General features: G+C 43.2%; 3 protein-coding genes and 1 long non-coding RNA gene across 7 annotated transcripts; 2 read left to right on the top strand and 2 right to left on the bottom strand.

The window, feature by feature from the left end:
• Positions 1–415: 415 nt before the first annotated feature.
• On the bottom strand, positions 416–4,619 carry LOC124881335. Of its 2 annotated transcripts, XR_007041620.1 has the most exons (5): positions 4,495–4,619; positions 3,819–3,917; positions 1,882–3,529; positions 1,360–1,798; positions 416–549 (listed from the first exon to the last, which is right to left on the bottom strand). It is a non-coding gene; the product is annotated as an uncharacterized LOC124881335 (long non-coding RNA). The 2 variants fall into 2 exon arrangements; XR_007041619.1 differs by having other exon boundaries at positions 1,882–3,917.
• Positions 4,620–7,150: 2,531 nt separating this feature from the next.
• LOC124881299 (uncharacterized protein PB18E9.04c-like) lies at positions 7,151–27,106 on the top strand. The gene is made up of 5 exons (XM_047386845.1): positions 7,151–7,357; positions 12,960–13,504; positions 17,258–17,419; positions 21,155–21,359; positions 21,494–27,106. The coding sequence occupies exons 2-5, from the start codon at positions 13,360–13,362 to the stop codon at positions 23,295–23,297; spliced, it is 2,316 nt and encodes a 771-aa protein (XP_047242801.1). The 5' UTR covers positions 7,151–7,357; positions 12,960–13,359; the 3' UTR covers positions 23,298–27,106.
• A 2,435-nt stretch (positions 27,107–29,541) lies between these two features.
• Positions 29,542–37,971, bottom strand: LOC124881307 (steroid 17-alpha-hydroxylase/17,20 lyase). Its single transcript, XM_047386859.1, has 9 exons — positions 37,677–37,971; positions 35,697–35,817; positions 34,872–35,010; positions 32,303–32,532; positions 31,162–31,248; positions 30,714–30,929; positions 30,466–30,635; positions 30,293–30,396; positions 29,542–30,208 (listed from the first exon to the last, which is right to left on the bottom strand). The coding sequence occupies exons 1-9, from the start codon at positions 37,925–37,927 to the stop codon at positions 29,943–29,945; spliced, it is 1,584 nt and encodes a 527-aa protein (XP_047242815.1). The 5' UTR covers positions 37,928–37,971; the 3' UTR covers positions 29,542–29,942.
• Positions 37,972–45,032: 7,061 nt separating this feature from the next.
• LOC124881311 (early growth response protein 4-like) lies at positions 45,033–49,962 on the top strand. 3 transcript variants are annotated; one of them, XM_047386868.1, is made up of 4 exons: positions 45,034–45,158; positions 47,297–47,392; positions 47,645–48,094; positions 48,225–49,962. In XM_047386868.1, exons 3-4 carry the CDS (start codon positions 47,968–47,970, stop codon positions 49,277–49,279), a joined length of 1,182 nt encoding a protein of 393 aa, XP_047242824.1. In that variant the 5' UTR covers positions 45,034–45,158; positions 47,297–47,392; positions 47,645–47,967; the 3' UTR covers positions 49,280–49,962. The 3 variants fall into 3 exon arrangements, with proteins under 3 accessions (XP_047242822.1, XP_047242824.1, XP_047242821.1); XM_047386866.1 differs by having other exon boundaries at positions 45,033–45,158; positions 47,297–48,094; XM_047386865.1 differs by lacking the exon at positions 45,034–45,158 and having other exon boundaries at positions 45,726–48,094.
• Positions 49,963–50,678: the final 716 nt, after the last annotated feature.

The raw sequence follows: 50,678 nt of genomic DNA, 5'->3' as shown, positions 1-50,678 counted from the left end.
GTTGCCTTGCAGCCAGAAGGTCCTGGTTTCGACTCATGTATTGAGTTTGCATGTTCTCCCCGTGCATCCATCTTTTCCCAGCATTCACTGGTCTGTTTTTTTTTATATGAGTTTCGAGTTGTAACTTTGAATGCACGTTTGGATGTAGAAAATACCTCCAACAAGTCAACCTTTATTGAGAATAAAACAATTAACATCGACAGTACAGGACCGACTGTACCAATTGATTCCTATGGATGACCTCCAGCCTGGTGTGATGTTTCATGAAGGTTCTGCCGTAGACAGCAGTTTGGCAGCTTAAAACTGAGCTGCTGAATGATGCAGAAGTGCACCATCAGAAAGGACGGAGGACAGGTCCCAGTTTGGTAAATTAGAACCCTCACTTGGCGCTGTTATAATTACCTCATATTATATAGCCTTTTGTTGCAAAGAACTGCGCTCTGGCGATAACGTTCTTAGAGAAGTCCTTGGTCCGTGTCTCACTGTCCAAGTCTTCAGGTCGATCTAGAGGAACCTTTTCTAGCTCTGACACGTACCCAACCAGCGCTCCTGGAACACATAATAGGGGTTCTAGTTAAAGACTTGAATGACTTTATTAAAGGTGAAACAAGAAGAAATGAGATTGATAAGGTTTGTTATTTAGTTTTTTGCCTCCCAGCAGTCAGTCATCATAATTTTTAAGGTATCTAATAGTTCTCCATTTATCCATAGTTGATATCAGGTCTGCAGGGACAGCATGTCCAGGAGAAGCACTGGCCAAGGAAATCCCAGAGCAATTTTAGGTCCAGAAGGACACACCATCCCTCCCACAGTTTCTACCTGTCCCTGGAACACCTGCCAACATAACATACCCAAAGCACCTCCATGTAAACCTGTCAACCAGTATGTTATAATCAACTTCGGTCAAACACAGCACTGAGATCCAGTAATACCAAGACAGAAGCTCTGGACCCATCACTGTTAAGATTGGTATCATTCAAACCAGTTACCAGTACCAGTTTTACCAGTGCAGTCTCAGTGCAGAGGTGTGGTCTAAAGTCAGACTGGAAGAGATTATTTTTTATCACAAAGGGGTGATTATGTTTTTAATGACCTTTGCCAGAAGTGGTAGATTGGATACGAGGCTGTAATGAGGTTTACTATTATTACCTATTATTGGTTTGGTTTCTTTAGACATGGTTTGATCTCTGCGGTTGTCAGGGTCTTTGAAAACGACCCGAATGAAGGAAATTATTTTTTTATCTCAGCTAAAAACTGTTTTTAAAAACCTGGTGGGCAACAAATCAAGGCAGCAACTTGTGTATTTTAGGTTCTGAACTGGTTCTATCAAAGGTACATAATTCAGTTTGTTAAACTTACTTAGATGCTGTATTGGTTCTTGAGGCAGAGGAGACATCTGCAGGTTATCAGCGGTGGAACACTACCAATGACTCCTAAGACCCCTTCACAATTCTGCCAGGGTAAAGATTTGGTCCTGTGGTACATGACTTGGACCAAAGTCACTATGCTTCAACAGGAGTAATCGATCAGAACCTCTGTTCCAACGTCCTCAAGCAGACTTTTTCTTGAAAGCTGATGAGTTTGACCCCTGAAATGTGGAACCCACTCGCTGGTCATCCTCTCTGGCACAGCAGTCGCCCCCCTTCCAAAGTGTTGCCAAAGTCCACAAAATATAACGTTGAGACGTGTAAAACAAATGTTTTGAGACTTGACCTTCTCAGCATTGGATCTGCTGGCCGGATTAAGGAGATTCTTAAGATTTTTTCTTTCAGCACTCAACCAGTTCCTCAGTCTGGATCTGCAGTTAACCAGAAGAAAAGCAACTATATCAGAGGGGAATCCAGCTCTTATTAAATGTCCATATGTTGGGTCGACTTGTACCGTTGGGAATCAGGAGGCTTTGGGCTCTCTCCCAGCAGGTGGTGGGCCTGCTAGTGCTCCTCTCCTGCATCTTCTCTGGTGCTGAGCCTTACTTTGTCCCAGGGGCTGAAGCTCAGTTACCAGTCACTCACTAATTTGTACCTTTATCATTTTTTCCATCATACTAAATCTATAAACTAATATGCTTGAAGACTTTTACAGTTTTAGAACTGAAGAAAACCTGGAAAACTAATCATGTAGAGTTTCAAAGAAAGTGAGGCTGCTTGGAAGAAGAAACATGAAGAAACAATGGCAGTATCAGAACTTTTGAACAGGTCAATCAACACCGTAAAGGAGTTAGTTTGCACCTTCCATCTGCTTCCTTTCCGACCAGTCTGGCTTCCAGTTCCTCGTGGTCTTGATGCGGTGGATCAGGTGAGTGCTTCCTTCATCAATGTGCTCCCCATTAAAGGCTGTTCCTTTCAACGCATGACAGTCCCTACAGCAACAGGACACGCCATCAGTTGGACGCCATCAGTTGGACACCTCTGGCCCGGGATTGCTTGGAGATGATGGTAGCAATCAGCACTGGATGAAGAAGAAGCCTCAAATGTCCACAACAATCTGTTTTATATTTATACCAGAGACAAAAATCAACCGCTTCCACAGCTGAGGGGATGAGTTTTGAAACATATGTTTGTCCAACACTAATGATGTCTTTTCTGGATTAGACATGAGCTTCAGATCGTTCTCTGGCAACATTTTGGAGGTGTTAACGGCCGTCATCGATCCATCTGAGGAGGAATGTCATTCATGGGACAAGATGATTCATTGGAATCTGACGGTACTTTGTTTTAAACCAGAACTGCATTTAAAACTTTTTCTCTAAAACTTCTTAATGATGGTGACTCACTGTTCTCGTTTGGATCCACTGTAATCTTACCTGCAAGAGAAACAACACCAACTGGTTTTAGTCTCATCAAACTTTGTTTAGCTCTGCTCCTTCTGCTTGACTTGCATCCAGAACAGTTGTTCTCAATCCTGGTCCTCAGGGCCCACAGTTCTTCGTGTTTTAGACGTGTCTCTGACCTAACACACTTGATTCAAACGATGCATCCCCTCCTCAGCTGCCATCAAGTCCTGTTTATCACCCATTTATTTAAGTCAGGTGTCTAGCAGGAGGGAACCACCTAAAACATGCAGGACAGTGGGTCCTGGAGACCAGGGTTGAGAACCACTGATCCATAATCCTGACAGTTTGATGTCGCCTCAAAGTAGTGGTATAATAATTTATAAGGACCCTATAGGATCCAAAAACTACTCTGTACCTTTCAGTAATGCTTTGTATATTTTAAGTTTAGTATCCTGTACATACGGACAAAGTAACCTGTATGTATGCCTTAACCTTCAGAAAGTACCCTAAAAGTCCCAGTAAAATACCCCATAGGTTCTGGTGAAGTACACTGTAGGTTCCTGAAAGTGCCCTGTAAGTACTGAAAAAAGTAACAACCCTTGAACCATCAGAATCAGGGTGAAGCTTACCTTCACGGTACCCTTTAGATTCCAGTAAACAGCATCATCATTCCAGTAAAGTAACCAGTAGGTTCCAGGAAAGGACCTGTTGGTTGCTAAGATACTAGTTTAGCAGCTCACGCTTGTACCACGACTGCTGTGCACAGATGAGTGAGTTAAACAGAATGGCTTTGTCAAAAATACATAAAGTGGACTGTGAAAATTGGACATTTAAAGAGGACTGGACAGAATAGTGATCCACTTGTTATATATTCTATAAATAATTACATATGTTTTTCTGTGTATATGCATCACATACATCATTGACAGAAAGGAAGAGCAGAAACCTTTAAACTGAGACCAAACACAACTGGCAGCAGTTCCACTACATAATGAATGAAGGACAATAAAGAGTGAGAACATGTCCCTTTGAGAAGGTAACAGACCTTTGAGGGACAAACATCCTGCTTTGAAGCATCCAGTGGATTCTCATTGAGGCCCAATCCCTTCTGGATCTTAACCCAGGTTCTTCTAGATCAACAAACCTGTGTTGAGTAGAAGGGCTTCAAGTTTACTTTCAGCTGGGATTACTTCAGAGTGCAAAAGCTGCATCAGGTCCATGTAGAGTTTCAGATGCATGAAAGGAGCATGAACCCAACTGACACCTGGTAGAAAACTGTAAATTCATCTTCTAACTCTTTGCAGCGTTTATAATATATATGGTTGCATCAGTTTGTTTTTCCTCTGTTTTTTCTGAGAGGAATGAATGGTGCACTTCACAACATTGGTAGAATCGAAAGGAACAAACATTTTGTGGAAATATTGAAGCAACATGTTCAGCTTTTTGTATCTACAGCAGATCAGAGCAACACCTGCTTTACATCTGGTCTGATTTCTGAAGAAGACACCCGATCTCTTCTGATCCCACCTCAAATACATTTCTGAAAGGAAAACAAACGTAGATTGCAGCTAATAAAGGCTGAGTGAACCTTCACGGCCTGTTCTCTGATATAACACGTTCATCTGCAGCGTCTGTCATATCTCACACATGAAACATATCCCCCTCACCTGAGTATTATTCCCATAATTCCTAACATCCTGTCTCTAAATGTGATGGAATACCTTTTGCTGGCAATTGTCACTTCAATGTTGCATTGCTGTGATTCCTGTTCCTCTCAGGGGAGAGTCCTTCTGAACCAAAACATCTGCATTTGGAAATCTGGGAAAAATTATGTGCAAAAGCTGAACATTGGCACCATGTAAAATCCAAAATAAATAAAAATAAGATCGTTAAAAGCTCCTCATCCACCTCCCTTGCTGCCATCTGCTGGCTGCATCATGTAACTACAGCTAAATGCTCATTGGCTCTCATTGCTTCCTGATTTACTGGAATCACAATTAACAAAATACTGCAGGAAAGCATGAAAAAACAAAAACAATCTTAACTACAATGCTGATTAATTCACTAATAATCAGTCAAATAAAACACAACTTACAGTTTTAGCCACAGTTCAAGTTTTTACATGTTTGTTTTGTTTTCAGCCATTAAAGTTTGCTCCAGGTAAAGCTTTTTAAATCTGAGAAGAACAGAGAAATGTATCCACTTTTTATTGTTACATTCAGAGAGAAGTTTAAGTTTTAGGTTTGATTTATTGTCATTAACAGGTTAAAGCATGAAGGAACGAAACCTGAACCTGAGACACGGAAATGAACAGAAGCTAAGGTCACAACTGAAATAATATTTATTTAAAAAAGTAAAGCATTAAAAACACCTGTGCAATAATTGCAGCTTCAGGTGAACACCTGCTGGCACACAGTCTTATAAAAGTATTCAAACCCTTGGAACATTTCACGTTTTGTCAAACTGCAACCTTCTGTGACAGACCAGAGCAAAGGTCTTCCTCCTCAGCTTCTCCTCCGATGAAGACAGACCTCTTGTTCTAAAGTCCACAACCATCTCCTCGGGTTTTGTCACACTGATGAGAAGGTTATGTGAAATGCACCATAACACTAACAGTTCCGACTCCTGTCTGCTCACAGAAATGTGTTGGTTTGATATGAGTTCAGCTGCATCGACTGCAGGGCCTCTGCGGTACTTCACAACACAATCACAGGACTCTGGACTCTTCCTCTTAGGCTGCTGGCAGCATGATGCCATCTGTTGGACTGCAGTGGATCTGAACCAGCTGTGGTCAACAAAAGGTCCAGAACCCAACTGCAGAGAGGAGGGTTGAGCGCCAGCAGAAGGAGCTGAGATATTAAACAAGATGTTTTAAAGCAGAGAAAAGTCACAGACGCCATTTCATCCACAGTGTGCGAGCAATAAATAAGAATCTATGATAATTTCTTTATAGTAAAGACAAAAAGTCTTCACAAGCTCCTGGGTGACACTTATAAATTACCTGATTAGACATAAAAATGTACACATAAACACCTCAAGATTCAGATAATCTCAGATAAAAGCTAAATTTACAAAAATTCCAAAATATTAGAACTTTTCAAATTTATTTCAGCTTTTCCTGTTTTCTGCTTTTATGAAAAACTACAAGTTGATTAACGTTTTCTAACAGAAACCAAGAAGTTTTCCCTTGTTGCTGGGAGCTGCAGCCTCCCTCAGGGCTCCCTCTGATTGGTCCGCAGCCTGACGGCACGGACCAATCAGAGACCAGAGCGCCCATCACCAGAATCTATAATCCATCTGTTTTTTTCTTATTATCACCATCAGTTCCTCATTACTGCGATCTGAGCCTGCAGCTGATTGATGTTTCCAGGCTGAAGGTTTGTGCTGCAGATGTTGGTTCATCAGTGGAGTCTAACCTGGGTGCAAAGAGACAGAAGTCCAATTAAAACAAGCTGTCTGTGTCGTTTGTTCACAGACAGATGATGGTCTGTACTGCAGGGTCTGCTGCTGGCTGTCCAGTTTTCACAAACACACACGAGAACTTCCTGTTTACCTTCAACCGCCATTAGCTTTACAAAATAAAAGCTTTCAGACAAAATAACGCCATTAAACATAACCTGGGATTAAACCACAAAACATTCAAATGTTTTGTTATATATGAAATTTTGTTGAAATATGGAACCAAATATTCAGCTTCTGTTTTTTAAAAACCACAGTGGCAGAGGTTAATGACCACGACTGTTGCTATCAATCAATCAATCAATCAATCAACCAATCAATCAATCAATCAATCAATCAATCAATCAATCAATCAATCAACCAATCAATCAATCAATCAATCAATCAATCAATCAATCAATCAATCAATCAATCAATCAATCAATCAATCAACCAATCAATCAATCAATCAATCAATCAATCAATCAATCTAATTGTATTTATTGAACCCTTCCGTTACATCAAATAAAAGTGCTTCAGAGACGCAGAATTAAGAAATCACTTAAATAGGACCTTTCTGACAACATGAAGTAGGTAAAAAAGTCTGTCTAGAAACGGTTCTCTAGAGAACCGCAGTGAGGACCATGATCCATAAAACATGGAGCAGTGTGGAACCTTCCCAGGAGTGGCCGACCTACCAAAATGACTCCAATGAGGATGGTATAAACAATTTACATTTCTTCATTAGATCATTATTTTAATAAATGTGTTTGTTTGTTTTTATTGGTTTGACTGTTTACATTTGAACTCTTTCCGGATCAGCGGCTGAAGCTTTCTGGTTCTCCTCTTCTTGTGGGAAACGTTCTGCATGAAATGAAGTTGCTCTGTCCACTATGAAGGTGCTTTTACTTTGAAGGTCTCACAGGCAACGCGGCGGAAAGGGTTCCGCGAGGCACCGCGCGGGCTTCACGTGCCGCTGGCGCTGATGGCGGCGGGGCTCGCGGAGGGTCGCACTGAAGAGGGAGCGCGAGGAGGCGGGGGACAGACGGCGGTACCGAGCACTGACGCTCCACTGCACGGACCGTGAACACACCGAGCCGAGCTGCAGGGAGGCCCGCTGACAGAGTCCGCTGGATGGATGGAGGGGTACGGTTGTTTTTGTCTCAAAGCTCCCGGTGGGGTGGTGGTGGGTAGAGCCGCACCAGACGGCCGCTGGAGGGGCCGCCTGCAAACTGGGTTACCCTGGATACTAACAGCGTTACTTTTATGCTGGGGTTTAAAACACTCTGTGTCATATGCGAGTAAACAGAGCCTCTTTATGGCCTTTATGTGGCCTATATGCGTGTGTTGCGTTCACTGACCGTCAGTCGTCATGTTTACCGGGCTGCAAAGCCGTGTAAGTGTGCGTGTGCGCGCGTGTGTGCAGCACTGCAGCATGCAGACTGAACTTGGCCCGGTGAGGAACTCCTCACAGACCACCACCGTGTCCTGCAGCAGTGTTACTGCGTGTACCTGTAAACGTGTTCATGTGAGGACCACCTGCAGGAAGAAGCACCAGAGTTGGGGACATTCCTGCAGACTGGGGACATTTTGGTGCTGGCTGTTGCTGCTACTAGGATCCTTGGTTGGTCGTTTGAGAGTTAAAATTCTGTGCAAAAGTCTTGATCAGTGCCAAGTTTCTTATCAGTTTTCTTATAATTTTCCTGTCGGGAGCCAGACATTCCTAAACTTGTGTGGAGTTGATATTTTATGAAAGGAATGCTTTGAACATTTCTAACAAAATCACTGCGTCCAAATTTATCTCGATAAGGAATATTTGTATGGTGGTGTTAAAATCTGTTGAACATATGCAAAACGTACCATAAAGTACTGAGGTTCTTGCAGTATAGCCAGTAGCATTACTCAGTTTTTCTCTCACAATAAAGGGGTCAACATTTAATGATTAATAGCGGTCACTTATTGATTCTCATAAACAAACACTGCAGGAACCTTTTCCGAGAGCCAGCGTGGTTTTCTGCACTGGTTTGTCTGTCTGGTTCAATGTTCCCAGGTTTATGTTTTCATTGTTTCTCAGGAATTGGTTTACAAACACAACATTGTCACAACTCAGCCTCTTCTGTTGAATATCACAGTGTTTGCATTCAAATACAGTAATGAAATTAGGTAACTTTCATTTAAACATGTATTAATTAACTACATTTACCTTCACTTCCAGCTTCTGTGGAGGCTGAGGAAGTATTGCTGTCATCAGCATGAGGCGTTTTTCATTTAGTCAATCTGGGCACTGGCCCAGGGCACCATAAGAAGGGGAGTGCATGAGCGATGGTTTTAAAAAGTGCCTTTCTGTTTGTGCCCAGAATCGGTGTTGCATTGCCGTTTTTCATGTATAGACACTGGGAAATGAAACCTTCACTGACCAGCCAGTCAAATTTCTGAAAAATCTGAATTGTCTTCATATTTTTAAATGCACCAAAACTTAAACTTGTCATGTTTGATGCACTTTATTTCTTTTTGTGAGTTAATGTCGTTTGATACGTCAGTAAGGAACAATCACATGATTTGTGTTACAGCCCTTAGGCAATAAATCAGTCAGTGAGCATTTGAATTAGCAGGTCACACTTTGAAAACTGAAAATAGAAATCAGCCTGAAAGAGCCTAATGTGTGCATCTGCAACATTAATTTATGACCCAAAACTGTCTCTACCTGGAAGCTTGACAAGCTTCCAGGTAGAGACAGGTAGAGACAGGCTGGCCTGTGGCTTTGAATCTTCTGAAGCAGGAATTTAAGCTGCCTGTCTAAAGGATAGTTGAGATAAACCTGAACAATCCATAATTCCTGACTGTACACATAACCATCTAGTTATCTTTAAACCAGCGAGGACCTATGAGCTGACGAGGCAACAGGCCACCTGTTTGCAGTGGTTGTTGCGTCCATGTTGCTCCTGTGGTTCTGAGCATCAGCTCTCATTCCAGTTGTAGCTTCCTTCCACGGTTGTTGCTCAGGACAGATTTAAATGTCTGCCTGCTACACAGTCATGCGCTGCTGCTCTCACGGATGCCGACTCTGTCGTAGTGAAAATGCATCTCAGAGGATGGCATTAACCCATTCATATCTGGTGCAGCACGCAAGCGTCGTGGGCATCTATATTCATATTTTCCCTCTAAGCTTTTAGAGGGAAATATGTAGACATAATGTGTTGAGTACCAAGTACAATTTTAAAGCCTTAATTATGTTAGATCTGCTTATATTTATTAACTAGATGCTTATTTATTCACTTTGAAAGGCAGCATGTTTCTCCGTAAGATAAATTCCCAGGTTTTTATGCTTCATAGGATGAACTGACAATTGTTTAAATGTTAATTTAAATGATATAAAAACTGACACGTTGCAATGATTCTTATGTAAGTTCAGCAGCCAAACAGGTTGGATTTTCACAGAGGTACATAATAAAAAAACAAACATTTTTCAGTTGTTTTTTAAATCAAATATATTTATAACTTTGAAATGTCTTATTTGCTGTGAAATATATTTAGCTGGAACTGCGTCTTCTACTTCTTTAAAGGTTTCAGGTGTTTTAAAATGCAACAAAAGTTTAAATATATCATTGGTAATTTTGTTCCCGTGTTTTTTTAAGAAGCAGTAAAAATTAAATATTCTCTGTAAAATATAATTTGACTCACTTTAGATATTGATCCTTACCAATACTCCAGCCTGGCTGTCAGGTTTGCCGGTTATGTCGCTTCATTTTAAATCATTTATTTAATGATTGTAAAATATTATTTTTCCAAAAAAACATTTTCCAAGCATGCAGGGCTCTGATAATCGTTATAAAAGGCATCTGCAGTCAACTATATGGTGTTACTGGGTTGAAACCCATTGGTTAACAGATCTTCAGAGGCCACCTCATCCAGCGACAGCATCGTTGGTTTAAACAGGGTAATTTAACAAGCTTATCTTCAGCTGATTATTTATACGCAGCGGCAACATTGAGCTGAGTGTGTCTCAGAGGCCGAGAGACGGCTCCAAACAGATAAATTAAATAAAAAAGTTCCCAAAGTTTACATAAAAAATGTTCAGGTTTAAATCTGGATTTATAAAAACGTTGTACAGCTTGGTACCAGAAAGTGGCTTAAATACTGATGTCGTTATAATATTAGAGAGAAGTTTTTGACTTTATTTGACTGGTGATTCTTTGAGGGCCAGGGATCTTTCAACTCCCACCTCCGGGAGAGCTTTGACCAGATCCCGGGGGATGTTGGAGACATAGAGTCCGAGTGGACCATGTTCTGCACATCTATTGTCGATGCTGCTGCCCATAGCTGCGGCCGTAAGGTCTGCGGTGCCTGTCGCGGCGGCAATCCCAGAACCCGGTGGTGGACACCGGCAGTAAGGGATGCTGTCAAGCTGAAGAAGGAGTCCTATCGGCTGTGGTTGGCTTGTGGGGGACTCCTGAGGCAGCTGACGGGTACCGTGAGGCCAAGCGTACTGCGGCCCAGGCGGTGGCAGAGGCAAAAACTCGGGCCTGGGAGGAGTTCGGTGATGCCATGGAGAAGGACTACCAGTTGGCCTCGAAGCGATTCTGGCAAACTGTCCGGCGCCTCAGGAGGAGGAAGCAGTGCTTTGCCAACACTGTTTATAGTGGGGGTGGGGAGCTGCTGACCTTGACTGAGGACATTATCGAGCGGTGGAAGGAGTACTTCGAGGATCCCCTCAATCCTGCCATTACGCATTCCCCGGTGGAAACAGAGGCTGGGGACTCGGGGTTGGACTCTTTCATCACCCAGGCTGAAGTCACCGAGGTGGTTAAAAAGCTCCGCGGTGGCAAGGCTTCAGGGGTGGATGAGATCCGCCCTGAGTACCTCAAGTCTCTGGATGTTGTTGGGCTGTCATGGTTGACACGCCTCTTCAACATTGTGTGGCGGTCGGGGACAGTGCCTCTGGACTGGCAGACTGGGGTAGTGGTCCCCCTTCATAAGAAGGGGGACCGGAGGGTGTGTTCCAACTACAGGGGGATCACACTCCTCAGCCTCCCTGGTAAGGCCTACACCAGGGTATTGGAGAGGAGAGTCCAGCCGATAGTCGAACCCCGGCTTCAGGAGGAACAGTGTGGTTTTCGTCCCGGCCGTGGAACACTGGACCAGCTCTATGCCCTCTACAGGGTGCTCGAGGGTTCATGGGAGTTTGCCCAACCGGTTCACATGTGTTTTGTGGACCTGGAGAAGGCATTCGACTGTGTCCCTCGTGATGCCCTGTGGGGGGTGCTCCAGGAGTATGGAATTGGGGGCCCTTTATTAGGGGCCATCCGGTCCCTGTACGAGTGGAGCAGGAGTTTGGTCCGCATTGCCGGCACTAAGTCGGACCTGTTCCCGGTGCATGTTGGACTCCGGCAGGGCTGCCCTTTGTCACCGGTCCTGTTCATAACTTTTATGGACAGGATTTCTAGACGCAGCCAAGGGCCGGAGGGGGTCTGGTTTTTGGGACCAGTGGATTTTGTCTCTTCTTTTTGCGGATGACGTGGTCCTGCTGGCCCCCTCTAGCCAAGACCTACAGCATGCGCTGGGGCGGTTCGCAGCCGAGTGTGAAGCAGCTGGGATGAAGATCAGCTCCTCCAAGTTGAGGCCATGGTACTTGACCGGAAAAGGGTGGCTTGTCCTCTTCAGGTTGGAGGGGAGTTCCTGCCTCAAGTGGAGGAGTTTAAGTATCTCGGGGTCTTGTTCACAAGTGAGGGAAGAATGGAGCGGGAGATCGACAGACGGATCGGTGCAGCTGCCACAGTAATGGGGGCGCTGTGCCGGTCCGTTGTGGTGAAGAGAGAACTGAGCCGAAAAGCAAAGCTCTCAATTTACCGGTCGGTCTACGTTCCTACCCTCACCTATGGCCATGAACTTTAGGTCATGACCGAAAGAACGAGATCCCGGATACAAGCGGCTGAAATGAGCTTCCTCCGTAGGGTGGCCGGGCACTCCCTTAGAGACAGGGTGAGGAGCTCGGAGTAGAGCCGCTGCTCCTCCACATCGAGAGGAGCCAGTTGAGGTGGCTCGGGCATCTATACCGGATGCCTCCTGGACGCCTTCCTCGGGAGGTGTTCTAGGCACTTCCTACCGGGAGGAGGCCAAGGACACGCTGGAGGGACTATGTCTCTCGGCTGGCCTGGGAACGCCTTGTGCTCCCCCCGGAGGAGCTGGAGGAGGTGTCTGGGGAGAGGGACGTCTGGGCGTCTCTGCTGAGTCTGCTGCCCCCGTGACCCGGTCCTGGATAAAGCGGAAGACGACGAGTATTTTAAGTTTTTTTCTAAATTAATTTTAAGATTTGCTTGAAAATTCTAAATGCATGAAAGCTGTTGAAGAAAACACCACTACTTATCCTCTTTAGTAGTTCTGCATGTCTAATAAAGGGAAATAAAGTTAAAAACAATTCCCGTTAGCTTTTCTGGAAATGGAGATTCTAGAAATAAGTGGAAACATCTAGATTTAAATTCTGCAGCTTTTCCAGGATAGGAACAGAGCTGCTGTATGAAGACAGCTACATCAGTAAACATCAACATGATTTCCAAGATGGTCTCCAGAAGAGAGTGAACATGTGTGTGTGTGTGTGTGTGTGTGTGTGTGTCCTGGACAGAGTGGCAGCATTGTGTCTCCTGAGGTTAAGGCGGTGCAGTGATGAATATCAAACAGGCCTGTAGTAGTGGCTGTGTGTCACACACTGTTGTTGTTTATCAATAAACCATTGTTTCCTCTCTCTCCACAGTCCAGGACGTCCTTTTGGCCCCACCAGCTGCTCCTCTCCTCCTGCTGCAGAGGAACCCGTAGTGTGTGGCTGTAGAAACGTTCTAGTAGTGCTCATCTGAAAATGACCCTGACACTGCCAGGCTAGCCGCAGCTTCGCTGTGATCCTCGCTGTCCTGCAGCTCAAACTCAACAAGTTTTTCATTTGAAAATGTAGATCAGTTTGTTTGTTTTTTCAAGAAAGAACAACTAGAGAATAAAAACAAACTTCAGTGGAGAAATTTAGTTATCAACCAGACTGCTTGAAAATGTAGGTGGACTGTGAACAGCGTCAGGTATTCAGCAGCTAACGGTGAGTTAGCGGCTCGAGGCAGACGGGTGGCGGTGGCTCTGGCGTAACAGAGGGGATCAGCGGGGGTGCGATGGAGTACCACTCCGGTGGCAGCCTGCCCCTGCTGGGGAGACCGCGGTACTGCCCCGGAGCCAGCGCTAACGGAGGCTATCTGTGTGAGACGGGACACTGCTGCGGTGAGACCGGCTGCTGCACCTACTACTATGAGCTCTGGTGTAAGTTTTTACTTTAATTAAAACGTAATCAGGATTTTCTGCAGGAAAGGATACTGTTTAAAGATTAGCCTTTAAATGAAAAATAATTATTATCTCTGCAAGGCTTTTAATTAAACCCTTATACCCACATACTGAAAAGTATTTACCCCTTACATATTTCTACTATTGTTGCTTTTTGTCAGTCCTAATATCAAAGATAATCTGAGTAAATACAAAATCTGCTTTCTAAATAAAAAATTAATTCAAGTAGAAACGTTTCCAGCCTAAGAACCCAGCCTTGTTTGACAATATAAGTGTCCCCCTTAAATAATAAATGAATTAAATGCAGCATTTTTGGGTTAAGTTTCACCAGGTTAAGTACCTGGCCTATAGAATCAAGAAATTACTTGGGTAGAATCTGTCTTGCGACATGAAGTAGACTAAGATATCTTTAAAAGCAATGCGTCACACCCCAATCTGAAGAAATTCAAGAACATATAAGAAACAAAGTCAATAGCATCTATGAATCTGGAAGGGTTACAGAGTCATGTCTAAAGCTTTGGGACTCTAGAGAAACATTGTCCACAAATAGAGAAAACATGGAACCCTGGAGAACCTTTCCAGGAGTGGCCAGCCTACCAAAATTACTTCAATGACTCAATTCAGGAGGTCACAAAACAATCCAGAACCCAAGGCCTTTAGGGTGGCTTTTGAATTTATATGGCAATGGTGCAGCTTTTTGCATGGTGTGTGTCCTGTTGCATCTGATTTAATTTAAAACTAGCACAGCTTTTCAATAACACGGTGGTGCACATATGCCACTATGGCAGAAAACCCTGAGAGAGAATATCCGATCATCAGTTTGTGATTTTAATCTCAAACACAGCTGGGTTCTGCCTCTGCAAAGATTAGAAACCAACAAGTTTCAAAGCCTTGATCTCAGTTCTGTGCAATTTAAAGTTCTTTGTACACTTATTTTATTTAGGGGTTTCAAACTTAAAGGGGTTGTAATTCATGTATTGATTCATATATATATACACTGCTGAAAAAAATAAAGGGAACACTTAAACAACACAATATAACTCCAAGTAAATCAAACTTCTGTGAAATCAAACTGTCCACTTAGGAAGCAACACTGATTAACATTCAATTTTAAATCCTGTTGTTCAAATGAAAAAGACAACAGGAGGAAATCTTTGGCGATTAGCAAGACACATTCAATAAAGGAGTGGTTCTGCAGGTGGGGACCACAGACCACTTCTCAGTACCGATGCTTTCTGGTTGATGTTTTGGTCACTTTTGAATGTTGGTGGTGCTTTCACACTCGTGGTAACATGAGATGGACTCTACAACCCACACAAGTGGCTCAGGTAGTGCAGCTCATCCAGGATGGCACATCAATGCAAGCTGTGGCAAGGTTTGCTGTGTCTGTCAGCGTAGTGTCCAGAACCTGGAGGTGCTACCAGGAGACAGGCCAGTACACCAGGAGACGTGGAGGAGGCCGTAGGAGGGCAACAACCCAGCAGCAGGACCGCTACCTCCGCCTTTGTGCAAGGAGGAACATGAGGAGCACTGCCAGAGCCCTGCAAAATGACCTCCAGCAGGCCACAAATGTGCATGTGTCTGCACAAACGGTTAGAAACCGACTCCATGAGGATGGTATGAGGGCCCGACGTCCACAAATGGGGGTTGTTCTCACAGCCCAACACCGTGCAGGACGCTTGGCATTTGCCAGAGAACACCAGGATTGGTAAATTCGCCACTGGCGCCCTGTGGTCTTCACAGATGAAAGCAGGTTCACACTGAGCACATGTGACAGACGTGACAGAGTCTGGAGACACCGTGGAGAGAGATCTGCTGCCTGCAACATCCTTCAGCATGACCGGTTTGGCAGTGGGTCAGTAATGATATGGGGTGGCATTTCTTTGGAGGTTCGCAAGGCCCTCCATGTGCTCGCCAGAGGTAACCTGACTGCCATTAGGTACCAAGATGAGATCCTCAGACCCCTTGTGAGACCATATGCTGGTGCGGTTGGCCCTGGGTTCCTCCTAATGCAGGACAATGCTAGACCTCATGTGGATGGAGTGTGTCAGCAGTTCCTGCAAGATGAAGACATTGAAGCTATGGACTGGCCCGCCCGTTCCCCAGACCTGAATCTGATTGAGAACATCTGGGACATCATGTCTCGCTCCATCCACCAACGTCATGTTGCACCACAGACTGTCCAGGAGTTGGTGGATGCTTTAGTCCAGGTCTGGGAGGAGATCCCTCAGGAGTCCATCCACCGTCTCATCAGGAGCATGCCCAGGCGTTGTAGGGAGGTCATACAGGAACGTGGAGGTCACACACAATACTGAGCCTCATTTTGATTTGTTTTAAGGACATTACATCAAAGTTGGATCAGCCTCTAGTGTGTTTTTCCACTTTAATTTTGTGTGTGACTCCAAATCCAGGCCTCCATTGGTTAATAAATTTGATTTCCATTGATGATTTTTGTGTGATTTTGTTGTCAGCACATTCAACTTTGTACAGAACAAAGTATTTAATGAGAATATTTCATTCATTCAGATCTAGGATGTGTTATTTAAGTGTTCCCTTTATTTTTTTGAGCAGTGTATTTATTTTAAAACAACCAGTTAAGGTAAGTAAGATCACAAAACCACAGTGAGAATCAGGACAATAATTGTAACAAAATGTCGAAAAGGTTTAACGGGTGCGAATACTTTTGTAAAGCCTTGTACAGCAGAATATAAACTACATGTAGTAGATGCTGCCCAGATGCTGAAAACATAAACAGGAGCTAAAGAAGAGACTACATACTGGTTTTGATGGTGCTGCAGAACATATGTTCAGGATTTAGACCAGAGACCAGCTGTTGAACACAGAGACCTGGTTCAGTGATCAATATTGGGTCACAAGAAAACCCAAAGAATACCCTGGAGACATATTCCTGCTGATCTAGAATCAGAACCTAGACCTCTCTGCTGGAAATCACAGCAGGGAACCAGTTTGTCCTCCACTGCATCATTTCATCATGATTACTGTAGATTCACCAAACAGGCCCAAGCTGCTCCCTGTAAGGAGCGAATGAAGTAGATGTTCATAAACATCTTTTTACAGCTACGTATTCTTTGTCCTTATTTAGTCCCAGCGAATAAAATGTAGGATTTTAGCCCAAATGCTCCGTCCCATTGAAGCCTGATCAAACATGGTAAAAGTTAGCTTGTTCAGCTCATTTGATCATCTCGTTCAGATATTACTAGAGGTTATTAAACATATTTAAACAGAAGTAAACGCCCTCGTTTCACTGTTTTCAGCTACATTTTGTTTAGAGGGAGGATTTTGGAATCCTCAGAAAATGAAACCTCAAATATCTTCAGCATGAACCCTGCGGACAATAGTTTTATTGTGTGCTGGACATCAAATGCATGTTTTGTTTGTGTCTGTGCTTCTCTGTCATTTAAAAATGTTTTGTCATTTAATGCATCGCTGTCTCTAACATTTTAATAAATAACAGCTTGTCTATTTTTACAGTTTTTTTATGTTTAGCCTAATTTAATAAAAATGTGAACCACGGTCATCGACTATGATGTTAGAAACCATTAAATTAAATAGACATCACTTCTACTTTTTCTGCTGTTCTTTTCTTCTGAATTCACATTTATAAACCCACACTTATTCAGTTTTGATGTGCACGACCTGAAAGGCCAGCGTGCCGAACATTGACGGGTTGTGTTTTAAACTGTGCTTGTGTGTGTGTGTGTGTGTGTTCAGGGTTCTGGCTGCTTTGGACCGTCCTCATCCTGTTTAGCTGCTGCTGCGCGTACCGACACCGTCGAGCCAAACTCCGAGTCCAGCAGCAGCAGAGGCAGAGAGAGATCAGCCTGCTGGCCTACCACGGAGCCAGCTCCTTCCCCTCCTCCATGCTGGACCTCAGTAAGTCCGACCACCAGGATCTTTTCAGGCTGATCCGTCAGAGTCCAGGAGGTGGTTCTGTCAGTACAGGACAACCGATTAATACACATTATCTGTTCTGGACCAGAGAAGAAGGTTGAGCTTTATTAAACTAGAACCTGTTGACGTTTTGTCCCGTTTACAGCTACAATCAGCAATGCAGCTTATTGGGATTTTAAGTGCGGGACCAACTCAAGGTAGAGCATAATTATGAGGTGGAATATTTAAGAAATGATTTATAGTACGGATAAAAATCTGAAAGTGTGGTGTGCTTTTTCATTCATCCTGCTTTCCTTCAGTTTTTTTCCATTTCTTGTAAATCTTTTGTTTTTCTGCTCAAATTAAAGTCACATTTTGTAAATTTTTTAAACCACCTGATATTTGAATGCTGTAAATTTGAACTTTTTGTACAGTATCTTCTGATTTTTTGTTTTTATATTTTTTTTACCTTTGTGTGAATCATACAAGCTTCTATTTGTCTGACACTTTGCTGCTGGCACACCTGACCCTCCCCACTGGAGAACAATACAGGATATTTCTATTCTATTTCTATTTGTTTCTATTCGGCGGTTTTTTAGGGAACGTCTCTACCAGCTTTACACTTCTAGAGCCTGACCTTTTGACCCATTCTTCTGTTACACCACAGCTCAAGCTCAGATTGGATGGAGGTCAACTTTTTAGTCTTATCACAGATTCTTGATTGAAGTTGAGCCAGAACTTTGACTAGGCCACCCTAAAACACTAATCTTCTTTGGTGTAAACCATCTCATTGTAGCTCTGGCTCTGTTTAGGGTGATTGTCCTGCTGGAAGGTGAACCTTCACCCCAGTCTCAAGTCTTCTGCAGCCACTAACTGGTTTTCTTCCAGGATCATCCTGGATTTAGCTCCATCCATCTTCCCATCAGCTCTGACCAGCTTCCCTGTTCCTGCTGAAGAAAAGCACCTCCAGAGCATGATGCTGCCACCATCATGTTTCACCTTGCAGATGGTGGGTTCAGGGTATGTTCGGTGTACGTTTACTACCACACAGGCCAACAAGTTCAGTTTTGATCTCATCTGAATGGAGGACCTTCTTCTACATGTTTTGCTGCATGGCTTTTGGAAAACAAGACTTCTGCCACCTGAGCTCTGGATCTCTGTAGCTCCTCCAGAGTAAACCTGGATCTCTTGGCTGCTCCTCTGATTAATGTTCTCCTTCCTAGTCCTGTGGGTTTAAGAGGACATTCTTCTCATGGTAGCTTTTCAGTTTATATTACTCTATTGATGAATGACATTCTCTACCGAACCTCTGAGGCCTTCATAGAACATACTGAGATTAGTTACTAATTAGCAGTGGGCTATTCTGGATTTTATTTACTGGAATCAGATTAAAGGGGACATAGTTCAAATGCATGTCTCGCTTTTTAGATTTTTATTTGTAAAAATGCTGAAAGCCTTGTACAATTTTCCCTCCACTTCACAATTATGCACTAATTTCTGTTGGTTTGCAACATAAAATCCAAATAAAACACATTAAAGTTCATGTTTGAAATGTGTAAAACTGGAGACTTTAAGGCGGTTTGAATACTCTTTAAGGCTTGATGCTAACATTTATACGATGAGTTTGTGTTTTATGTGTCAGTGTTTTATTCTCAGCAGACATACGTCATTCATGCTGCAACAAAAAGCCCACAGTTCATTCACATCATTTCAGCAGCAATGATCACTTTGACTGGAAATAGTTTCCATGTTTCCAGCACATGGGTGATATCTGTGACCTTTCAACCCTCCACACAATGACGCCAGCTCTGGTTTTGTCCTTTTGTTTGCATCTGAAGCTCAGCTGTCGAATGATGTCCTGCTTCTAGTTTGTTTCTGTGACGGCTCTGACAGCTCCGAGTCTTAAAGGTTGATTTTTCAGAAAATAAACTCTTCATCACTTCCTGCGGCAACTTTAATTAACGAAGCTTCATTTACAAGATTTATTTTCATACCATCAGGTGTAACACAAAGAGCTTTATAGAGGTTAACACTGCACTGATTTAAGGTTTTAGAAGTCATAAAGTCATTCATACAAAGAAAACACTGTAAATATGTTCAAAATAACAACCATCCAACAGATCAATCGCTCTTTTTAAGATATTTTTTGGCATTAGAGGCCTTAATTTTTCATTGTTCGACTGTAGGCAGACAGGAAAGAGGGGCAGACATTCGACAAAGGTCACCGGGTCCAGGACTTGAACCCGGGACTGCCGCATCGAGAACTATAGCCTCTATATATGGTGGTGCGCTTAATCCCTACACCACCAGCACTGCGCTGCAGTGGGAAGACATAAAGAAGAATAGAAAATGGTTGGTGGCTCAGCTAAGATGATCTCAAATACCAGAAAGACGCGGAAGAAAATGGAAAACTGCATTCCATCGAAATAAATAAATGGACAGAAATGGACCAACAGTTCTATGGTCAAGATGGTTCTCTTTGGTGTCCAGAGACTGCAAACAGTTTGTGGGACGACATCCAAGCACTACATTCAAGCCACAGTAGACCCTGGAGCATGGTGGCTCAGGCATAATGGTATGGTGATGCTTTTAAACTGATGCTGTCAGGCCTTTCTCAGATTGATCAGGGATAACATTAAATAAATACTAGATGAGTTCAGAGCCTTATACCCTCTGAATTGGTGTTTTAACAAGACAATGACCTCAAACACACCTCCATCTTTGTTTTAGAACATCAACACATCTGTTGCTGAGTGGCCAGTCCAATACCTGGAACTTCCTATAGGAAACTAGAAGGGCGACACCAAACGTGATGTTTCTGAGGCAAAACCAAGATGTGCAGAGCAGCTGCAGAATGTTGTCTGTTGATCCTGGACTGAAGTACTTGTTCACATGTAACAGAAGTTGGATGACTTTTGGTGATTTTGCTATTAATTACTTGAGACTGATTCAGTTACCAGACTTTATTTCTTGTAGTACACGACTTTGTTACCTCAAATCTTCTAACCTCTCAATAAACTGTGTCAACAGCAATGTTTCAACAACTTCTGTCTTGGTTTTACTGGATCTCTGCTACGTTCGACTCAGTTGATCAGAACATGCTAACTGATAGATTAGAAGAGTAGTTAGGATTGTCTGGTACTGTGCTAAACCGGCTCAGATAGTATGTAACAGTCTGGGACTAAATTGTGTCATTCAATAATTATAAATCTGAAAATAAATGATCAAAATGTGGGGTTCCACAAGGTTCTATTCTTTGTCCACTTTTAATCAACATGACCCCCTGGCTCAGATTATGGGCTACTCACAAGAAAACAGAAGATTTTGGACTTCTATTTGTTTTTATATGTCATATCTACGCTGATGACTAGATCAGCCAACAACCACCTTAAAAACATTGCCAGAATAAAGAGTCTCCCACCACAACAGGAGAGAGAAAATAAATGGTGCAACTTTTTATTAGGTTGTAGGATGGAAATCAATCAGGCAGCTGCAGCACATCCAAATCCCTGCTACCAGAGTCCTGACCAACACCAGGACAATGGATCATATCAGTCCAGTCCTTAAATCACTGCACTGGTTTTATGTTTGTCTTTTATGTGATTTTTACCATTTTAGCTGCTGTTCTTTTGAGGATCCTTGCCTTGCTTAGTGTGTTTAATTCATGATGACGCGATTTGAAAACAAGGGTCCCCCTTATCAATGGTTTTCTCCTTCTTGCCTTCCTTCCCTCTGTAGGTTTTCTGGCGTCGCTAAAATTGCCGTCCTACGAGGAGGTTGCGGCTCAGCCCTCCACCCCTCCTCCTCCCTACAGCTCTGTTTTTACGACCCCACGATATCCGCAGCCCCCGCGTGCTGCTGACCCACATCTGCTCACGCAGCATGGCCCGTTGCTACACCGACCACTAAGTGATGGACCCTCCTCCTTTAGCTCTGACAACAGGTAAAAGTCCCTTTAAAACTAGTAAATGTAAAACCACTTCTAATCTAATGAAGTGCACTTTGCTGCTGTCATTCTAGTACTTTTCTCAGATGATTTTCAGACATTTGGATATAAACAATATTTCCCATCTGCAGCTCCAGCTGTTCCTGCGACTCCTGCTGCCCCTCCTCTCCATGTAGCTCCTCACTCTCAGCACCCATCACCTATGAGACTGACACAAGTCACGCCTCAACGCCCAGTGAGGCCACGCCTCTCAACCTTGATGTCGCCATGGAGACCATAGCAGCTGCAGCCAGTTGCTTGGAGGCAAATGAGGCCAAATTTCCCTCTGAGATAGCAGGTCCCACGGTAGCCGTTGACATCGTTGGTGCCGAACATGTCAGAGCTCAGGAACTTCCTGCCACGGACTCTTCACTTCCTAGCCAGACTGTTACCATGGCAGCCTCGTCTCAGCCTTCACCTGTCTCTGAGATGGCCCTTACCGTTGCACATTCTTCTCCTATAAATGCACAGCTTGATATGCCACCATGTTCACCAATCTTCAGCACTGGTAGCTCAAGTACACTCCCTAGTCCAAGACTTGATACCATCCAGCTCTCATCCATTGAAATCATGAGAACTGGAAGCCTGTCTGGGCATTCTAATCCAACAGCTAACTCCTCTGAAAGCTGTGGGCTGGTCAAAGCACTGGAAACTCTTGATTTACCAAGAACTTTTGATTCAACCAATGTTCCTTCTAGTCCACCGGTACCATCTCCAGATGTTCACAGAACTATAGCCTTCACAGCAGACTCTGCCAGCCTTCTAATCCCAGATCAGGATCTTTGTAATGTGCCAGATGGTGCATCTGTTACCCCTACCCAAACTACAGTTCCTACTAACCTTACAAAGGACCAAGAACCACTATTGTCTGACCTTACTTTAGTTCCACCAAACCCACCAACCATTATTGTCCAAGACTCCATTACTAACCCTCCTCTAATTCCAAAACCAACACATTTAAATCTCACCCCAGGTACGATTACAGCATCCGTTTCCTCTCCATTGACTCAAAACTTAGAACCATCACCTGGGGGTTCGGTCCCGATTCCTTCAAGTCCTGTGTCAGGCCGGTCTGGCTCTGTTGCCAGTGTTTTATCTTCTGTAGTTTTGACTATATCAGCAGACAATTCAGGACCTAGTCTCGGGCTGCATGAGTCATCCGAGTCAAACCTTCTTGCACCATTGCCTGCAGATGTTCAGACTAGCTTTAGTTCTGGGTCTGGATCAGGATCGCCAACCTTCATTCCGGCTCTCACCTGTACAGTTCCTGTAAACAGTTCCCCCTGTTGCCCAGCAATCACTATTGAGTCTGAAACTTCTTTCCCTTCTTCCCAGTCGCCTGTTGCAGTTGTCTCTCCTTCCTCACCCCGATCCCCTCCCTCTCTCACAGCACCAGCATTACTCTTGGACCCCCTTGCTGCTCTGCACCAGCCCGACAAAGGCGGTTGTTCTTCTGGCCATGCTTCTTCCCTCTCCCCATCAGCCCGGGCTACTCAGTCTCCACCAAAACAGACCGTATTCTCCCCATGCGTGGACATCTTTGAACCTGGACCTACACGCTGGGAGGACGGAGAAGAGGAGCAGGATGATAAGGACAAAGAGGAGGATGAAGATGATGAAATGGGAGCTGATGAGAGCCAGTACAGACACCGGCGTCTTACCGGCGACTCTGGAATTGAGGTGTGCCGGTGTCAAGTAGAGGAGGAGGAGGATGATGAAGAAGATGAGGAGGAAGAGAAAGATGGAAACACTGACCCGCATGATAGCATGGATTGTCCTGCAAGAAGTCAGATGAGCACAGGAGACGAACTCACACCATGCAACCCTTCCGCCTCTGTCACCATGTCAAGCCCTGAAGAGAACAGCAAAGTCATCATTGTCATGGAGAAAGTGTAAACGGCAGAAAGTAGATGGTTCAGTTTTTCCTCCTGACCGGGAGAAAGCCCATCAGCCATCAAACGTTGTTGGTGGTGCTTCTTAGCCGCCAAGGTTGTGAACCTAGATGACGTCATGTTAAGAGGAACGCACCGGTGTTAGGTGGAAGATTTCTTTTTTTGGCCTGTGGTGCCACATGTCCCCAGGTTGAGAGGCGTCTTATTTTGTTTAAGGACGATAAAGCTAAAACGCAGCTGTCATGGAAGAAGTGTAAGCCCATTTCGTCTTAACTTAGGGAGAGCTCTTGACAGACAGATCTCTATAATGCGCATAGTTTTAACAACTATTTAATTCCCACTTAACCCAGTCTTCATTGGCTTTTATCAAGAGATTTCATTAAATCCTCTTTAAAGAGTCAAATACTGATACTGAAATTCACTTTCAGTATTTATCCAAACTACATAAATTTGGACATAAAGGAAAATAAACCCCATGACTCTTTTCTATCCGATGTGACGCAAAAATGGCGTAAAAACTGCAAACAAGTTTGTCTAAGGTTGAAATCATGCCCCTCCAGGCAGTTATGCTTTCTGTGTTTTGCCCATAAATGAACATCTTTAAAAAGCTGAGCATTTAGGCGGAGATACCTTTCATGCCGTCTTGGGTGATGACGGAGGTTGGTAAATGTGCTGCAAACAAGTTGGCTTGCTCTGAAAAAGGAAGAGAGACTGATGTAGGTGGATGATTCACAGTTTCTGATTGACAGAGGGAAGACTGATTCATAGGGTACGAAGGACGTTTGATGGATGGATCTGACGGCAGAGCCGAATTAAGGGGCTAGTTTGCAGTTTGATTCCTAGTGGAAAACCTGAAGGCGGATGCCTCTGATTGGCTTGTATTGCATCGACATCTCAGCAGAGAAAAGCTCTTACATGAATGTAAACAAACAATGGATGCTTTTAGACCGAAACAAAGCCCCAAAGAGAGCAGAGACAGAGCGTCTCGTCATCCTGTCTTTGTTTCTTTCTCGGAGCGTGAGGTCAGATCAAACAATACGCCGTAGACGCCACAATCTCCGTCACCCTGTGGATCTCTTGTTCATACGTCCTCAACTTCAACGGATTTGAACAATAAAACAAAACAAAATGCAAACAAAGCTAAGACATGTCAAGGCCTTTACTAGATGGAGTTACAGCAAACCTGTTAACGGAGTTTGATTTATTTTTAGGTCGGTGTTTCGTACGTTGTGAGCTTGATAGAGAAGTCAGTGTACATATTTTGTGACACACAGAGATGGAATATATTTTATCAATGAAGCAAAGTCAGTAGTAGTTGTTTTGTATATGCTGCCGTGTTTCAGCTCACCTTAGAATCAGAAATTTTCCGTGATATGAAAAGCAATATTTTTCATCTAAAATAGTAAAGAAACCCGGAGAAAAATGAAAGCAGCTTCAGAAATGTTCAGAGTTGTTATCTTAGGGGGGAAAAGTTTACTGATGAGGCTTAGACTGATGTCTTTTGCTGGATAAAAGTTTTTGGATCAACCAAGAAAAGAAAAATGTTCCATCCAGCTTCTGCCTGTTCAGGGAAGATGGCTGTTATCTATCTCCTGTGGTAAACCGTTTTCCAGTCCAACACAGGCTCAAGAACTATGTTGATATAACTTGTTCTACAAAAGAGATCATACATCCATCTATCTTCTATACCCTCCTAATACTTGCCGGGGGTAAGGGGCTGGTGCCTATCTCTAGCAGTCATTGGGGGACCAGGGGGTTACACCTTAAAGTGCCAGTCCATCACAGGGTCAACAGTTACGTTGACTTCACGGATTGTACGAAAAGGAACGATACGTTTTTCAGTAAATTTGTGGTATGAAGGTGAGGTATTGCCATACGCCCGTTTTCACGCAGTGCGTTCCTGTTTCACTCTTCCAACAGACGAAACGTTTAAACATTGACTCTGACAGTGAAGACATACGAGCTTGTGTTGGATGGAAAGTGATGGTTCTCACCCCCTCGTGAAATCATCTATTCAACCTTACTGGTTGGAAAGAGACTCTCGGACTGACAGACATTTAGACCCTGTGTTCATGCTGCATTGATCCACACCTTCATGTATAACTCAACATCGATACATGATGCAGGTGAGCGATGAAGCTACTGTGGACTTTGTTAAGGCAAAGACGAAGTCCTGCGACAGAGACGGCGTGAAGAATGCGGCCATTAAAGACTGGATTTACGTTGGTTTGGATAGAGATGAACCAGATATCTGGTCCTGGGACTTCTGAGAGCTCAAAGACTGATGATGAAGCTTTGGTTTAAATTCAGCACCTGTTGAGTGAGAACGAGTTGTTAGAAGCTAAACGTTCTAGGGTGACGTCGAGCCGTTGATGTTGTAGTTGATGTTGTGGTTGACGGTGTTTTTTGTTTACCTGAACTTATAACGTTATATATTTCATTGGGTTCCGAGTGCCATTTCTACTTGACTACTGTTACTACTTAGCATTATTTAGAGCTGTTCTTGCTCTGTGTGACTGTGGGCTTTATAGCAGAATGACTTGGGAACTGTCTGAGTTTTGTCTGTAATTTAGGTTCTTAAAGGCTGAGCAGACCTGAGATCAGCCGAAGATGATTGGGATTTGATTGGAAATGCCTCAGAGACTCAGAGAAGAGCTCGGATGTTTCTCAAAAGGATGGAAACAACCGGAATCATTGGTTTCTCGTACACAAATATCCAAAGTTGAACTAGGATCCTAGCCAACAGCCAATTGTGATGTTAATTTATCACTTTATTTGCTGAGGTACAACGAGGCTCTGGTATGGCATTTGGCAAAGAACTCTGAGGCATTCTTAAGGAGACCAGTTGGAAAAACCTGAGATGCATTAAGTTGATTCCAGGGCCTTCTGCCTTTGGGAAACCTCGTCTTTATGTCCTTTTTGTTAAGGTCTGAATTACTTGTTTTTATTCAATTATAGCTCTCTCTTCCTGGAGATTTTCACATGAACTAGATTCAGATTGAAAAGGTTCTGCTTTTGTATTCAAGTCAAAAGACCTCACAATATCTAACTGGTGTTGTGGTTGACCAAAACCTTCAGATTGAGATGTTCTTGATAGTGGTAACATTTCCTGGGACAGATGGACCTAACGATGGCTCAGATTTAACAGACCAGTCTGAAAAGTAATCATTTATTTTATTCTACTAGTAGCTGTTGGGAGTTGAAAAGTCTTATTTCCATTTTTCATAAAATACTTAATTAACTTAAAGTTAATGGAAATATGTCAATCACCACCATCAATTAAAATTAAAATCTTAAAGAACAAACCTGTCAAATACAGTTTTGAATTAAACGTTAGTCTTGATGGGTTTAGAAGGTGGTTTGTGTGACTAGACTTAAATTCAGAGTTATGAATATTTAATTTTCATAACTTAATTTAATTTTAAGTTTCTTGGCCTTAAAATGTGAAGCCAGTCAAACCGTATTTTGGATCTAATCTCTTTTTGTTCTTTCATATTTTAACCCCCCTTTGATGTTTGATAAAACAATTGAATTTGCTCAGATTATCATGCTGTCCAGGTCCTACCCTCTGTTTACAGGATTTTAACGGTCTTGTCTTCTCCCCAGTCCTTGCTTGTCCTCGCTGAGGTTTTCTGTCTGCAGAGTTGGGGGAAGAAGAGAAGTTTTTTTAAAACAATAAAATCCTGTAATATTCAGATGACAAGAACACTAATTAGTATTGTTAAAAGTAATAACTGGTATGTATGTATGTGTTACTAAACCAGCCTGTTCTAAAAGTGTGGAAATATAATGAATTAAACTGTTGAATCTAAAGGTTGTTTGTCTTTGTGTTTAATATAGAACCTCTTTCACCACATTATTGCTGATGAAGCACCATATTCTTACCAAAACCGATAATTTATGCATGAAATGTTTATATGACAACACATATGTCATCATGTCATCCTCTTTAAATAGCAATGAATAATGTGACTGGAGGATGGCATAAGGAACCCTTAACTCCTGGACCCCCAACCTCTTCTGTCTCGCTCTAGTGGTGTTTATAATAGTATCAAAGAAAATTGTATTAATTTCAAGAGAAAACCATATGCAGGCAAATATACAGAGTTCAAGAAATATACAGCCAATAAACTAGAATATTATTGAACAGCTGATTTCAATAGCTCCATCATTGAGTTAAGGTAAGGTAAGTTTATTTATACAGCGCTTTTCAGCAATGAGACACTCAAAGTGCTGTACATACAATTACAATACAATCACAAAGCAAATAAACACAGAAAAACAAATCAAATGATAAAATCAAACAACAGAGGTAATTTGAAAAAATAAAAGAATAGAATAGAATGATGGACAAGAAAATGAAAGGAAAATTGGTCTGAAAGCTTAACTAATAAAGTTTAGATGGCCCAGTCAAAGGCCACTCTAAACAAATACGTTTTTAATCTTGATTTAAAGCAACTTAGGGTTTTGGCGCTTTTCCAGTTTTCTGGCAGTTTATTCCAGATTAGTGGAGCATAAGAACTAAAAGCCGCTTCTCCATGTTTGGTTCTGGTTCTGGTTCTGCAGAGTAGATTTGAGCCAGAAGACCTGAGAGGTCTGGGTGGTTGATCCACTGACAACAAGTCTGTAATGTATTTTGATGCTAAGCCATTCAGTGATTTATAGACTAACAGAAGTATTTTAAAGTCTATTCTCTGAGCTACAGGGAGCCAGTGTAAGGACTTTAGAACCGGGCCAATGTGCTCCACTTTCTTAGTTCTAGTGAGGACGCGGGCAGCAGCGTTCTGGATCAACTGCAGCTGCCTGATCCACTTTTTAGGCAGACCTGTGAAGACGGCGTTGCAGTAATCAATTCTACTAAAGATAAACGCATGAATTAGTTTTTCAAGGTCCTGCTGAGACATTAGTCCTTTAATCCTGGAGATGTTCTTTAGGTGATAGAAGGCTGACCTTGTTCCTGTCTTTATGTTCCTCTGAAGGTTCAGATCTGAGTCCTTCACTACACTCACGTTTCGAGCCTGACTGGTGGTTTCTAGCTGTATTAACTGAAGCTGTGTGCTAACTTTTAAACGCTCTTCCTTTGGTCCAAAGATTATTATTACTTCAGTTTTGTTTTGATTCAGTTGAAGAAAATTTAGGCCCATCTATTCATTGATTTCTTCTAAGCATTTACGCAGCGCTAGTTCATGGTCACCTGGTGACATCGTAACGTATAGCTGTGTGTCGTCTGCATAGTTATGATAACTTACGTTGTTGTTTATTAAAATCTGAGTTAGGGGGAGCATGTAGATATTGAATAGGAGGGCCCCTAAGATGGACCCTTGGGGAACGCCACATGTGATTTTTGTGCTCTCTGATGTAAAGTTACGTACTGACACAAAAAAGTCCCTGTCCTTCAAGTAGGATTTAAACCAGTTGAGTGCTGTACCAGAAAGGCCGACCCAGTTTTCCAGGCGCTCTAATAAAATGATCAACAGTGTCGAATGCTGCACTAAGGTCCAATAATACCGGCACTGTGGTTCTTCCACAGTCTGCATTTATACGGATGTCATTGAACACCTTGACAAGAGCAGTCTCTGTACTGTGGTGAGCAGGAAGCCTGACTGGAAGACATCGAAGCGGTTGGTCGTTGTTAGGAAGTTGTTTAACTGCTGAAACACAGATTTTTCAATAATCTTACTGATGAAGGGGAGGTTTGATATAGGCCTGTAGTTCTGTAGTAGCAGCTTGTCCAAGTTGCTATTTTTCAATAGAGGTTTGATAATTTCTATTTTTAGGGCCTGGAGGAAAACAACTGACAAAAGGGACATGATATTTTCAAACCTTTATTTCTGGTAATTATGATCATTTTCTGCTTTCAGCTAATGAAAACATTTAAGATTAGAATATTACATCAGACCAATAAAAAATATTTTAATACAGAAATGTGGGCTTAATGAAAAGTATGACTAATACCTGCTTAAAGTTTGTTTTTAAAAACAACTTTTAATCTGACAAACAATCCTCATCAGAACGCATATTCTGATTTATTGCATATGACGGTATATATAGTTAGATTCCTCTATAGGCAAATGAACATTTTTGATTAAACATTTAGATTAAAGCTTTTTGAAAATCTCCCAGTGAACTTTTTGCAAACAAGCAAGGCTTGTTTTGCAGCAGTGTCAACGGGCAGTAGGTCATTCATTGATGAGTTCTCAGTTTGGGTTGATGTGATAACTAACAGATAACTTTAATATTCTGAAAAATAAAGAACAACGAGGATTATGATTTAATTAAATATGAAGCAAATTTAAATGCAGGAATGTTACAGGTTTTACAGGGGTGGCTGAAAACCTTGATGCAAAACAATTACAGGTTGTCTGGGTATGAGTAGTTTCGTCTTGCTATGAAATATTTTACAAATTAACAAAGGGTAGATTTTTTTAAAACATCTATTTAGGAGATAAATGCAAGAGATGTCCTGCTAGGTTAGCATTAAGCATGTATTTTTTGAATAAAATGTTTGATCAATGTAGTTGTAAGCAACAGTGTAAGTAAATCTAAAAATGTTAATAATATTGCCTCATATTCTTCATACAGTTTGACTTCGGTAAATAGTTACGAAAAGGTGGTTTTTTCCCCCCCTTCGCTGTAAGCCCGCCCCTTGTCATTTAACCCCACCCTCCCATCCTGGGCGTGGAAAAACTAGAGCCTCATAAGGCAGTGGCTGCAAGACCACGCCCAGACGCCCCTGCAAGTTAGGTGGGGAATCCCCGTCTGGCAGCCTGAAGCTCATTCGCTGGAGCAGAGATGACAGGAAGAGGAAAAGCTCCAGTCTGGCCAATGATTCTCCGACGCATACTCGAGGTCCCGCCCCAAATGGCAGGAAACAAGAGGGTGTGGCACGTTGACCTTGGTTGTCAAGAAAACGATCTGTACATGATGAGAAAAAAGGTAAGAAAGATGGCTTCTGTTGAACTTGTTTAAAAAGATCTAGTGACTTTTTTCTGGAGTCACCTGGGTTAAACAAGTCTGGTTTGTCCCAGTGTTGAGGGTCATGATGAATCGACCACATGTTGACCAAAACACGGGTCCCCTGACGTACAGCGTGACCTCCAATGCTGGGGGAGAACATAGTTTTTAGCAAACACTTTGAATGATATACCACTGCTGTGAGTAAACAGATCTACCTGCTGTCGGTCATGGCAGTGTGTGGGATCAGAACCGGGCTGACTGGTCGGATCCTCATGCCCTCGTTGATGACACAGTCCAGGTATGGCAGCCGGCCACGGTCCGACACACTCACTGCTCTCTCACAGCCCACGTTCTCGTCAAGCTCCCTCTGCACACGCTCCTGGACCTGAAATGTTGACCCGGACATGTAATTGTTGGTAATGACCAAGATCTAAAGGGCATCGGCAGCATCATTGCTTCTAACCTCAGGGTGGTGCAGCAGGTAGGCCAAGATCCACAGCAGAGTGGTGGACGTCGTCTCCACACCAGCTCCAAAAGCCTCAGCTGCTGTCATCAGGACATGGTCGTCTGTTATCCCCTCTTCCTTTGACCCATATGACTTCTGTCCCCACCCACTGCCTGTCTGACCCTGCAGTAAGGCCTCCAGGAGGTCACGAGGATCACCATCACTCAGTGATGCCTGTGACACACCAGACAGAAGATGGAAATTCAGTTTATTTACAAAATAAGAGTGCATATTGTACACAAAGTGTTAGATATTCTTCAGCATAGAGCCGATAACTTTTTTCCCAGTTGTCCTCCTTTCAGAACTGTAGTGAGCACTACAGCCTGTAGGGGGAGCTGTTGCTCTCTGATTCTGTTTAATGAAGTTTTATGGATGAACTCCTGTTTGAAGAGTTTGTGGGTGTTACCTTGTGCTCCTCCAGCTTCCGGCTCAGCAGTCGGTCTCTGACAGTGATGCATGCCTTCAGTTTACTGAGGGACCTGTTAGGAAAGAGCTGAAAGACAGACCGAGGCTGTGAGTCAGGATTATTTGGGCTTTTTAATGCAAAGTTTTAGCTTTTTATTGGGGAAAATATAAAAACTCAGCTAAAGGTTCCCTTAATTCCAATTTAACACTCAGCTGGTGTTGGTTATTAAGATTTAGGGTTGGGAATATTTCACCAGTTCTTTAATGGAACATCACAGATACACGGTATATTGTTTAATTTATATGAACGCTTCTCACGTTTTGGGAGGGAGTATGTAAATCTGGAAAACTTCAGATATAATTTAGGAAATGTGTGTGTGAACTTTATCTGTGAAAATTTTGGACAGTTCAAGAATTAACTCACATTTTTGGTGAAATAAGGACACACAGTCATTGAATAAAGTAGAATATTGAAAAGTTTATTTGTTTCAGTTACTCCGTTCACTAAGAGAAACACATTAAATAGATCAATCACATGTAAACTGTTTTCAGCCTTTATTTCTGTTAATTACGATGATTTTCTGCTTCAAGCCAATGAAAACATGGCATATAGGATTAGAATATTACATCAGACCAATAAAAACACATTTTAACACAGAAATGTGAGTGAAATGAAGTTATTTTCCAGCAAAAGAGCTTCATTAAAACATATGTTCTAATTAAGTCAGATGTGTCTGTATGTAATTGTGAGGACATTTGAAAAATTATTGTTCAAAAAGTTATTAATAAATTTGATTAAAATATAAACTATTTCTCAGGGACTTCTAAGTGTCAGAAAGAGATTAAGGGTATTTTCAGATTGTGGGGATATTTTCTTAAAGACCAAGACATTTGAGAAAATTAAAGTCATTTTGGAAATTGAGATTTTTTTGTGCTAATTGCCTTTATTGACCGGAAATGGGCAGAGAGCGAAGGGGGGAAGACATGCAGCAAAGGTCTTAAGGTCAGGATTTTAACCCAGGGCGTCTGTATGTGGGGCGCCTGCTCTACCGCTACCTTACATCATGCCTCGAGCATTGTTTCCATTTCTTTTATCAGTTGGTTTAGTTTTAATTATGGAACTCCTCAGAAATCTGTCATACCTTCATCCAGGGATAGATATCCACCAGTCCTCCCCTGGCGATGGTCTCCACAATGCCGTTGTTGTACTGGATCACCTCCTGCAGCTCACTGTCTCCGTGGCTGTAGGTGCTGCCGAACACAAGCGTGCACACCACGTTGGTGACGGCTCTGGTCATGGCAGGAGACGGGTCGAAGGCCTGGGTCCCATAAGACAACAACTCCACACAAAGACTGTCCACCGCGGACAAAACTGCAGAGAAGCAACGTCAAATGAAACGTTGACCATTTTAGGAAAGAAATTATTTGGTTCTTCTTTTAAAGGCCATGAAACAAACTGGAGGCTGTTTGTGGTAGCTTTGATCATTGTTGGAGTTTAAACATTGAAAAATCAAACATCAAAAATACCTTCATAAATTCATAGAAAGTTGTTGAGAAGTTCCAAGCAGAGAAGTTTGTTGGTTTCTAGAGAAATGTTAAAGTGTTTTTGATGAGCAGCTCTCCAGCATTTCTAAAGGTTTTCAAATGATTCTTTCCTGGAGATTTTCTTTAGACTTTGATTGCTGGGAACAAAGAATCTGAATAAACTTAAAATAGTACTGGATTGAAACTGAGTGAAAAAAAAAAGGGTCGAAGTCCAAAGAAAAACTCTGAAATAACTTTTAGATATCCTGCAGAACTGTTGATCAACACAACTTACAACAACATGGCTGTTGGATCAGAACTTCATGCTACAGTCTGGATATCAAAAGGTTACTAAATGCTGAAACTCTCAAATGTTTTACATTATTTAATTTATTCAATCTCATTTTTTTTTATTATTTCTCCCTTTGGACCTCCTATTTACTATTTAATCTCCTCTTCCTCTACTAGAGCTGAAAGACTGACTGGTTTGTTGGTGCCACCTGCTGGTTCTTTAGCGTTACAATTAACCTTAAAATTCAAAATATTATATAAAACAAACAGTGTTCGGTATTCAGAAGGAAACGTGATTGATGCTGGACAATAATCAGGCCTTCAGATTATTCTAGTTCACCTGTTAAACAGTGTTTGACCACAAGGCGTCCATTAATCATGCAAGATTTTTATAATTTGATCCAAAAATATATGTTGTTTCAGTTTTTTACACCCGAAAGACTTTACAGAGTAAATAAAAGTCAAATTAGGGCCATATTACAGCTAAGACATACAACAGGAATCATCGAAGTCCTGTGGCTAAATATACTGTATACACAGGGGTTGGACAATGAAACTGAAACACCTGTCATTTTAGTGTGGGAGGTTTCATGGCTAAATTGGACCAGCCTGGTAGCCAGTCTTCATTGATTGCACATTGCACCAGTAAGAGCAGAGTGTGAAGGTTCAATTAGCAGGGTAACAGGACAGTTTTGCTCAAAATATTGAAATGCACACAACATTATGGGTGACATACCAGAGTTCAAAAGAGGACAAATTGTTGGTGCACGTCTTGCTGGCGCATCTGTGACCAAGACAGCAAGTCTTTGTGATGTATCAAGAGCCACGGTATCCAGGGTAATGTCAGCATACCACCAAGAAGGACGAACCACATCCAACAGGATTAACTGTGGACGCAAGAGGAAGCTGTCTGAAAGGGATGTTCTGGTGCTAACCCGGATTGAATCCAAAAAACATAAAACCACGGCTGCCCAAATCACGGCAGAATTAAATGTGCACCTCAACTCTCCTGTTTCCACCAGAACTGTCCGTCGGGAGCTCCACAGGGTCAATATACACGGCCTGGCTGCTCTAGCCAAACCTTTGGTCACTCATGCCAATGCCAAACGTCGGTTTTAATGGTGCAAGGAGCGCAAATCTTGGGCTGTGGACAATGTGAAACATGTATTGTTCTCTGATGAGTCCACCTTTACTGTTTTCCCCACATCCGGGAGAGTTACGGTGTGGAGAAGCCCCAAAGAAGCGTACCACCCAGACTGTTGCATGACCAGAGTGAAGCATGGGGGTGGATCAGTGATGGTTTGGGCTGCCATATCATGGCATTCCCTTGGCCCAATACTTGTGCTAGATGGGCGCGTCACTGCCAAGGACTACCGAACCATTCTTGAGGACCATGTGCATCCAATGGTTCAAACATTGTATCCTGAAGGCGGTGCCGTGTATCAGGATGACAATGCACCAATACACACAGCAAGACTGGTGAAAGATTGGTTTGATGAACATGAAAGTGAAGTTGAACATCTCCCATGGCCTGCACAGTCACCAGATCTAAATATTATTGAGCCACTTTGGGGTGTTTTGGAGGAGCGAGTCAGGAAACGTTTTCCTCCACCAGTATCAGGTAGTGACCTGGCCACCATCCTGCAAGAAGAATGGCTTAAAATCCCTCTGACTACTGTGCAGGACTTGTATATGTCATTCCCAAGACGAATTCATGCTGTATTGGCCGCAAAAGGAGGCCCTACATCATACTACTAAATTATTGTGGTCTAAAACCAGGTGTTTCAGTTTCATTGTCTGTATATGTTGCTCCTACTGTTTGGGCTGAAACTTATTTTATTTAAAAGATGATCAGAAACTGTTGGCTGATTCCCGGATCTGGATTCTGTGTGGTACCGATGTCCTGCAGCCGGCTGGTTCCCTCTCCAAACAGAGTGAAGGAGCTGTGGACAAGGCGCCGGTGAAACCTCCACAGAGGAGTGTAGTCTGAAAAGGCGATGTCTTTGCCTCCTCGGGTCAGCAGGTTGGTGGTGACCTGTGCAGAAAAACACACAAGCATAGATTCTGGATAAAAAGGACTGGAAATACAACCAAGTCCAACTGGCAGCAAAGCAGCAAGATGTAAAATTTATCCTTACAGGCAGAACTAATCATAATTTTATAAAAGTGCTCCTTTTTGCTTAATAAGGTTCAAAAATGTAAATTATCTTCATAGTTTAGGTTTTTCTCATTTATATTCAGCTTTCTTGGAGTCAGATTTCATATTTTTCTCTTTTAAGAATCATAATCCGTTTCCTAACTAGAGTAAAAACTGGATAAAAGGTGGAAACTGGGCTGTAAATTAAATGCAAATCACCAACAGCCCTTATAAACATTTGCTGTTGAATCTTTACCTATAAAACTGAGTAAATAAACTGTAAAGTCTCATGCTGAGACACCAGGAGGTGCCTCAGCAAAATGGTTTAGTAAATGAAAAGAGACAACAAAAAAAAACAGGGAATAAAAAGTTAGTGATTCATTCTTCAGGAAACATAAGTTGGGTTGTTAAAAAAGAGGACTGCCTCCAACAATTTTCTTCACTTATTTTGGTTTTCAGGCTAAAAAATGAAACTTTTATGCCTAAAATGTCAAATATAACTTTATGGAATCTTGTTTATTGTCTTTTTTAAAGTGTTCCTGTTTGACGTTCTGCAGGAAAACGGTTCTGTTAGCATGTCTGACCATGTCAGGACGTCCAGCGAAGTCCTTGCCCCTCTGCAGCAGCACCTCTCTGGCGTGTCGATGGTTGTTCACCACCACGGTGTAGTGAGGACCAAGGTAGAGCGCAAAAAGAGGTCCATACCTCAGAGACAAGCAGAGTAATACATTTGATTAACTGCTGTGGTCTGAGCGACAACGGGTTGGTTTCTACAGGAATCAGTTAACTATCCCGGACGATAATATTCAAGCTAATAAATGTAAAGATCCACAAACAAATCCATAAAGACTAACCTTATCTGCCTGAACACCAACCCATACTTCCATGCACAGCTTCTCATTCCTCCACACAAAATACTTCTTTAAAAAGTTAACTAGTTCTTCCAAATATTATCTTTAACTGCCTCAAAATGATGAGTTCTCTGGAGACGATTCTGCAAACATCAAACCTCTTCATGCATTAATTAGTTCTTTTAAACATCATCCAGTCCTGCTGCACCTTTCTTCATTAGAACATAAGCAAGGCTGCTAGCTTTCTACACATTCATTAGTCTTTCTGCTCACTAATAAGAAAGTTTAAATTTAAACCCGTCCTTGAAGTTAAACCCTTAACTATTTACTCTACCTTCAAGTAATTCATCACATATTTTAAATATGACTGTGGCGTTACATAAATATTTAAGAATAGAATAAAAAATTCATCTAAATATCTACCAGTCTTTTCCAACATTAACTAGTCCTTCTAAACTCATTTTTTCTTCCATTGGCAGAACAAAACTGGACTGATTTTTATTAAATATTAGCTGCTAAATGAAGTAAATATTTAACCAATAAATCTGCATCAGAACCATCAGTGAAATCATTCTCAAATAAACCAGTTTTACAATATGTTAACTAGTTTTTTAGTGGTTATTAAGACTAGTTCTACCAAATACAAACGAGTCCATTGTTTAAACACGGACCACATTAGTAATTAAACAGGTAGTTGGTGGCTTTAGGCCTTAACTACTTTCTTTAAACAATGAAAGGTCCATAGAATATTAACCAGTCCTTAAATCTGTAGTATGTTTGTATACACATTAATCTCTAAATATAAAAACATCACACGACTGAGGCCTAGTAATACAGTAGTAGCAATTAACTAGAAAACCATGAATCAGACCAATTAGCTAATTAAGATGTAACTAGTAACTAAGTAGACATTTTGAAAGGTAATACATTTTTTCCCACATGGACAAAATAGTTACACACAATAACCACTCCTAAATATTAACTAGTTTGTCCAAGTACAAATGGTTAAGAATAGCAGTCTGATTTAGATTTTAACTAGTCTTCTTGTCCAGTAACCAGCCTAAATTAAAACGTACCTAGTTTAGTAACGTTAGCTACTACTTTAAAGCATACCTTATTCATATAAACAATAACCAGTACTGTAGTTCAGCTAGTAATCAGATTGTCCAGTTGTTATAGACTGGTTGAAAAGAACTAAAACTAAATTGTCATTGAAAATGACACTACTAGTTCTTCTACACATTAACTGACCCGTACAAACATAAATGGAGGTTACCAACAAAAAAACTAGTTTTCAGAAATTGACTAATCATTTTGTACTCAGTTCTTCAACACATTAAATTGTCCTTAAGTGCCATTTTTTTCTAAGATTGTTTAGTTTTTATACATTTTAACCAGTGGTTACAAAAATTAACTAGTGCCTCTAAATTATAAGGATTATTATGATTTTCAATAAATATAGCTAAAACACAAACTAGTCCATTGACAAATGATCGATTCCATCCAAACCTAAACATGTCACCAGTCAGTTAGTCATTCCTCTGGTTAACCTGCTTTCTCCCACATAACTAGTCCTCTGAGAAGATCAGTCTTGATAACTAGTCCCTTCTAACATTACCAAGCTAAACCTTAGTTAAAATAAGCCCAACACTCCTCTGGGGGGAAACAGAAACACCACAGACTCATGATTTAAAGGAGGCTCAGTGGTCTCACCTGTGAGCCAGCTGAGTGAAGAGGAGGTACGGAGGAAGGCCTCCTCCCAGCCAGGGGAGGCTTCCGAGGACCGGGAGGTGAGGCAGGCAGGGGATGGAGCCCCAAGACAGGCTGGTGGGGTTCCGAGGTTTGGTGCCATGAACAAACTGATGAAAGACCAGAGACAAGAAGACCACCACAACAACGACGAAGAGGAGGAGGATGGGTGGAGAGAAGGAGGCACAGATGGAGGAGAGAAGACTGGACAACATGGCTGCAGCGAGGCAGAGGAGAATGAGGGGATGACGAAGAACCCTGACTTTAATGTAAGTTAGTCAGGGAGGAACCTTGGAGAGGTCAGAAGTCACGTGTGTGTGTGGGTGTGTGTGTTCTTGTACTTGTTGCTGAGTGAGAACCATTTTTCGTATTTTTATCGCAAAGTGAGGACATTTTGACAAAGTGAGGACATTTTGACAAAATGAGGACATTTTGACAAAGTGAGGACATTTTCCTGGTCCTCACTTTTACAAATTCCGTTCTTGGGACAGGGGTTAGGTTTAGGACTAGGGTATGAATTGAGTTATTGTTAGGGTTAGGGTTAGGGTTAGTGTTAGGGTTAGGGTTAGTGTTAGGGTTAGGGTTAGGCACTAAAAATTAAGGAAAATGAATGGAAGTCAATGGAAGTAACCGAAAAGTCCTCATAAAGATAGTAAAACACAGATGTGTGTGTGTGTGTGTGTGTGTTGTTATTACAGATGTATGGCCATGACTGTGTGTGTGTCTGAGTTTATCTTCGTCAGATGGCCTTGGTGTTATCAGGCTGAATGCCACGGGTTACCATGGAAACCTTAAAGGAGAACAACAACCTGCTCTCTTCAGATCTGTCGTCTTTCCACTTTTTTAGTTGTTACGAGGCAGAAAACCTTTGTGAAATCTGCGGTGGAGACGATTTCATTATCTGTCAGCGCAAAACATAGAAGAACTATATACCAAACCCAATCTGACAGTGCTGGTTAAATGGGCTTGTTCTGGACCTAATCTAGAGTTGTTTATCGATCCATTCAGGACTGTTTTTGACTTGTTTTTAGTCTCTAATGTTTTTGATTTAAAACTGTGTTTACAACAGTGTTTATGGGCTGCTTCAGAAGTAAACTGGAATCGGTTCTAAATGGGTCATTCTGTTTTGTGGTTTAACTCTTGTGTTATGCGTAATTTTGCCTGGTTTTGGTGAGTTTTAATTTGCTTTTAGGATGGTATAGGCTAGAGCAGTAGTTCCCAAAGTGGGGGTCGGGACCCACTGGGGGGGTCGCAAGACACCAAGTTGGGGATTGCGAGATGATTTTCAGAATCATCATGATGTGACCCCTGAGGAGTATGGAGGGCCAAAAGGGACAAAATTGAAACATGAAATAATTCAATGTACCATTTCTTTATGTAACAAAATAAATTATTACTGATATATACCATTAAAATATGAAATGCACAACTAAAAAATCAAATGTCATTTAAAAAATAAATTCATTCCAAAATACATGTAATTATTTCATTCTATATTTATTTCATGGCTTTATTTCATGCAGCAGTTTAATTATAAAATAATTTAAACTGTCAACCTGACCAATCAAACTCAGTGGGTGGGATTAGGGTGGCTCCTGAACAGACCCTGATGTCTGATTGGCTGCTTTACACAGCAATTCAAGGTAACGTCTTGCAGGTCTCCTTTGACTCTGAGATCAATGTCTGGAAACACTGGAAAGTGTGGAAATAACTTTAAGAAATTGTTCCAATTTATTTACCACAAACTCTGGGTGAGCAGCTCCATCTCCTATATCCTTAGTTTGGTCTAAAATATCTCTAAACAGTTCACGAAAGAGCTCACTGACGTCCTGCATGGAGAAAGCTGACATGTTTAGACACCAGACTATGGGGCTAGATGAGGTTGCCATTGCACTTATTTTGGGGTCACAGGCTAAATTGTTTGGGAACCCCTGGGTCAAAGTATAGGTTCATAAGTTCGGTGTCAGACTTTCAAACCTGGTTTTGGACGGGTCTTGGACTTATTTTAGTAAAACTTTGTCAAAGATGTAGCGATTTGGGCTTAATTTTAGATCAGGTTGTTTAAGAGCTTGTTTTGGACTTTATTTCAGACTACTGGTCGGCCGTCCATGGTATAGGTAAGGACTTCTTTGCTTTGGACTTTTAGACCTGGTTTGAATTAGTTTTGGCCATTTTTTAGACAGTACATAAGTTAGCTGTTGTAGATTGTTAGAGGAATATTTTTTGACTTGTTTTAAGTCTGACCTATTGTCTCTAGGTCGGTTGTGGACTTCCTTGAAGGTTGCTCTTCAGAGCTGTTTGGGTATAATGTTCTTTAGTATTATAGAGCATATATTACATCTGTGTTGGAGGTATGTACCCCTTTTGGAGTGGTTCTGGAGCGGTCAAGGAAGGATTGTAATCTGGTTTTAGTTCCATCTAAAACTAATACTTAATTCTAGGCTGGTTTCTGTAGTTTTAGACCAGGTCTGGGTTAGAGAGTGTTAGACTTGTTTTACACAGGACTGATTCTGGACTTGTTTAGAAACCTTTGGAATTGTTTTTGACTTGGTTTTGGACTGGCAACAGGTCAACAAACAGCACATGTTGGGTTTTACTCCTAGACACTGTCTTATTTTGTACTGGTATTAGGAATTAGGTAGGTATTAGGAAGGCAATGAATGCTTTGGACTTAGATTTGAACTGATTTTAGGTTATTAAAGAAATCATATTTAAATGGTTTAGGAGGTTTTGGTTCTAGCTTTGGACTTTGCTATTTGCTTAAATTTTGACTGGCTACCGGTTAGCAAAATATTTGTTGTGGACTTTGTTTGGATGGGTGGGAAACACGTCTGGTCTTCAGTTTAGAATGAGCTTTAGGTTGGTTCTACAATCTTTGTGTTTTAGACCTATTTTGGTATTTTTCGTGTTTGAGTTTCATAATGAGTTCCAGATCTTTACACATAGTCATTGTTTGATTTGGACCCTGTGTAGGAGTTATTTATTGTTTGGGTATGGGTATGTTTGGGTATAGATTAAACTTTCTTTATTCTGTTTTTATTAAGCAGGCAGAATTTTGAGTGGATTTTACCTGAATATTGGAGGTATTTTTGAGTCAAGGATTTCTAATATTTAGTTGGTTTTAGGTGGATTTGGACTTGGTTTTAGACCTGAATTCGGTCATTAATTCAGTCATGTTAAAACAGCAGGAAACTAGTTCTTGAAGGATGAAGTTGGCCAGACCTGCTTTAGATCTTAATTTATACTAATTTTGGACATGATTTGGACTTGTTCTGGTTTATACTGGGGTTTGTGTTTATTTGCTTGGTTTTAGCCTCCTTTGCTATACGTTTAATCTTGTTTTCACTTACTTTTAGACAGTTTTTAATTGGTTTTGGCATTTTTATTTAGCTTCCAAAGTTAGTGTTAGTTTTGAATTATAATTTGATTTAGATTTAGTCTCCTTTTGGACCTATTTTGTTCTGGTTTAGAAATATGTATTGAGTCTTTGTTGGGCTCACTTTGGGTTTGACATATCTGTGTCATGACCGTTTAATCCCTTCAGACTTTTTTAGCTGATATTTGGGGTTTTGTGGCTGCAGTCAGATAATTCTACAAGACTACTTGTTGTGTCACTGCTAAAGATAGTCCTGCATGACTCTGTGTGAATATTTAATCTCTCTGTCCTGCTGTAGGATAAATCTGGGACCAGTGAGCCATACCCCGATGGTGATGGAAAAAGAAATAACTTTCCATCTAAACTGTTGCATTAACTTTAAAAAACGTGTGATTCAGTGGCACCAGATGACAGAAAGTGAAGGCCAGAGAGCTTCTGACGCCACGAGAATCCAAACACACTAACATCTCCATCGCAGTGTGTTATTTGTAACAGGTGGAGGGAGAAGGAGGTGGCACACAGCCATGGCAACCGTCTCTGCCTTCGCCCACACACACATTTTCCCATCATCTGTCTTGATATAGTCTTTTCACACGTTCATACAAGCAGGGTTTTTCCTTTCCTCAGCGTCAACAGACTGTTCATTTTAGCACCCAGACGCCCGCTTGGTCGTGTGCTGCTGTCACAGTCCTGAATAGTTTTATTTCTCCCAGGCTCGGTGCAAACGTAAGCAGCAGATGAAAGTGGGAGCTGAGGGAGGAAAACTGTGAAAACAGGTGTGGGTTTAATGTTTCAGCTAAAAATCTGCAGAATCCCTGAAGAACAAACATGCAACAAATAAAATATGAATACCCAGAAAGAAGAGAAAGTATTAGAATTGCTTAATGTTTCAGTGCTAGAGTTGCATTGCAAGTTTTGCATATTCATTCATATTTGCTTTGAAGCTCTAAATAAAGATCTGCTGCAACGTTTTACCTTTAAAATCTAACTAATCACAGTGCCTTCAAAAGTGTAGTCACAATACAACATCGCACCTCAACAAATTTTATTGACATTTATGTGATTGATCAACACAATGTAGCTGTAGGTCTTTTCTCTACCAGTTTCACACATCTAGAACTGAACTTTTGGCCCATTCATCTTTGCCAAATAGCCCAGGTTCAGTCAAACCAGATGACCCAAAGTTCATGGCCATAGGTGAGGGAAGGAATGTAGACCGACCAGTAAATTGAGAGCTCCAGTTTTCGGCTCAGCTCTCTCTTCACCACAACGGACCAGCACAGCGTCCCCATTACTGCTTCACCCACAGCGATCCATCTGTCGATCTCCCGCTCCATTCTCCCCTCACTCGGGAACAAGACCCCAAGATACTTGAACTCGAGGCAGCAACTCCCCTCCAACCTGAAGAGGACAAGCCACCCTTTTCCAGTCAAAAACCATGGCCTTGGACTAGGAGGAGCTGATCTTCATCCCATCCGCTTCACACTCTGCTGCAAACCGCCCCGGCGCATGCTGTAGGTCTTGGCTAGAGGGGACCAGCAGGACCACGTCATCTGCAAAAAGAAGAGACGAAATCCAATGGTCCCCAAACCAGACCCCCTCCGGCCCTTGGCTGCGCCTAGAAATCCTGTTCATAAGTTATGAACAGGACCGGTGACAAAGGGCAGCCCTGCCGGAGTCCAACATGTACCTGGAACAGGTCAAACTTAGTGCCGGCAATGCGGACCAAACTGCTGCTCCGCTTGTACAGAGACCAGATGGCCCCTAATAAAAGGCCCCCCGACTCCATACTCCTGGAGCAGCCCCCACAGGGCACCGCGAAGTACACAGTCTAATGCCTTCTCCAGGTCCACAAAACACATGTGGACCGGTTAGGCAAACTCACATGAACCCTCAAGTGACCTGCAGACGGTGTAGAGCTGGTCCAGTGTTCCACAGCCAGGACAAAAACCACACTGCTCCTCCTGAAGCTGAGGTTCGACTATTGGCCAGACTCCTCTCCAATACCCTGGCGTATGCCTTACCAGGGAGACTGAGGAATGTGATCCCCCTGTAGTTGGAACACACACTCCGGTCACCACCAACCCCTCCTGTCTGCCAGTCCAGAGGCACTGTCCCCGACCGCCACACAATGTTGAAGTGTTGTGTCAACCATGACAGCTCCACAGCATCTAGAGACTTGAGGTATTCAGGGCGGATCTCAGAAGACCTGCCACCATGGAGCTTTTTAACCACCTCGGTGACATCTGCCTGGGTGATGAAAGAGTCCAACCCCGAGTCCCCATCCTCTGCCTCCACCAGGGAACGGCAGGTGACGGCAGGATTGAGGAGATCCTCGAAGTACTCCTTCCACCGCCCGATAATGTCCCCAGTCGAGGTCAGCAGCTCCCCACCCCCACTGTAAACAGTGTTGGCGAAGCACTGCTTCCCTTTGCTGAGGCACCAGACGGTTTGCCAGAACTGCTTCAAGGTCAACCGGAGGTCCTTCTCCATGGCCTCACCGAACTCTTCCCAGGCCTGAGTTTTTGCCTCTGCCACAGCCCAGGCCACGGCACGTTTGGCCTCACTGTACCCATCAGCCACCTCAGGAGTCCCACAAGCCAACCACAGCTGACAGGACTCCTTCTTCAGCTTGACAACATCCCTTACCACCGGGTTCTGGGATTGCCGCCGTGACAAGCACCGCAGACCTTACGGCCACAGCTACGGGGGGCAGCATCGACAATAGATGTGTAGAACATGGTCCACTCGGACTCTATGTCTCCAACCACACCCAGGATCTGGTCAAAGCTCTCCTGGAGGTGGGAGTTGGCCGGGGGCTCCGCCAGTCGTTCCCAGCAGACTCTCACCATACGCTTGGGCCTGCCAAGTCGGTCTGGCTTTCTCCTCTTCCACCGGATCCAACTCACCACCAGGTGGTGATCAGTGGACAGCTCAGCCCCTGTCTTCACCCGAGTGTCCAAAACATGCGGCCGAATGTCTGAAGACATGACAACAAATTCGATCATCGACCTCCTGCCCAGGATGTCCTGGTGCCAAGTGCACTGACGAACACCCTTATGCTTGAACATGGTGTTCATTATGGACAATCCATGACTAGCACAGAAGTCCAATAACAAAACACCACTTGGATTCAGATCAGGAGGGCCATTCCTCCCAATCACGCCTCTCCAGGTGTCACTGTCATTTCCCACATGGGCGTTGAAGTCCCCCAGCAGAATAACAGAGTCCCCAGGAGGGGCACTATGCAGCACCACCGACAGGGAAGCCAAGAAGGCCGGACACTCCGCACTACCACTTGGCCCGTAGGCTGAAACGACAGAGACCTGTCCCTGACCCGAAGGCGCAGGGATGCGACCCTCTCATCCACTGGGGTAAACCCCAACATGAGACGGCTGAGCTGGGGGGCAACAAGCAAACCCAGCCCAGCTTGCCGCCTCTCCCCGCGGGCCACTCCAGAGTAGAAAAGAGTCCAGCCTCTCTCGAGGAGCTGGGTTCCAGAGCCCATACTGTGCATAGAGGTAAGCACACTATATCCAGAGGCGACTGTGGCTCAGTAGGAAGAATAGTTGTCTTGCAATCAGAAGGTTGTGGGTTCGATTCCAGCTTTCTCCTGCCATATGTTGATGTGCCCCTGGGCAAGGCTCTTAACCTCAAGTTGCCTGCTGATCTGTGTATTGGTGTATGAATATGTGAGCGTTAGTGAGTGTGATTGGGTGAATGTGGCTCTAGTGTAAAGCGCTTTGAGTGGTCTGTATAACTGGAAAGGTGCTATATAAATTCAGTCCATTTACCATTTATGTCTAGTCGATATCTCTTGAATGTCACCTACAAGCTCAGGCTTGTAAGGTGACATTCCACGTCCTTAGAGCCAGCCGTTGAGATCTTCACCTTCGTCCGCTGCCTGATCCTCTTTGCACCGGTCCCTCATGGTTCCCTCTGCAGGTGGTGGGCCCACTGGCGGATGGCCTCGAGTCTCTCGTTCGGGCTTAGTCCGGCCAGGTCCCGTGAGGAGCAACCCGGCCACCAGGCTCTCTCCTACGAGTCCCGACCCCTGACCTGGCTCCAGGGTAAGACCCCAGCTCTGCCGTACCAGGCGACATCACGTGCCTTGATTTTGTTTTTCTGATATATTTAATACTTATTTCAAGCAATAAAAGGCTAATTATTTATAAAAAAAATCACATAATGTGATTTTCTGGATTTTTGTTTTAGATTCCATCACTTGCAGTTGAAGTGAACCTATCCTATAAATTAAAGACTTCTACAAGCTTTGCAGGTGGGAAAACCTGCAAAATCAGCAGCGTATCAAATACGCGTTCTCCCCTGCTGTGTATGTGTGTGTATAAATACACTCACACACACACCTGCACAGTCCCAGGCCACTTGGCTTCCACGTTGCTGATTATGTGGCACATAATCATCATCACATGTAATCTTCACAGTACAAAGCCACAATTAGCTGCTAAGCCACCTACATTTGTATTGTTTAGGTGTATTTAATTCAGAGCAGAATAGAATAGAAACCCTTTATTGTCCCACAGTGGGGAAATTCTGTCAGCAACAACGCTGAAGGCAATGAAAGCATCCAGGTTCATTCATAACTAAAACCATAGAAGAAGTTACCAGACTAAAAGCTATGAGAGCCAGTCAGGAAAAGCAATCAGGTTGTATAGTAAAGGAGAATAAAACCCAGGATTAATGACATTTATTGTTGAACATACTGTGTGGTCATCAACAAGGCTACGCATATTAATTAAATTAGAGGTGCAGGATAGTCAGGTGACATTGGTGACATCATCAATGTAAAACTGCAATATAATATAAAACAAATAAACTATAATCTCCTTTTATTTAGTGAAGCAGCAGTGAATGTAACTGTCATGTATGCAGCAAATGATGCCTGGAAACCCAGAAATAAATGAATAGTTATGCTTGATTATCAAAATGTGATAGAGACTAAATTATTGCTTTCACTGCTACCTGCAGTTCTGTGGGATTCTTCTTTTATTATTTGCCTAGTTTTCCAGATTGCAAACCTACCTCTAAGTCTCCAAGGGGATCCAGTTCAAAATAAAATGTAGCTAAACATAAGCTATTTGTGTCGGATGATAATAAAATAAAACACAGCTATCAGATATCAAACCCTGGTGTCCCGCATGACAGGCAGAGACACGAACCACTCTGCTAGGGAGCACAAACTGACTCCATGCAATGTTTGTGATTATCATGGCCACCTCTGCTATACAGTAACTGTGTTAGTGCAACGATAGCATTCCAGACAGCATGATGTTGCCTTTGAGGGATTTTCACCTTTGTTACAAAAACAAAACGAGAACCGAGAACATTATTGAGATAAGCTATTGACTGTGGTGGAAAACGGTAACACTCGACAATATATTCATCCAGAAAATAAGACCTCTAATCGTGGTCTGATCACCTTGTCCTGGTGGAGACTTCTGTGGAGTAGTTGTACTCCAACATCTACAGGCTCCTCCAGAAAAGATCTCGCCATTTCTGACACATTCCTAGTTCCAGATCTCAGCTAGAAAGCAGACCAAACCCGGGGTTGGTTCAATAAGCCCTGCTACCGAGCAGGGTTGGTTCTTGGAGTACCTTGCAGGGGTAACTTGACTCAGGGTAACGGCTACCTGGCTTTTTGAAACCAAAAACCCAGAGTATGCGCATACTTACCTCAGAACCTACTCCAGATCCCTGGGTGTCTCCTCCCTTTGCAACCAGGAGTAAACCTGTGAGGAAAATGTCTTAGTCACAGGTCAAAAGATATTACGTGATGCACATGATGTAGAGTATTACCTCTAAACAGCTGTTGTGTTTAAAAAGAAATGTTATTGAAATGAAGTATTTTAGCAGGTTTACAGAGAATAGCTCATTAGTTCTAACGCAGCCTGCAAACAAACCCTTTGTGTTATGTATGCCTTTGGTTTATATGGAGCATTGAAACTGATATGAAGCATAAATGATGATCCAGATGGTTCTTACACAGAACCCAGCTGGATCTGTGTCTGTCCCTACACACGGCGCCCAGCTGATGATTCAGGTTAAACCAGTAAATCCAGCTCCTTCAATGTAACAACTGGCCTGAATTCGTTATCTGTCTCCATGGTGACAACTTCCCAGCAACTGCATGTGGCTGAGCAGGAATGTCACATGTGGCCCAGTAATATGTAATAATGTGTGTCTGCAGTGCTGCATCAGAACGCTGCAGCCTGAAACATGGTGGGAGAAAAGCCATACTTCCCAGTCCTCTCGGGTCCTGAAGATGTGAGGGAGATCCACTGAGGTTTGCTCACACATCTTTGATACTGTTTTAAATGATTCTTTATAACTCCCATCTCCAAATGTTGTATGAAAATCTGTGGAACTTGAACACTGGGAATGAAGCAGATTATAAAAACAGACATATTTGAGGTCCTGGTGTCCCCTGAGATGCGTCAAAACGGAGAGATTTAGTGAGTTTTCTTGTGTTTTCTATCCTCTCATCTCTCCATCCTTGCCTTCCTTTCTGTTGTATAACCTCTCGCTGCTGCCGCAGTGAAGGAAACCCCTCTCTCCGCTCCTGTACGTCGCTCTGCCGCCTGTCCTTTTAAGGCATGGGGGATACCCGCCGTCACAGCCGGAAGCTGCCCATATTTGGGCAGCTACGAAGGGGCACGGCGGGGGGAATCCCTCGCGCCTGAATCGAACCAATAAAGACAGGTCTGGAGTTACCTTGGAGACGGAGAGTATAAAAAGGAGCGGCGAGCGGAGAGAGCTCAGCATCCTCAGCATCTCTGCCGGGAAGCAGCCAGAGCTCCTCTAGCGGATTAACACCTGACTTTTTGGGGGATTCCAACCTGCTTTCATAAAATCTGTAAGATGCTTCTGGAGCGCGACGACAGCTTCATGTCTGAGTTTGAGGACGCTTGCAGCGCCTGGGTGGACAGCGTGGGTTCAAACCCCAGTGATGGATTAGATTCTGACGTGGGATCACCTTTCAGCCAAGGTGAGTGTCTCCATCATTCCCCAGCCTGTCGATGCGTACTCGGAGCATGCATCCTGCAGCTGCATCCTGGTTTATATGTATAGGCTGACATTATGCAATAACACCCACCCCCTCCCTTCTGTTTCTGCAGTTTTCTCTCCGGGAACGGACGCCTCAGATTCAGACTTCTTCTCCGACTTTAGTGACTGCTCCTCGGACACCCTTTCTCCCTCGCTTGGCTACACTGGCAGCTTCTTCCCTGAGTCCGAGCCTGCGGCAGCGGGACTAAGCAGCACCGCAGACGCGATCCTGAACATGATTACGGAGATCGTGGGTATCTGCACGGAGATGGAGCAGAAGCAGCATCAGCAGCCTGTCCCCGACTTAGGCATCCCGCCTCCAGCTGCAGCGCAGCAGCTGCCTGCAGTCCCTGCTTCAACACCTGTGGTGATTAAAACTGAGTTTGGGAGCTCCAGCTGCAGCAGCGGGTGTTCTCAGTCCTCCTCGCCCGGGAATGATACGCTGTTCCCGCCTGCTGTGGACTCTCTCCTCCCCCTCATGGCTCTAGAACAACAGATGGATGTGGCTGATTTCATCGAGTCTCTGTTGAGCTCGGAGGCCGGTCAGGCTGAGCTGCTCGGCTGTGAAGTAAAGCAGGAGCCGCTGGAGCTGGAGGACTGGTTGAAGGGTTTACCGGTTCCAGTAACCGGCGGGGACTCCGGTAACTACGTCATCAGCAGCACCCCCTCCACCCTGGACGCGCACCTGCTTTCCTCCCTCCTGCAGGGCGCGTTCCCGATGGTCAACATCAGCAGCGTGCATGCGGCTGGAGCGCCCAAGCAGCCGCGCTCAGGGCGCAGAGCGCATGCGCGGGGCGGCGTGAAGCCCAAGCCGTTCCCGTGCTCTGTGCCGGGCTGCGAGCGCCGCTTCTCGCGCTCCGACGAGCTCAACAGGCACGTGCGCATCCACACTGGTCAGAAGCCCTTCCAGTGTACCATCTGCGCGCGCAGCTTCAGCCGCAGCGACCACCTGACCACGCACACGCGCACGCACACCGGGGAGAAGCCCTTCTCCTGCGACGTGTGCGGCAAGAGGTTCGCGCGCAGCGACGAGAGGAAGAGGCACGGGCGCGTGCACGTGAAGCAGCAGCTGCGCGCTCAAATGATGGCCGCGTACTCTCTGGCCCTGAACGCGCCTGGCGTGTAAACACTGACCACTTTACTGGAGTTTTCAAGCTTTTCGGATTTGAACCGACAACCGGAGAGGCATGTGACGTCATACCGGTGTACAGGTGCTAAGAGGCGCATGCGTGTTGCAGTGCCCTGAGGGTTCGGGTGTGGTCCTGGCCCAGCAGCTGATCAGGCCTTTGAACTGTGACCCTGCCGCCTGTAAAGGAGCAGTCCGTCTACCTGAAGAAAGGTTTCTGATGTAAAATAAAACAAATCTTTCTCTGCATGAAGCCGTGAAGAGACTCTGTGAATGTTGACGTCAGAATGTCGTGCTTCTGTCCTTGATATTTTTCTGTAAACAGCTTTATATTTGAGGAGTTTCATGTTTGTAACATATCTCTATTTTTCTAGATGGCCTGTCTACCTCTCAGTGTCACTGTTTTACAATCAGAGTGTGTATATTTTAGAGAAGAATCCAGATGTCACTTTTCTATGAAATGACTGCAAACGCTGTGCAGACTCTTAACGAACACATGTGCAGGTTTAAGCTGCACCAATGCTTTGTGGGATATGTTGTCCTGTGTTCTGTGGTGTGAAATCTGAACACACCAGCTCAGTCAGAGCTGAGCTCTGAGTAGCACACATGGCTGTGCAAGTTTACTGTTCCCTCATTCTGCATGGAGGATGTTGTTGCTGTTAATAAACACACAAAACAACAGATCGACTGAGTCTGGCTACTTCTTCTGATTCTCCACTGCTCACGTAACCCAGATCATCTTCAACAGTCACAACTAGAAAACCTCATGGGAAATACTGACAAGTATAAATGCATCAATGCCCTAAAAATGTAACATAAAGTGCCACCAGGACTCTTCATCTTTTACATATATTCTCCTGATAATATATAAAGTCTTTTAGATCCTTTTTAATTTCAATCAAAAATAACTTGACAATAACTTCTTTACTAAGGTTAACAAGCTATTCAGATTAATCCAGGTCTATGTGAAAGGTGACCTCGAATCCAATGGACACTAGCTGACCTCCATTATTCCCTTGTAGAGATAGGAAGATCATCTAAAAGGTCAACCACTGCTAATGTCATCCACTGATCAGGTGGTAAAGTGGCCTTATGGAAGCTAGCTAAAGACACCTGGCATGCTGCTTGAACTTTGCCAGAGACACCTCAGAGATGCTCACACTAGGAGAAACTAAACTCTCTGATTTGATGAAACCAGAGGAGAACTTGTTGGCCTGACCACCAACTATCATAGTCGCAGAAAAACAGGCGCTGCTCATCACCAAGCTGGCGCCTTTCTTTCTAGGAAGCATGACGGCTGCGGCATCATGGGTCCTGTTTAAAGAACATTCAAGGCTTTGCCACGACGATGCGAGGTATTAGGGAGGTTTAATGAAGACTGGCTGTATGACTGGATAAT

The sequence above is a fragment of the Girardinichthys multiradiatus genome, chromosome 14 (assembly GCF_021462225.1).
Source record: "Girardinichthys multiradiatus isolate DD_20200921_A chromosome 14, DD_fGirMul_XY1, whole genome shotgun sequence".
Lineage (NCBI taxonomy): Eukaryota > Metazoa > Chordata > Actinopteri > Cyprinodontiformes > Goodeidae > Girardinichthys > Girardinichthys multiradiatus.
Note: the sequence above shows the minus strand (reverse complement) of the source record. Positions and strands in the feature narration are given on the sequence as shown.

Coding starts and splice junctions, on each gene's coding strand:
- LOC124881307 (XM_047386859.1), bottom strand. CDS start 37,927: ATGTTGTCCAGTCTTCTCTCCTCCATCTGTGCCTCCTTCTCTCCACCC. Junction 35,818..37,676: donor TTCACTCAGCTGGCTCACAG/GTGAGACCACTG, acceptor CTTGTCTCTGAG/GTATGGACCTCTTTTTGCGC. Junction 30,930..31,161: donor GGAAGCTGGAGGAGCACAAG/GTAACACCCACA, acceptor GGTGTGTCACAG/GCATCACTGAGTGATGGTGA.
- LOC124881299 (XM_047386845.1), top strand. CDS start 13,360: ATGGAGTACCACTCCGGTGGCAGCCTGCCCCTGCTGGGGAGACCGCGG. Junction 13,505..17,257: donor CTACTACTATGAGCTCTGGT/GTAAGTTTTTAC, acceptor GTGTGTGTTCAG/GGTTCTGGCTGCTTTGGACC. Junction 21,360..21,493: donor TCCTTTAGCTCTGACAACAG/GTAAAAGTCCCT, acceptor TCCCATCTGCAG/CTCCAGCTGTTCCTGCGACT.
- LOC124881311 (XM_047386866.1), top strand. CDS start 47,968: ATGCTTCTGGAGCGCGACGACAGCTTCATGTCTGAGTTTGAGGACGCT. Junction 48,095..48,224: donor GGGATCACCTTTCAGCCAAG/GTGAGTGTCTCC, acceptor CTGTTTCTGCAG/TTTTCTCTCCGGGAACGGAC.